Source organism: Haematobia irritans, chromosome 4 (genome assembly GCF_050003625.1).
Source record: "Haematobia irritans isolate KBUSLIRL chromosome 4, ASM5000362v1, whole genome shotgun sequence".
Taxonomy (NCBI): Eukaryota; Metazoa; Arthropoda; class Insecta; order Diptera; family Muscidae; genus Haematobia; species Haematobia irritans.
The window spans coordinates 193203521-193264539 of NC_134400.1; the positions used below are offsets into that span (position 1 = coordinate 193203521).

General features: G+C 31.7%; 6 protein-coding genes across 7 annotated transcripts in view; 3 read left to right on the top strand and 3 right to left on the bottom strand.

Moving 5' to 3' along the window:
- The window catches only part of LOC142234866 (uncharacterized), a 6110-nt gene extending 4779 nt beyond the window's left edge, over positions 1 to 1331 (bottom strand). Inside the window, exon 1 of the mRNA XM_075306069.1 lies at positions 1243 to 1331. Within this exon, the coding sequence (XP_075162184.1) occupies positions 1243 to 1254 (12 nt within the window). The 5' untranslated portion in view covers positions 1255 to 1331. The remainder of the gene's footprint in view (positions 1 to 1242) is intronic.
- A 4262-nt stretch (positions 1332 to 5593) lies between these two features.
- Positions 5594 to 6202, top strand: LOC142236774 (uncharacterized). Its single transcript, XM_075308056.1, has 2 exons — positions 5594 to 5615; positions 5689 to 6202. Exons 1-2 carry the CDS (start codon positions 5604 to 5606, stop codon positions 6163 to 6165), a joined length of 489 nt encoding a protein of 162 aa, XP_075164171.1. The 5' UTR covers positions 5594 to 5603; the 3' UTR covers positions 6166 to 6202.
- A 3487-nt stretch (positions 6203 to 9689) lies between these two features.
- Positions 9690 to 10142, bottom strand: LOC142236688 (uncharacterized). The gene has a single exon (XM_075307925.1). It carries the CDS (start codon positions 10101 to 10103, stop codon positions 9789 to 9791), a length of 315 nt encoding a protein of 104 aa, XP_075164040.1. The 5' UTR covers positions 10104 to 10142; the 3' UTR covers positions 9690 to 9788.
- A 22781-nt stretch (positions 10143 to 32923) lies between these two features.
- Positions 32924 to 34868, top strand: LOC142234531 (uncharacterized). Its single transcript, XM_075305698.1, has one exon. It carries the CDS (start codon positions 32990 to 32992, stop codon positions 34676 to 34678), a length of 1689 nt encoding a protein of 562 aa, XP_075161813.1. The 5' UTR covers positions 32924 to 32989; the 3' UTR covers positions 34679 to 34868.
- Positions 34869 to 41471: 6603 nt separating this feature from the next.
- LOC142234885 (uncharacterized) lies at positions 41472 to 42761 on the top strand. Its single transcript, XM_075306094.1, has 2 exons — positions 41472 to 41587; positions 42110 to 42761. Exons 1-2 carry the CDS (start codon positions 41492 to 41494, stop codon positions 42500 to 42502), a joined length of 489 nt encoding a protein of 162 aa, XP_075162209.1. The 5' UTR covers positions 41472 to 41491; the 3' UTR covers positions 42503 to 42761.
- Positions 42762 to 46808: 4047 nt separating this feature from the next.
- On the bottom strand, positions 46809 to 47973 carry LOC142235453 (uncharacterized). Of its 2 annotated transcripts, none has more exons than XM_075306709.1 (2): positions 47691 to 47973; positions 46809 to 47437 (listed from the first exon to the last, which is right to left on the bottom strand). In XM_075306709.1, exons 1-2 carry the CDS (start codon positions 47700 to 47702, stop codon positions 47135 to 47137), a joined length of 315 nt encoding a protein of 104 aa, XP_075162824.1. In that variant the 5' UTR covers positions 47703 to 47973; the 3' UTR covers positions 46809 to 47134. The 2 variants fall into 2 exon arrangements, with proteins under 2 accessions (XP_075162824.1, XP_075162823.1); XM_075306708.1 differs by having other exon boundaries at positions 46809 to 47449.
- Between the last annotated feature and the right edge of the window lie 13046 nt (positions 47974 to 61019).

Sequence of the window (61019 nt, forward strand, 5' to 3'; positions counted from 1 at the left end):
CGGTCCACGTTTACGTATAGCCCCCATATAAACGGACCCCCAAATTTGGCTTGCGATTGCTCTAAAAGAAGCAAGTTTCATCCGATCAGGCTGAGATTTGGTACATGGTGTTAGTATATGGTCTCTAACAACCATGCAAAAATTGGTCTATATCGGTCCACTTTTACGTATAGCCCCCATATAAACGGACCCCCAAATTTGGCTTGCGATTGCTCTAAGAGAAGCAAATTTCATCCGATCCGGCTGAAATTTGGTACGTGGTGTTAATATATGGTCTCTAACAACCATGCAAAAATTGGTCCATATCGGTTCATAATTATATATAGCCCCCAAATAAACCGATCCCCAGATTTGAACTCCGGAGCCTCTTAGAGGAACAAATTTCATCTGATCCGGTTGAAATTTGGTACGTGGTGTTAGTATATGGTCTCTAACAACCATGCAAAAATTGGTCCATATCGGTCCATAATTATATATAGCCCCCATATAAACCGATTCCCAGATTTGGTTTGCGGATCCTCTAAGTGAAGCAAATTTCATCCGATCCGACTGAAATTTGGTACATGATATTAGTATATAGTCTCTAAGAACCATTCAAAAATTGGTCCATATCAGTCTATAATTATATATAGCCCCTATATAAACCGATTCCCAGATTTGAACTCCGGAACCACTTGGACGAGCAAAATTCATCCGATCCGGTTTAAATTTGCAACGTGGTGTTAATATATGGCCGCTAATAACCATGCCAAAATTGGTCCATATCGGTCTATAGTTATATGTAGCCGATCCCCAATCACACAAAAATTGGTCCATATCGGTTCATAATCATGCTTGCCACTCGAGCAAAAATAATCTAGCAAAATTTGTAGAAATTTTATTCCTATAGAAAATTTTGTCAAATTTTATTTCTATAGAAAATTTTGGCAAAATGTTATTTCTGTAGAAAATGTTGTCAAAATTTTAATTCTATAGAGAATGTTGTCAAAATTTTAAATCTTTTGAAAATTTAGTAAAAATTTTATTTCTATAGAAAATTTTGTCAAACTTAATTATATACGTATTTAATCGGCCATTTTAAGTTTAATATATATCGGCGGCTCCTCTTGCAATACTATATATTTGCAATTAACCGGTTATTGCGAGGATTTTTTCTATAGAAGACTCGGCTCGGTCGAATTTACGGCCGTATATAATTGCAGAGTTTGTTTTGTTAGAAATTGTCGACCATTAATTACTTACAATTCTGAACATTTTGCTGTGCGTTTTTCTAGTTTTTCTCACAAATGTATTGTTATCGTTTAGAATTATCAAAATAAACTAACTTAAATAAAACTAAAATCAAAGGGCTTTATATATGAAAAAACCCTAAAAGGTTAATTACAGATTTCCATCAGCCATAGTAAAATGTGAATTCAATATTCTTCAGATGGATGGATGGATGATATCCATTGCATAGATATCACATTGCCACCGTCGACTGTGGCAATGTCGGCATTCTTAAGCAATCGTATTAAGTACACCACCGCAATAATCGCCAGCCAACTTTTGGTTTTCTTAACTGTCATCTGGAGAAGAACCTCTTGTCTGAAAATCAAATCATAGCCATGAAGGTGAACATTAAAATTTTTGGTTTACAAAGGCGTAAGAAAACCTGAAAACAACGGTTACTTTTAGTTACAACAAGGGTATCAGATATCTCATTGTAAAGACACTGGAGATTTTTATTTTAAGCATAAATGTAAAACAAACAACAAAAAACTTTTATAAAATGTTTAATTTTTTTAATGATAAAATTCACCACAATGTGCCCCATTAAAATTAAGTTCATTAAACTTTTCGGAATATGCAAGAGTTGGGTAATGCAGAGATAATACATGTTTGTCTCAAGGTCACAAATATTTTCTTCAACTGATCGAGGCATGTTTCGTCCTATTTTTTTATTGACGTCATTTTGACAACTTTTTTTCCTGTAGAAATAAAAATTTGCAAAATTTTCTATAGAAATAAAATTTTGACAAATTTCCTATGGAAATGACATGTTGACAAAATTTTCTGTAGAAATAAAATTTTGACATAATTTTCTATAGAAATAAAATTTTGACATAATTATACACTGCGCCACACTATGGAACAGGGTATTATAAGTTTGTGCATATGTTTGCAACACCCAGAAGGAGACGAGAAAGACACATGGTGTCTTTGGCAAGAATGCTCAGGGTGGGCTCCCGAGTCGATATAGCCATGTCCGTCTCTCCGTCTGTCCGTGAACACATTTTTGTAATCAAAGTCTAGGTCGCAGTTTTAGTCCAATCGACTTCAAATTTGGCACAAATATGTGTTTTGGCTCAGAATAGAACTCTATTGATTTTGAAAGAAATCGTTTCAGATTTAGATATAGCTCCCATATATATATTTCGCCCGACATGGACTTATGTGGCCCCAGTAGCCAGAGTTTGACCCTAAATTGCTTAAAATTTTGCACAAGAAGAACAATTAATGCTATAGTCAAGTGTGCCAAATTTTATTGAAATCGATTCAGATTTGAATATAGTTCCCATATATATATTTCGCCCGATATGGACTTATATGGCCTCAGAAGCCAGAATTTTAGCCTAATTTGCTTCAAATTTTGCACAAGAAGAACAAATAGTACTATAGTCAAGTGTGCCAAATTTTATTGAAATCGGTTCAGATTTAGATATAACTCCCATATATATCGTTCACCCGATTTACACTCATATGACCACAGTGGCCAATATTTTACTCCGATCTAATTGAAATTTTGCACAGGGAGTAGAATTAGCAATGTTGCTATGCGTGCCAAATTTGGTTGAAATCGGTTCAGATTTAGATATATCTCCCATATATAGCTTTCGCCCGATTTACACTCATATGACCACAGAGGCCAATTTTTAACTCCGATTTAGTTGAAATTTTGCACATGGAGTAGAATTAGCATTGTAGCTATGCGTGCCAAATTTGGTTGAAATCGGTTCAGATTTAGATATAGCTCCCATAAATATGTTTTTCTGATTTCGACAAAAATGGTCAAAATACCAACATTTTCCCTTTTAAAATAGTCTCTGCTTAGTCGAAAACTTGTAAAAAGGACTGTAATTTTCCTTATCATCAAATACATATATATCGAGCGATAATCATAAATAAACTTTTGCGAAGTTTCCTTAAGATTGCTTCAGATTTAAATGTTTCCCATATTTATACCCTGCGCCACACTGTGGAACAGGGTATTATAAGTTAGTGCATATGTTTGTAACACCCAGAAGGAGACGAGGTAGACATATGGTGTCATTGGCAAAAATGCTCAGGGTGGGCTCCTGAGTCGATATAGCCACGTCCGTCTGTCCGTGAACACATTTTTGTAATCAAAGTCTAGGTAGCAGTTTTAGTCCAATCGACTTTTAATTTGGCACAAGTATGTATTTTGGCTCAGAATCGAACCCTATTGATTTCGTAAGAAATCGGTTCAGATTAAGATATAGCTCCCTTATATATATTTCGCCCGATGTGGACTTATATGGCCCCAAAAGACAGAGTTTTACCCTAATTTGCTTAAAATTTTGCACAAGAAGAACAATTAGTACTATAGTCAAGTGTGTCAAATTTTATTGAAATCGGTTCAGATTTAGATATAGCTCCCATATATATCGTTCGCACGATTTACACTTATATGACCACAGTGGCCAATCTTTTACTCCGATTTAATTGAAATTTTGTACAGGGAGTAGAATTAGCATTGTAGCTATGCGTCCCAAATTTGGTTGAAATCGGTTCAGATTTAGATATATCTCCCATATATAGTTTTCCCATATATATCGTTCGCCCGATTTACACTCATATGACCACAGTGGCCAATCTTTTACTCCGATTTAATTGAAATTTTGCACAGGGAATAGAATTAGCATTGTAGCTATGCGTCACAAATTTGGTTGAAATCGGTTCAGATTTAGATATATCTCCCATATATAGTTTTCGCCCGATTCAGACTCATATGACCACAGAGGCCAATTTTTAACGACGATTTAGTTGAAATTTTGCATGGGGAGTAGAATTAGCATTGTAGCTATGCGTGCCAAATTTGGGTGAAATCGGTTCAGATTTAGATATATCTCCCATATATATCCTTCGCCCGATTTACACTCATATGACCACAGAGGCCAATTTTTAACTCCGATTTAGTTGAAATTTTGCACAGGGAGTGATTTAGCATTGTTGCTATGTATGGCAAATTTGGTTGAAATCGGTTCAGTTTAGATATATCTCCCATATATAGCTTTCGCCCGATTTACACTCATATGACCACAGTGGCCAAGTTTTTGTTCCGATTTAGTTGAAATTTTGTACAGGGAGTAGAATTAGCTATGCGTGCCAAATTTGGTTGAAATCGGTTTAGATTTAGATATAGCTCCCATATATATGTTTTTCTGATTTCGACAAAAATGGTCAAAATACCAACATTTTCCTAAACTTCTAATACATATATATCGAGCGATAATTCATAAATAAACTTTTGCAAAGTTTCCTTAAAATTGCTTCAGATTTAAATGTTTCCATATTTTTTTTATTAACATTGTGTTCCACCCTAGTGCATTAGCCGACTTACATTTTGAGTCTATAGATTTTGTAGAAGTTTATCAAATTCTGTCCAGATCGAGTTATATTTAAATGTATGTAGTTGGGACAAACCTTTATATATAGCCCCCAACACATTTGACGGATGTTATATGGTATCGAAAATTTTGATCTACAAAGTGGCGCAGGGTATAATATAGTCGGTCCCGCCCGACTTTAGACTTTCCTAACTTGTTTTTTATTACAAAATTGTTTAAATTAATACACATGGTGCTAAGAAAATTTATGGCACTTTTTTCTGTGTTCCATTAATACCCGATGGTAGTGCACTTTTCATAGAATTTGCGTCAAATACTATGTAATTGCATTTCGTTTTCATAAATAAATTACACTACACCTATCTGGATTTTCCAGCCAATAACTCGGGGTAGTTGCAAACGTTTTATCCCAGTCCTAGGTTCCTTATATGGGCTATAACGAATTTTCCACATAAGCCTTTTTGGCGCGAAAAATTGAAATTCAATTATAAGCACTTTCGAATGGACAGGAGTGTTCTCAGTTATTTTTACAAAAAAGATAGGAAACAAATATGCAAGATAAATTTATTGAACGGATATATGAGCACTTAGCTTCACAAAAAAAAAAAAACAAAATTTTGAACAAAAAAATAAAAAAAAACGCCGCTACATTTTGCTCGGCTCCCTACAAATTCAAAAGAGCAATCTGATTGATTAATATTTTGTTATTAGATCATAAAAATAATATATTTTATATATTTCATAATTTTGAATGTATCCATCTTTATCAAGTCTCTGTTATTTTGGATTATTCTAAATACATGTGTCATGTATAAGTGATGCCAACTCCTCCCACAAAAAATATTAAAATGTTGTTTCTGATTGGTTAACATCACACAGAGAAAACCACCACACATCAACCTATATGGAGAGGTATAAAAGCTATAAAAGATAAACTACTGGCATTGTTAGGGAATAGTCCTGCTATGGGAAATGTTGAGACTAGTAAGGTTCAAATAAATTTTAAAACGTGTAATTAAATACGAGTATATAATAATGTTTTTATTTTTTATTTTAGATTTTAATTTTTTGTACGATTTCCACCAACTTTGCTGGTTTGATTGTCCCACCGAATACTTATGAAACTTATGATTTCACTATTGAGGAGCTTAATGGGAAATTATTTCCAGAATCGTTATTGAATTTAATACCAGACAATATAACATCTTCGTTACCTATGTTCACCGCATTGCCTCAAACATCTGCATCAACGATTGGTATTCCCAACATATCTGATATAATCGAAGTTTGGATATGGCCAACAGAATCACCAACAAAAGTATCGGAACTTATAAAGAGGGCATTCGAGAAACTAATGGAAAAAGAGAAACCTTTTGCCCTACTCTATGAGAAATTTTTTCCTGGTAAACCCATTTTCTGGCAATATTTCAAACCTCTTGGAAATCTTATGTTCAGTTTTGGTATCAACACAAATTTTCAAACTTCCGGACAAATCGGTGTGGCTAGAGTTATTGTCTATAGGATATTTTTGTAATTTAATCAAGAAATAACAATAAAATTTTATGTATTAAGATCGTCGATATTTTATTTAGAGAATCTCGTGGAAATTATATTTATTGCTATATTTGTATACCCAGCGCCACACTGTGTAACAGGGTATTATAAGTTAGTTCACATATTTGCAACACCCAGAAGGAGACGAGATAGACACATGGTGTCTTTGGCAATAATGCTTAGGGTGGGTCCCTGAGTCCATCTAGCCAGGTCCGTCTGTCCGTGAACACATTTTTGTATTCAAAGTCAAAGTAGGTCGCAGTTTTAGTCCAATCGACTTCAAATTTGGCATAAGTATGTGTTTTGGCTCAGAATAGAACCCTATTGATTTTGGAAGAAATCGGTTCAGATTTAGATATAGCTCCCATATACATCTTTCGCCCAATATTTAGTTTAATCCGATTTACATGAAATTTTGCATTAAAATATTAACTATGGATAGACACATGGTGTCTTTGGCAATAATGCTCAGGGTGGGTCCCTGAGTCGATCTAGCCAGGTCCGTCTGTCCGTCCGTCCGTCTGTCTGTGAACACATTTTTGTGATCAAAATCTAGGTCGCAGTTTTAGTCCAATCGACTTCAAATTTGGCACAAATTTCTGTTTTGGATCAGAATAGAACCCTATTGATTTTGCAAGAAATCGGTTCAGATTTAGATATAGCTCCCATATATATCTTTCGCCCGATATGCACTTATATAGACCCAGAAGCCAGACTTTAACCCTAATTTGCTTGAAATTTTGCAAAAGGAGAAAATTTAATAGTATAGTCAAGTGTGCCAAATTTGATTGAAATCGGTTCAGATTTAGATATAGTTCCCATATATATCATTCGCCCGATTTTCCGTCATATGACCACAGAGGTCAAAGTTGCAGTCCGATTTACGTGAAATTTTGCATTAAAATATTAAGTATGCATGTCAAATTTGGTTAAAATCGGTTCAGATTTCGATATAGCTTCCACGTATATGTTTTTCCGATTTGGGCGAAAATGGCCAAAATACCCACATTTACCTTATAAAATCGTCACTGCTAAGTCGAAAACTTTTAAAAGTGACACAAATTTTCCTTTATTTCTACTACATATCTGTCGATCTGTCCACCTTTATATTTAGCACCCAACACGGATTTGATAGGATATCGAAAATGTGGGTCTACAAAGTGGTGCAGGGTATAATATAGACGGCCCCGCCTGACTTTAGACTTTCCTTACTTGTTTTTCTATAGAACATTAAAAAAAAAATTTAAAGAAAATTTTATTTCTACACTAAAAAAATATTTTCGTGATATTAAAGATTATGCAACCTAAATTTTAGAATGCCCAATTTACAAAATATTAAAGACAAATTTCTTTAAAATAATGGCATTTTAATTAAAAACAAGTATATACGGCCGTAAGTTCGGCCAGGCCGAATCTTATGTACCCTCCACCATGAATTGCGTAGAAACTTCTACGAAAGGCTGTCATCCACAATCGAAATACTTGGGTTGTGGTATTTTAAAACTTCTTAACATCGTTTTCTAAATTGTGAGTTAGTCCATACGTGGTATATATTGGACAAAAAAGTTATGTGTTATTAAGTCTACAAATAATTACGAATCGATATGGGCTTTTTGCACGGTACGTAGAGAGCCAGAATTGAAATATGGGGGTCGCTTATATGGGGGCTATATACAATTATGAACTTGATATGGACCAATTTTTGTGTGATTGGAAATCGATTTATCTGAGGGATATATATATAACTATAGACCGATATGGACCTAGTTAGGACTGACTCGGATAAAATTTGCTCCTCCAAGAGGCTCCAAAACCAAATCTCGGGATCGGTTTATATGGGGGCTATATATGATTATGGACTGATATGGGCCACTTTTGGCATGGTTGTTAAATACCATATACGATCACCACGTACCAAATTTCAAGCAGATCGGATGAATTTTGCTTCTCCAAAAGGCACCGGAGGTCAAATCTGGGGATCGGTTTATATGGGAGCTATAAATAATTATGGGCTGATAGGAACCAATTCCTGCATGGTTGTTGGATACCATATACTAACACCACGTACCAAATTTCAACCGAATGGGAAGAATTTTGCTCTTCCAAGGGGCTCTGGCGCTCAAATCTGGGGATCGGTTTATATGGGGCCTATATATAATTATGGACCGATTTCGACCAATTTTTGCATGGAAGTTTGAGGCCATATATTAACACCACGCACCAAATTTCAACTGAATCAGATGAATTTTGGTCTTCCAAGAGGCTCCGGAGGTCAAATCTGGTGATCGGTTTATATGGGGGCTATATATAATTATAGACCGATGTGGACCAATTTTTGCATGGTTGTTAGGGACCATATACTAACACCGTTTACCAAATTTCAGCCGGATCGGATGAAATTTGCTTCTCTTAGAGGCCTCGCAAGCCAAATCGGGGGATCGGTTTATATGGGGGCTATATATAATTATGGACCGATGTGGAACAATTTTTGCATGGTTATTAGAGACCATATACTAACACCATGTACCAAATTTCAGCCGGATCGGATGGAATTTGCTTTTCTTAGAGGCCTTTCAAGCCAATTTTGGGGGTCCCTTTATATGGGGGCTATACGTAAAAGTGGACCGATATGGCCCATTTGCAATACCATTCGACCTACATCAATAACAACTACTTGTGCCACGTTTCAAGTCGATAGCTTGTTTCGTTCGGAAATTAGCGTGATTTCAACAGACGGACGGACGGACATGCTCAGATCGACTCAGAATTTCACCACGACCCAGAATATATATACTTTATGGGGTCTTAGAGCAATATTTCGATGTATTACAAACGGAATGGCAAAGTTAATCCTATGGTGGAGGGTATAAAAATTCTGAAAATTTTATTTCCATAGAAAATTTAATTTCTATAGAAATTTTTATGAAAATTTTATTTTTATAGGAAAATTTCTGTGGAAATTTTTCTGAAAATTTTATCTCTGTAGAAAATTTTCTGAAAATTGTGTTTGCGTTATTTCTATAGAAAAATACTGAAAATTTTATTTCTATAGAAAATTTTATTTCTAAAGAAATTTTTCCGAAAATTCTATTTCTATAGTAAATTTCCTGAAAATTTTATTTCTATAGAAAATTTTATTTCTATAGAAAAGTTTCTGAAAATTTTATTTCTATAGAAAATTTTCTGAAAATTTTATTTCTATAGAAAATTTTCTGAAAATTTTATTTCTATAGAAAATTTTCTGAAAATTTTATTTCTATAGAAAATTTTATTTCTAAAGAAAATTTTCTGAAAATTTTATTTCTATAGAAAATTTTCTGAAAATTTTATTTCTATAGAAAATTTTCCGAAAATTTTATTTCTATAGAAACTTTTGTTATTTCACTTCACTTCATATATTGCAATATAACACTTTGTATTGTTTGTTATTAATAGGTATTTCTTAGCATATTTTCAGGCACGACCGAAAAATGTTTAAAAAATGAGTTTTTTATGGTTTTAAATAAAGTTTCCAATATTTATTTTTATATATTTGGTCAAACATTCGTCCTAATTTCTAATCCTGAGTGGGTTACCATAGCCAATTTGAGCTTTTGACATCATTTATTTCTTCAACAACAAAGGAGCGGAGTAAGGGGCTGCAAAGTAAGGAGCAGCAGCAGCATAGGTGGCAGCAGTGTAAGGAGCAGCTACATAGGGAGAAGCAGCAGCAACATAGGGTGAAGCGGCAGCAACATAGGGCGAGGCAGCAACATAGGGAGCAGCAAAGTTACCATGGTATTCCTGGGAGACAACAGCACTGGCGGCATAGGGGGCAGCAACCAAAGGAGCACTATAAGCCAAAGGAGCTACCACACCAGGTTTGGCAGCAACGCAGGCAATAACAGCCATCAAGACAATAGTGAAGAATTTGAACATTTTGAAAAGTTTATTTGGTGGTGGTTGTGATTTGTCAAAGTTAACAAATTAAACTGTGATAATAGACCACCTTCTTGGGCCATTATATAGGCCCACCCCCAAAACAAAACTAAGATATATTTGGCCAAATCCATAAATGCTAAGTTAAACCAAACCCAAAAAAAAGAACCTTGTCAATTAAATTGGAACACTTACGCTTTGTGTCATAAACATTTTGAGTTCAATATTCTGTGTTTTGGAGCCAACAAAAAATTTCCTTGAGAAAAGCCCATAAGCTTTACCCGCCCCCCCCATATACAGCAAATTGAAAAGACATTAACAATAAAAGCAAATGGATAATAAGTGAAATAACCTTTGTTACGATACTTCTAAAATTATTTAAAACTATATGCCGTCTTTGCAAGCCACTGAATTATTCACCTCATCCCGAATTCCAATCACGTAATTTCTTAAGTAGTCTGCCAGCCAGCCAGCTAGCTAGCCAACAACGTAGTCCGGCATACACCAATGATGAATATAGTAAACCTCAATCGCTAGGTAGTTCCATCGATTAAATCTTGAATTTTATTTTGATGATTTTGTTGAGTTTATTTCATCATGCGTTTTCCTAGACAAATCACCTGGAAGCATTCATAGAAGCTAGTTTGACGATTTACGACTATCATAAAGCAATCAAGTGATAATCACACTTCAGTCTACAATTGATGTCGAACATGAGAACATGTCGCTCACTATGGCAGTTATTAAATTTTTTATGAATTTTATGAAATGTTCATATATTATTGAAGTTATGTATGACTTATGACTTTGTAGTTGAATGCACTGTAATGGAGGTACGATTCTAAAAAAACTGGAGCAAATAAAAATTCTTGATTTATTTGTGGATAATTTCCCCTTATCCGACTATTTTATACCCTAAACCATATAGTGGTTAGGTTATAACAAGTGTATACGGCCGTAAGTTCGGCCAGGCCGAATCTTATGTACCCTCCACCATGGATTGCGTAGAAACTTCTACGAAAGACTGTCATCCACAATCGAAATACTTGGGTTGTGGTATCTTAAAACTTCTTAACATCGTTTTCTAAATTTATGGGGTCTTAGAGCAATATTTCGATGTGTTACAAACGGAATGACAAAGTTAATATACCCCCCATCCTATGGTGGAGGGTATAATAAGTTTGATCTGCCAAAAAATGTGCCTACCAGAAATATTGATTTTAGACCCCATAAAATATATACCGATCGACCCAGAATCACCTCCAGAGTTGATCTAGCGCTTGGTATCCGTCCGTCCGTCCGTCTGTCCATGTATTTGTTGTTCACAGGATTATAGTCGCAATTATTAACCGATTTTGATGAAATTTGGTACAGGGAGTTTTTTGGGCACAAGAACGAACGCTATTGCATTTGGAAGAAATCGTATCAAATTTAGATATAGCTCCCATATATATGTATCGCCAGATTTCGACAAATGGAGTCACGTTGCGCTTTTTTCAATCGTCACCAAATTTGGCAAAAGGTAATCTTTTTCACCGCCCTTCAAGTCTGCAAAATTTCATCCAAATCGGTTCAGATTTAGATATAGCTCTCATATATATGTATCGCCCGATTTTCCCAAATTTGGCCACAAAACCCAAATTTATCAACCGATCTTACTCAAAGTTGGCTAAATGTAATCTTCCATAGCACTAACTATATGTGCAATAAATCATCGAAATCGGTTCATATTTAGCTATAGCTCCCATATATATGTACCGCCCGATTTTTCTAAATTTAGCCATAAAACGCTTACTCAAAGCTGGCTATATCCAGTCCCCTATAGTACTAACGGTATGTACAAAATTTCATCGAAATCGGTTCAGATGTAGATATATCTCCCATATATGTATTCGCCCCTAATAACCTTATTTTTGACCATAGAGGCCTCATTTCTTAACTGATCTTACTCAAATTTTGCTCAAGGTAACCTTTTTTGGTATTAATTAATTAAAGCAAAATATTATGCAAATTGGTTCAGATTTAGATATAGCTTCCATATATATGCATCGCTCTATTTTCCCAAATTTGGCCAAAGTACTCTTATTTATTAACCAATGTTACTCAAATTTCAAATTTTGATCTAATAGCCGATCATATTTATACGTACTTGTGGCTCTTACATAAGAATATTGCTCGATTTGTATACTCTCCACCATAGGATGGGGCCACCGTGGTGCAATGGTTAGCATGGCCGCCTTGCATACACAAGATCGTGGGTTCGATTTCTGCTTCGACCGAAAACCAAAAAATTTTTCAGCGGTGGATTATCACACCTCAGTAATGCTGGTGACATTTCTGAGGGCTCACCACTACTATTGTACAGGGTATAATAAGTTTGTGCATTTGTATGTATGTATGTCATAGACCCATGTTTTAGTACACCGATCGGCTTAGAATTAAACTGAGTCCATTTAACGATGTCCGTCTGTTGATGTTTATACCCTGCGCCACACTATGGAACAGGGTATTATAAGTTAGTGCATATGTTTGCAACACCCAGAAGGAGACGAGATAGACACATGGTGTCTTTGGCAAAAATGCTCTGGGTGGCCTCCTGAGTCGATATAACCATGTCCGTCTGTCCGTGAACACATTTTTGTAATCAAAGTCTAGGTCGCAGTTTTAGTCCAATCGACTTCAAATTTGGCACAAGTATGTGTTTTGGCTCAGAATAGAACCCTATTGATTTTATAAGAAATCGGTTCAGATTTAGATATAGCTCCCATATATATATTTCTCCCGATATGGACTTATATGGCCCCAGAAGCCAGAGTTTTACCCTAATTTGCTTAAAATTTTGCACAAGAAGAACAATTAGTACTATAGTCAAGTGCGCCAAATTTTTATTGAAATCGGTTCAGATTTAGATATAGCTCCCATATATATATTTCTCCCGATATGGACTTATATGGCCCCAGAAGCCAGAGTTTTACCCTAATTTGCTTAAAATTTTGCACAAGAAGAACAATTAGTACTATAGTCAAGCGTGCCAAATTTTTATTGAAATCGGTTCAGATTTAGATATAGCTCCCATATATATCTTTCGCCCGATATGGACTAATACGGTGCCAGAAGCCAGAGTTTTACCCCAATTTGGTTGAAATTTTGCACAATTAGTAGTGTAGTCGAGTGTGCCAAATTTTATTGAAATCGGTTCAGATTTAGATATATCTCCCATATATAGCTTTCGCCCGATTTACACTCATATGACCACAGTGACCAATCTTTTACTCCGATTTAATTGAAATTTTGCACAGGAAGTAGAATTAGCATTGTAGCTATGCGTGACTAATTTAGTTAAAATCGGTTCAGATTTAGATATATCTCCCATATATAGCTTTCGCCCGATTTACACTCATATTACCACAGAGGCCAATTTTTGCTCCGATTTAGTGGAAATTTTGCACACGGAGTAGAACTAGCATTGTAGCTATGCGTGCCAAATTTGGTTGAAATCGGTTCAGATTTAGATATAGCTCCTATATATATCTTTCGCCCGATATGGACTAATACGGTCCCAGAAGCCAGAGTTTTACCTAAATTTGGTTGAAATTTTGCACTAGGAGTACAATTAGTAGTGTAGTCAAGCGTGCCAAATTTTATTGAAATCGGTTCAGATTTAGATATATCTCCCATATATAACTTTCGCCCGATTTACACTCATGTGACCACAGAGGCCAATTTTTAATTCCGATTTAGTTGAAATTTTGCACAGGGAGTAGAATTAGCATTGTAGCTATGCGTGTCAAATTTGGTTGAAATCGGTTCAGATTTATATATAGCTCCCATATATGGCTTTCGCCCGATTTACACACATATTACCACACAGGCCAATATTTTGCTCCGATTTAGTTGAAATTTTGCACAGGAAGTAGAACTAGCATTGTAGCTATGCGTGCCAAATTTGGTTGAAATCGGTTCAGATTTAAATATAGCTCCCATATATATCTTTCGCCCGATATGGACTAATACGGTCCCAGAAGCCAAAGTTTTACCCCGATTTTGTTGAAATGCACTAGGAGTACAATTAGTAGTGTAGTCAAGTGTGCCAAATTTTATTGAAATCGGTTCAGATTTAGATATATCTTCCATATATAACTTTCGCCCGATTTACACTCATGTGACCACAGAGGCCAATTTTTAACTCCGATTTAGTTGAAATTTTGCACGGGGAGTAGAATTAGCATTGTAGCTATGCGTGTCAAATTTGGTTGAAATCGGTTCAGATTTATATATAGCTCCCATATATAGCTTTCGCCCGATTTACACTCATATGACCACAGAGGCCAATTTTTTTGCTCCGATTTAGTTGACATTTTGCACAGAGAGTAGAATAGGCATTGTAGCTATGCGTGTCAAATTTGGTTGAAATCGGTTCAGATTTATATAGCTCCCATATACATCGTTCGCCCGATTTACACTCATATGACCACAGAGGCCAATTTTGTGCTCCGCTTTAGTTGAAATTTTGCACAGGGAGTAGAATTAGCATTTTAGCTATGCGTGCCAAATTTGGTTGAAATCGGTTCAGATTTAGATATAGCTCCCATATATATGTTTTTCTGATTTCGACAAAAATGGTCAAAATACGAACATTTCCCTTTTAAAATCGCCACTGCTTAGTCGAAAAGTTGTAAAAATGACTCTAATTTTCCTTAACTTCTAATACATATATATCGAGCGATAAATCATAAATAAACGTATGCGAAGTTTCCTTAAAATTGCTTCAGATTTAAATGTTTCCCATATGTTTTTACTAACATTGTGTTCCACCCTAATGCATTAGCCGACTTAAATTTTGCGTCTATAGATTTTGTAGAAGTCTATCAAATTCTGTCCAGATCGAGTGATATTTAAATGTATGTATTTGGGACAAACCTTCATATATATAGCCCCCAACACATTTGACGGATGTGATATGGTATCGAAAATTTAGATCTACAAAATGGTGCAGGGTATAATATAGTCGGCCCCGCCCGACTTTCTACTTTCTTTACTTGTTTTTTGTGTGCAAAGCTCGCAGTTTAAGTCCGATCGTCCTCAAATTTGGCATAGGGTCCTTTTTCGGCTTAAAGACGATCCCTATTGATTTTGGAAAAAAATCGGTTCAGATTTAGATAAAACTGTCATATATAGCATTTTCACTTCAAATGAAACCTTTTACATTTCAAATGAATACCATGTTCCACAGTGTGGCGCAGGGTATACACATTTTGTAACAAAACGAATTTTTTTGCTAATAGAAGTTTAGAATTTTCGAAGCAAAAGATAAACGTTTTCGTGCACGTTTTCCAAACGTTTTTTATACCCTCCATCATAGGATGGGGGTATATTAACTTTGTCATTCCGTTTGTAACACATCGAAATATTGCTCTAAGACCCCATAAAGTATATATATTCTGGGTCGTGGTGAAATTCTGAGTCGATCTAAGCATGTCCGTCCGTCCGCCCGTCCGCCCGTCCGTCCGTCCGTCTGTTGAAATCACGCTAACTTCCGAACGAAACAAGCTATCGACTTGAAACTTGGCACCAGTAGTTGTTATCGATGTAGGTCGGACGGTATTGAAAATGGGACATATCGGTCCACTTTTACGTATAGCCCCCATATAAAGGGCCCCTCAGATTTGGCTTGTGGAGCCTCTAACAGAAGCATATTTCATCCGATCCGGCTGAAATTTGGTACATGGTGTTGGTATATGGTCTCTAACAACCACGCAAAAATTGGTCCACATCGGTCCATAATTATATATAGCCCCCATATAAACCGATCCCCAGATTTGGCTTGCGGAGCCTAAAAGAGAAGCAAATTTCATCCGATCCGGCTGAAATTTGGTACATGGTATTGGTATATGGTCTCTAATAACCATGCAAAAATTGGTCCACATCGGTCCATAATTATATATAGTCCCCATATAAACCGATCTCCAGATTTGGCTTGCGAAGCCTCAAAGAGGAGCAAATTGCATCCGATCCTGCTGAAATTTGGTACATGGTATTGGTATATGGTCTCTAACAACCTTGCAAAAATTCGTCCACATCGGTCCATAATTATATATAGCCCCCATATAAAACATTCTCCAGATTTGACCTCCGGAGGCTCTTGGAGGAGCAAAATTCATCCGATCCGGTTCAAATTAGGAACGTGGTGTTAGTATATGGTCGCTAACAACCATACCAAAATTGGTCCAATCACACAAAAATTGGTCCATATCGGTTCATAATCATGGTTGCCACTAGAGCCAAAAATAATCTACCAAAATTTTATTTCTATAGAAAATTTTGTCAAAATTTTATTTCTATAGAAAATTTTGTCAAAATTTTATTTCTAGAGAAAATTTTGTTAAAATTTTATTCGGTTCATAATACAATTTTCACCATTGTCAAAATTTTATTTCTATAGAAAATTTTGTCAAAAGTTTATTTCTATAGAAAATTTTGTTAAAATTTTATTCGGTTCAAATTCATGGTTGCCACTCAAGCCAAAAATAATCTACCAAGGTTTTATTTCTATAGAAAATTTTGTCAAAAGTTTATTTCTATAGAAAATTTTGTTAAAATTTTATTTCTGTAGAAATTTTTGTCAAAATGTTCTTTCTATAGAAAATTTTGTCAAAATTTTTATTTCTATAGAAAATTTTGTGAAAATTTTATTTCTACAGAAAATTTTGTCAAAATTTTATGTCTACTTTGTAAACTGAATTATATACGTATTGGATCGATCTTTTTTGATTTAATATATACCACGTATGAACTACCTTGACATCGGCAAGCGTAACCGCCACTTAAGTAATTCGATTGTGGTTGGCAGTGTTTAGATGAAGTTTCTACGCAATCCATAATGGAGGGTACATAAGCTTCGGCCTGGCCGAACTTACGGCCGTATATACTTGTTTTTTCTTTGCGTGTAGCTACAAGATATTACGGAGTGAAGAATTTACTTCAAAAACACAAAAAATTTAAAACTCAGGCTAATTTCATTTCATTCCACCCCATTCAATGTTATTTCATTTTATTTCATATCATTCCATCTTTACATTTCATTCAATTTCACTCCATTGTTTCCCATTTCATTCCATTTCCTTCAATTCAATTTCCACTAATTAAAATAAATAAATGTAATTCATATAAGAATTAAAGTGAATCGATTCCTTATGTATTTCGATATCACCAACTGACAGATCTTACTCGAGAAGTCGGAAACCTTATTCTCATGTGCATTTATTTCTTGGCTACTTATATATGAAATAATATATGTTTGCATATAATATATCTTCATTGAGGGTATAATTAACTCTTTTGTTCCGTTCGAGTTATATTTATAATAAAAGTAGAAAATTCATAAATGACTAAAATTTATATATAAAATAGGCTTCGGTTATCAGAGAAATGGTTATGCTATCGCAAAATGTTTTAAGTCTCCGAACGTTTTATTGACAAAGTTCAGTTTCAAGAGAACAGTGAGAGAAATTTTACCGCTGAACATGAGTGCAAATTAAGATTTCAAAAATTTTTATTAAAATTTGTTTAGTCGAAGGACCAAATATTCATGGAGAGAATTTAAAAATGAAATGAAAAACAATAGTCTCCGTAACATATGGAAATATATGAAATCTACATTAGCTGTGACATACCTGCCTTGATTCTAATACAGTGGGGTCCATAAGAGTTACTCAACTCTCCATATAGCCAACTATTTTAATCCGACAAGATATTGTCCCATAAAGACAGTCTTCTACTGAAGACTGTCATCCACAATCGAATTACTTGGGTTGCTTCTAAATTGCAAGGTAGTCAATACGAGGTATATATTAAACTAAAAAAGGCCGATTAAATACGTATATAATCAAGTTTGACAAAATTTTCTATAGAAATAAAATTTTGATAAAAGATTCTATAGACGTAGAATTTGGAGAAAATTTTCTATAGAAATAAAAATTTGACAAAATTTTCTACAGAAATAAAGTTTTGACAAAATTTTCAATAGAATTAAAATTTTGACAACATTCTCTATAGAATTAAAATTTTGACAACATTTTCTATAGAAATAAAATTTAGCCAAAATTTTCTATACAAATAAAATTTGACAAAATTTTCAATAGGAATAAAATTTTGACAAAATTTTCCATAAAAATAAAACTTTGATAAAATTTTCTATAGAAATAAAATTTTGGTAGATTATTTTTGGCTTGAGTGGCAACCATGATTATGAACCGATATGAACCAATTTTGGTGTGATTGGGGATCGGCTATATATAACTATAGACCCATATGGACCAATTTTTGCATAGTTATTAGCGGCTATATACCAACACCACATTGCAAATTTCAACCGGATCGGATGAATTTTGCTTTTCCAAGAGGCTAAGGAGATCAAATCTGGGGAACGGTTTATATGGGGGGCTATATACAATTATGGACCGATGTGGACCAATTTTTGCATGGTTGTTAGAGACTATATACTAACACCATGTACCAAATTTCAGCCGGATCGGATGAAATTTGCTTCTCTTAGAGGATCCGCAAACCAAATCTGGGGAACGGTTTATATGGGGGATATATATAATTATGGACCGATGTGGACCAATTTTTGCATGGTTGTTAGAGACTATATACTAACACCATGTACCAAATTTCAACCGAATCGGATGAATTTTGCTCCTCCAAGAGGTTCCAGAGGTCAAATCTGGGAATTGATTTATATGGGGGCTATTTATAATTATGGACCGATATGGATCAATTCTTGCGTGTTTGTTAGAGACCACATACTAACACCACGCTCCAAATTTCAACCGTATCGGATGAATTTTGCTCATCCAAGAGGCTCCGCAAGTCAAATCTGGGGATCGGTTTATATGGGGGCTATATATAATTATGAACCGATGTGAACCAATTTTTGCATGGTTGTTAGAGACCATATACCAATACCATGTACCAAATTTCAGCCGGATCGGATGAAAATTGCTTTTCTTAGAGCAATCGCTAGCCAAATTTGGGGGTCCGTTTATATGGGGGCTATATATATTTATGGACCGATGTGGACCAATTTTTGCATGGTTGTTAGAAACCATATACTAACACCATGTACCAAATTTCAGCCGGATCGGATGAAATTTGAATCGCAAGCCAAATTTGGGGGTCCGTGTATATGGGGGCTATACGTAAAAGTGGGCCGATATGGACCAATTTTTGTATGGTTGTTAGATACCATATAATAACACCACGTACCATATTTCAGCCTGATCGGATGAAATTTGCTTCTTTTAGAGCAATCGCAAGCCAAATTTGGGGGTCCGTTTATATGGGGGCTATACGTAAAAGTGGACCGATATGGCCCATTTGCAATACCATCTGACCTACATCAATAACAACTACTTGTGCCAAGTTTCATGTTGATAGCTTGTTTCGTTCGTAAGTTAGCGTGATTTCAACAGACGGACGGACGGACGGACGGACATGCTCAGATCGACTCAGAATTTCACCACGACCCAGAATATATATTCTTTACAAACGGAATGACAAAGTTAATATACCCCCATCCTATGGTGGAGGGTATAAAAAGCATCAACGTGTTGATTTCTGACATTTTCATTTAGTGCTTTTGCTGATTTTACCAATTTGAACCGTATTGAGGTTGATTGACGACTTCTTTACATTAAAATTTAGGACGCTGGCATAGTTTTGGTGGCGGGAACTGGTATATTAGATTTTATAATATATTTTTGGTGTTTTTTGTCTTTCGGAAGTTGGCATCACTGGTTAAAAGTTATTATGAGGTGAAAAGTTGAATAAGCTATTATCAGATGGGAGATATACTTTAATTGGTACGGTCGGAGTCTTTAAGGTCCCCAAGCTGAAATTCCTTGATTTCACGATCAGGAGTGCCAGCCAGGCGTATTTCATCACAACTCAGGCTTTAGGACCCTCTCTCACAAATATTTTATTGATTTTTATATATTGTTTAGGGATAACGTTATTTATTCTTCTTAATGTACGCCTATTGTTATCTTAAAATTAAAGCAAATCTAAAATTCAGGGCTACCCAGAGAACTACTTATGAGAATGACAGAGGGTGTCAGTGGTAATGTTTATCATCACTTTGTTTATTTTTCTGATTTTCTCCATAGGCTTCACTCGAAAAGCTTTCAGTATAGCATACAGACATATTAAGTTTAGAGGCTTATCAGCAGAATTCAATGAGGCAGTCTGAAATATATAAGATGTCCGCAAATTTATACACATAAGAAGATAAATGCAATGGAAAAAAAATGGATTTTAAAAAAGTAAATAAATAAAAAAAAGATTTAAGTTTAGTCAAAGCGAATGTCGTATACCTCTACTCTACCATGGGAAGCAAGAGATTGTTATGTGTGCGAATATGTGATATGATATCTCAATGATTCATGAGCAATGTTACCGTTGAGAATTTCTTAAAAATTGCACAAAAAGAGCCATTCTCACAAAAAAATGTGCACACTTCCCTATAAACCCTAGTGGTGTATCTATTTCAGGTTCTCCTTCATTAGCAGGTAACGTGCCGCTGGGACGCGTCAATTTTACAGGCGACCTTTGATAAAATTTTCTATAGAAATAAACTTCCGACAACATTTTCTATCGAAATAAAATTTTGACAAAATTTTCTATAGAAATAAAATTTTGACAAAATTTTCTATAGAATTAAAATTTTGACAAAATTTTCTATAGAAATAAACTTCAGAAAAAAATTTCTATAGAAATAAAATTTTGACACAATTTTCTATAGCTATGAAATTTTGACAAAATTTTCTATAGAAATAAAATGTTGACAAAATTTTCTATAGATATCAAATTTTGACAAAATTTTCTATAGAAATAAAATTTTGACAAAATTTTCTATAGAAATAAAATTTTGACAAAATTTTCTATAGAAATAAAATTTTGACAAAATTTTCTATAGAAATAAAATTTTGACAAAATTTTCTATAGAAATAAAATTTTGACAAAATTTTCTATAGAAATAAAATTTTGACAAAATTTTCTATAGCAATTTTGACAAACTTTTCTATAGAAATAAAATTTTGATAAAAATGTGTATAGAAAAAAATTTTGATAGATTTTCTATATAGAAATAAAATTTTAACCAAATTTTCTATAGAATTAAATTTTCACAAAAGTTTTTTATAGAAATAAAATTTTAAAAAATTTCTATAGAAATAAAATTTTGACAAAATTTTCTATAGAAATAAAATTTTGACAAAATTTTCTATAGATATCACATTTTGACAAAATTTTCTATAGATATCAAATTTTGACAAAATTTTCTATAGAAATAAAATTTTGACAAAATTTTCTATAGAAATAAAATTTTGATAGATTTTCTATATAGAAATAAAATTTTAACAAAATTTTCTATAGAAATAAAGTTTTGATAAAAATGTGTATAGAAATAAAATTTTGACAAAATTTTCTATAGAAATAAAATTTTGCCAAAATTATCTATAGAAATAAAGTTTTAATAGATTTTCTATATATAAATAAAATTTTAACAAAATTTTCTATAGAAATAAAATTTTGACAAAATTTTCTATAGATATAACATTTTGACACAATTTTCTATAGATATAAAATTTTGACAAAATTTTCTATAGATATAAAATTTTGAAAAATTATCTATAGAAATAAAGTTTTAATAGATTTTCTATATATACATAAAATTTTAACAAAATTTTCTATAGAAATAAAATTTTGACAAAATTTTCTATAGAAATAAAGTTTTGATAAAAATTTGTATAGAAATTTGATAGATTTTCTATATAGAAATAAAATTTTGACCAAATTTTCTATAGAAATAAAATTTTGATAAATTTTCTATATAGAAATAAAATTGTGATAAATTTTCTATAGAAATAAAATTTTGACAAACTTTTCTATAGACTAAAATTTTGATCAAATTTTCTATAGAAATAAAATTTTGACAAAATTTTCTATAGAAATAAAATTTTGACAACATTTTCTATAGAAATAAAATTTTGACAAAATTTTCTATAGAAATAAAATGTTGACAAAAATTTTTATTGAAATAAAATTTTTACAAAAGTTTTTTATAGAAAAAAATTTTTGACAAAATTTTCTATAGAAATAAAATTTTGACTATAGAAATAAAATTTTGACAAAATTTTCTATAGAAATAAAGATTTTATAAAAATGTGTATTGAAATAAAATCTTGATAGATTTTCTATATAGAAGTAAAATTTTGACAAAATTTTCTATAGAAATAAAATGTTGACAAAATTTTCTATAAACATAAAGTTTTGATAAATTTTCTATATAGAAATAAAATTTTGATAGATTTTCTATATAGAAATAAAATTTTGATAGATTTTCTATATAGAAATAAAATTTGAACACAATTTTCTATTGAAATAAAATTTTGACAAAAATTTCTATAGAAATAAAATTTTGACAAAATTTTCTATAGAAATAAAGTTTTGATCAAAATGTGTATAGAAATAAAATTTTGATAGATTTTCTATATAGAAATAAAATATTAACAAAATTTTCTATAGAATTAAAATTTTGAAAAAATTTTCTGTAGAAATAAAATTGTGACAAAATTGTCTATAGAAAAAAAATTTTGACAAAATTTTCTATAGAAATAAAATTTTGACAAAAGTTTTCTGTAGAAATAAAATTTTGAAATGAAATGTTTGAAATAAAATTTTGATAAATTTTCTATATAGAAATAAAATATTGACAAAATTTTCTATAGAAATAAAATTTTGAGAAACTTTTCAATAGAAATAAAATTTTGATAAAGTGTGTATAAAAATAAAATTATGATAGCTTTTCTATATAGAAATAAAATTTTGACAAAATTTTCTATAGAAATAAACTTTCGACAAAATTTTCCATAGAAATAAAATTTTGACAAAATTTTCTATAAAAATAAAGTTTTGATAGATTTTCTATATAGAAATAAAATTTGAACACAATTTTCTATAGAAATAAAATTTTGACAACACTTTCTATATAGAAATAAAATTTTGACAAAAATTTCTATAGAAATAAAATTTTGACAAAATTTTCTATAGAAATAAAATTTTGACAAAAGTTTTCTGTAGAAATAAAATTTTGAAATGAAATTTTTGAAATAAAATTTTGATAAATTTTCTATATAGAAATAAAATATTGACAAAATTTTCTATAGAAATAAAATTTTGACATACTTTTCAATAGAAATAAAATTTTGATAGATTTTCTATATAGAAATAAAATATTAACAAAATTTTCTATAGAATTAAAATTTCGACAAATTTTCTATAGAAATAAAATTTTGACTATAGAAATAAAATTTTGACAAAATTTTCTATAGAAATAAAGTTTTTATAAAAATGTGTATTGAAATAAAATCTTGATAGATTTTCTATAGAAATAAAATGTTGACAAAATTTTCTATAAAAATAAAGTTTTGACAGATTTTCTATATAGAAATAAAATTTGAACACAATTTTCTATATAGAAATAAAATTTTGACAACACTTTCTATATAGAAATAAAATTTTGACAAAAATTTCTATAGAAATAAAATTTTGACAAAATTTTCTATAGAAATAAAATTTTGACAAAAGTTTTCTGTAGAAATAAAATTTTGAAATGAAATTTTTGAAATAAAATTTTGATAAATTTTCTATATAGAAATAAAATTTTGACAACATTTTCTATAGAAATAAAATTTTGACAAAATTTTCTATAGAAATAAAGTTTTGATAAAAATGTGTATAGAAATAAAATTTTGATAAATTTTCTATATAGAAATAAAATATTAACAAAATTTTCTATAGAATTAAAATTTTGACAAAATTTTCTGTAGAAATAAAATTGTGACAAAATTTTCTATAGGAAAAAAATTTTGACAAAATTTTCTATAGAAATAAAATTTTGACAAAAGTTTTCTGTAGAAATAAAATTTTGAAATGAAATTTTTGAAAAAAAATTTTGATAAATTTTCTATATAGAAATAAAATATTGACAAAATTTTCTATAGAAATAAAATTTTGACAAACTTTTCAATAGAAATAAAATTTTGATAAAAATGTGTATAAAAATAAAATTATGATAGCTTTTCTATATAGAAATAAAATTTTGACAAACTTTTCTATAGAAATAAAATTTTGACAAACTTTTCTATAGAAATAAAATTTTAACAAAATTTTCTTTAGAAATAAAATTTTGACAAAATTTCTATAGAAATAAAATTTTGACAAAAGTTTTTATAGAAATAAAATTTTGACAAAAGTTTTCTGTAGAAATAACATTTTGACAAAATTTTCTGTAGAAATAAAATTTTGAAATGAATTTTTTGAATTAAATTTTGATAAATTTTTCTATATAGAAATAAAATATTGACAAAATTTTGTATAGAAATAAAATTTTGATAAAAATGTGTATAGAAATAAAATTTTGATAGATTTTGTATATAGAAATAAAATTTTGTCAAAATTTTCTATAGCAATAAAATGTTGACGAAATTTTGTGTAGAAATAACATGTTGGTAAAAAATAGAAATAGAATTTTGACAAAATTTTAAATTTTGTTAAAAAACATTAAACCGATTTTTCAAAAAATCCCCACAAAAATCACCAAATTTATCGAAATTCCCCACCAAATCATCAAGTCTCCAACTCAGAAATTTCATCCCTATTCACGAAAAAATATCCCCAATCTGGGGGAAAATCCCTGTATAACTGTCGGCGACCGCATTACCTTAGAGCTGCTACTAAAGATCGATGCCAGCTACCTACACGCAGAGAAGAAACATGATTGTCACAATCATATTCGAAGAGCAAAATAATATGATAGGAGCTATTTTTGCGGCGACCATGTAACATTTTAACCTGCAACCATGTTGGCTCAGTGAACATGGTTCTAAGAAAAATGTAATTGTCCTCATCTAAAATGTTATTATATTGATAAAAAAAAAAATCATGCCCATCAAATGTACAAACACAGACATCATGTAACTGCAAATAAAAATAAATGATACCATATAGCAAAATGCAGAACAAAAAACAGGTACATTTTTTCAATTACACTTTCCTTTTTTGTGTTCACATAAAACCACGTGCCACTTAAGAATAAATAAACTAACACAAAACACAGTAAATCCGTATTCTCCGTCCATTCCAAGAAACAATCAACACACGACTGACGCGCAAAATGAAAATCGTGTGTACCTGCTCAATGTTTTTATAAAATTCTTTTCGCTGCAAACATGTTAAAAAATTAAATGGTCACGAAAAAAATGTAAATGGTCTTTATGGCCATGTAATGGTTCTAGACATGTCTATACTTAACCTATAAAAATACTTTTTTGTCTGCAAGAAAGTAAATAAATTGAATGGTCAGGTACATGATTTTCCCGACCATTTAATGGTCTCAAATTCTATCATTTAAATGATAGAACATGTTTGCGGTATTTGAGAACCATTCAAATGCTTATTGCCACCATACATTTTTCTCCGCTCGAAAACTATTTTTACAAAGACAAAATACATGGTTTTCGCGGCAATTACATGCTCTAGATAAGCATAAAATGGATGCGGCAACCATGTCCAAAAATGGTTTTTCTGTGCGTGTATTTCCTGCTCTCGAATTGTTAGTGGGGGTATTCAACTATGGCCTTTATCTGTGTCCGATAATGTAGTTGCCTTTTGAAGTGACCCCGAGGGTACCCATGCAAGCAGTGTGGTCCTCGCAAGGGTTGGCACAAGGACCTATGGGTACTTGTGCTCAGAACCAGGTCGGGCACTAATCTGAGCGTTCCCCAAGCCCTGTCCTGCAAGGAGTTTCACGGGACAGGGGCAGTTGTGACTTTAGCCTGATGGTCATTTCTCTGAGATTTCATTCCCGGGTTCTCAGGTAATAGAATACTACAACTGTCGACTCGTTGCTTCTATTCCGATCTATAGTTCAAATTATAGTCCATATTTGTAATTCTGTGTCAATACCATCCCAATATTTTCCGTGTTTGATTAGGGAGTCCGCGGGGACATTACTCCCCATACTGCACCCACGAGTATCTATAGGCACCCTTGTGGGAGGATGCATCTTTAAATGACGGCATCCGATCACTACGTCCTCAGATATACACGTCCTCAGTCTTCGACGCTCTTGGTTGCCGCTTTAATTGATCATAGAGAAATCAACCTAACATAAATGAACTGAAGATCTCATCAAGCATCGATCATATGAAGTTCTTATAAACTACCAATTATCGGAAATCCGTTAATCAGGAGCACAAAGTAGTAGTAATGCACCCATCATTGACAACAAATGGCGTAGTTTGTGTTATAGGCATCTCACTTTTCAGTATGAGTTTAAATTTTCAAGATGCTAAATTAGAAGCATTACTCGTTGACGATTTTTCACCTGCTCAAAAGGAAAGTTTTTTTTTTTGTTTTTGGAAGCAGTTAAAATACTTTCTGATGAGCTAGAAAGTTATGATCTCAATTTGGCAGCGATTTCTAACGTTTCGAATCACCACTAAGAACCGAAGTTCGAATTGAAGAGGTGATCAATTCCCATCAAAAACACTAGCGGCCAGTCATCTATATATCAATTAACTACAATCATCTGCAATCCGCAAGTTTAACCATCGATTAAATCATTAATAAACCGCGGATGTTCTCAACTTCGGATCACTTTCATCTCAGTGAAGGCGCTAGTTTCCAATCAAGTACAAATCTACGATTTTCAATTCATATACGATACGAAGTTCTCACCAATTACCGGTCATGTGGTCATTAACACTCGATCAGATGCAGTAACTTACAACTACATATATACCAAATTCCGATGAGTTACGAACTGATGATGTCTCCAACTATTGAACATCTGGAATCTATCAAACAATCGATTACAATCCAAAAAGCTGGCCAACTTCCACTTGAGCTTTCGATCAGCTACCTATCAATGGAATTTCACCATTTCCGATAACGTTTCACTTCGACTCAATACCAGATCAACTTCAAGTGCTTATTATTATATTATTGGAAGCCTTAGAGTGTGAATTCCATCGCTTCCAATCGAATTGTTCACCAACTACCGGTCATCTGAAAACCAACCAACATTCACTATCCACCGTTCGGATGAGTTACACACTGGTGATCTCTCCATATACTGATACTCAAGAAATAAAGCATCACGTTATCAATTGCAATCCGACGACTTGACCAACTTCTACCAAATATACCAGCTCTAGATCATCCTCAGAGCAATGAGTTCCGCCATTTTTGATCATGTATGAGCCGAAGTTCGAATCAACCCCGATCATCTAAAAACCAACATTTTCACCACTTATGGGTTATTTGGAAGCCAAACCAGGGATCCGAAGCCCTTTTTTTGCCGGAGCGGGAGCGGAGCGGGAGCGGAGCGGGAGCGGAGCGGGAGCGGCATTTCTAAAATCCGGAGCGGAGCGGTTTCCAAATGAAAAACCGCTCCGCTCCGAATAAAATATTACTTGAATGAAATGTGTAACTTTGAAATTACACTGTGTAGGTAATTTCAAATTTAGCTAGTACTTAGCGTAGTGTGAGTAAACGTTTAAAATGTACGATATGTATTTTTGTACGTACGTACATTGGGGAAAACACAACGTGTTTTTTAGTAATTGTTTTCAAAAACGGCAAATGTCAAAATATATATCTAGTATGTGTTGTAAAAGTAACAACAGTACTTTCGATCAATTTCATCCCGTATTACTACAAAGATGTTTGTAATGAACGTCAAATAAATGCAATTCAACGATCTTATTTATATTTAATTTTTTAGTTTTCTACACTGAAAAAAATATTGTCGTGAAGTCAAAGATTCCATGTCCTTAGAATAAGAATGCAAATTTTGCTTAACATGGAAGACGCATTTCTCTAAAATAAAGTTTTTTATACCCATCACCATAGAATGGTGACGGGGGTATAATAAGTTTGTCATTCCGTTTGTAACACATCGAAATATCGATTTCCGACTATATAAAGTATATATATTCTTGATCAGGGAGAAATTCTAAGACGATATAACGATGTCCGTCTGTCTGTCTGTTGTAATCACGCTACAGTCTTCAATAATGAAGCAATCGTGCTGAAATTTTGCACAACCTCGTCTTTTGTCTGCAGGCAGGTCAAGTTCGAAGATGGGTTATATCGGTCCAGGTTTTGATATAGTCCCCATATAAACCGACCTCCCGATTTGGGGTCTTGGGCTTATAGAAATCGTATTTTTTATCCAATTTGCCTGAAATTGGAAATCTAGAGGTATTGTAGGACCACAAATACGTGTGCCAAAAATTGTAAGTATCGGTCCATATTTTGGTATAGCCCCCATATAGACCGATCTCCCGATTTTACTTCTTGGGCTTATAGAAACCGCAGTTTTTATTCAATTTACCTGAAATTGGAAATCTAGAGGTATTGTAGGACCACAAATACGTGTGCCAAAAATGGTGAGTATCGGTCTATGTTTTGGTATGGTGCCCATATAAAACGACCTCCCGATTTGGGGTCTTGGGCTTATAGAAACCGTATTTTTTATCCAATTTGTCTGAAATTGGAAATGTAGGGGTATTTTCGGACCACAAATACGTGTGCTGAAAATGGTGAGTATCGGTCCATATTTTGGTATAGCCCCCATATAGACCGATTTCCCGATTTTACTTCTTGGGCTTCTAGAATCCGAAGTTTTTATCCTATTTGCCTGAAATTGGAAATCTAGAGGTATTTTCGGGTCATAAAGAGGTGTGCCGAAAACGGTGAGTAGCGGTCCATGTTTTAGTATAGCCCCCATAAGAACGATCTCCCGATTTAACTCCTTGGGTTTCTAGAAACCGTAATTTTTATCTTATTTGCCTGAAATTGTAAATATTCTGGTATTTTAGGCTCGGTCCATTTGGTAATGCCTCCATATAGACCGACTTCACTTGAATTGCTTGAAACTCAATGTAAAATTTCCAGATTTTACTTCTACATATTTAAGATTTCAAATCAAGACGTTATTTTATAATTTTCTTGCACACTTACAAGAGATGTTAATGATTCCTCTAAAACTCAAACAAAAATGGTTCTTATAAATGCAGAATCTGATATGGTCCTCATAGGTGAAATCTTTAAATTTATCTTCGGGAATATCCTCAAGTCCTCCTGAAATTTCAAAGGAAACCCTAATATTTGGTTCATGGTGGTGGGTATTTAAGGTTCGGCCCGGCCGAACTTAGTGCTGTATATACTTGTTTTCTTGTCCAAAACGCAATAAACTTTTGAATGAAGTTGTAATGTCCTTATAATTAAGTGGTTTTACTTAAAAATGTGTATCATAATATGAAAGATAAAATTTTTGACTTTAATAATTAAGAAAAATTCTTTAAAATTAATAAAATTGTCTTTAAATTTGTTTCCTTTTTGCATCTTGCCTACAAAGCAAAAAATCGTTAAAATAAGACATGTTTTTCAACACTTTATTTTAAAGACGCTTTTTACTTGAAACATAGCATAATTTCTACTGGAAGTCGAGTCTTAATATGGAAAAAAAATAACTCGTTAACTAGTTTTTAAAGGATTTTGATAACAACTGACGAAAAAAATCTAAAAAATGAAAAATTAACATATGCTTCCTAGAATGCTTCCTTTAATGAAGTCAAAATAGATTTAATATTTCTAAAAAAATCTTCAAAATTAATAAAATATTTCAATACATTGTTTTAAAGTCATTATACCCTAAACCACATAGTGGTTAGGGTATAACAAGTTTGATCTGCCAAAAAATGTGCCTACAAGAAATATTGATTTTAGACCCCACACACAAAAAAATTTCACGAAAAATTTTCCAATTAAAATTTAAATTGAGTTTTAAAAAATATTCAATTAAAAATTTAATTGATTCAACAAATTTTTTAATTGAAACAAAAATCAATCACAAAAATAATAGTATCAATTAATTTTTTAATTGGATCAATTAACTTTTTAATTGACCTTCAATTAATTTTTTAATTGATACTATCATTTCTGTGATTGAAGACATTTCAATTAAAAATTAATTGGATCAATTAATTTCGTGATTGAATCAAAAAAAAATTTTTTTGTGTGCATAAAATATATACCGATCAACTCACCTCCTGAGTCGATCTAGCGCTTGGCGTCCGTCCGTCCATCCGTCCGTCTGTCCATGTATTTGTTGTTCATAGGATTTCGGTCGCAATTATTAACCGATTTTGATGAAATTTGGTACAGGAAGTTTTTTTGGGCACAAGGACGAACGTTACTGAATTTGGAAGAAATCGGATCAAATTTAGATATAGCTCCCATATATATGTATTGCCCGATTTCGACAAATGGGGTCACGTTGCACTTTTTTTACTAACCAATCGTCGTCAAATTTAGCACAAAATAATCTTCTTTATCACCCTTTAGGTCTGAAAATTTCATCGAAATCGGTTCAGATTTAGATATAGGTCCCATATATATGTATCGCCCGATTTTGTCAAATTAGGTCATAAAACCCTTATTTATCAACCGTTCTTACTCAAAGTTGGCGAAATGTAATCTTCTATAGCACTAACTATATTTGCAAAAAATCATCGAAATCGGTTCAGATTTAGCTATAGCTCCCATATATGTACCGCCCGATTTTTCTAAATAAAATAAAACTCAATTGAACAAATAATACAATGTTTGTACTATAATTTTCTCGAAGAGGAGCGGAGCGGAGCGGAGCGATTTTTTTTTCTCAGAGCGGAGCGAGGAGCGGAGCGGTTTTTTTTTCTCCGGAGCGGGAGCGGAGCGGAGCGAAAAAAATGGACCGCTCCGGATCCCTGAGCCAAACAACATCCAATCAACTGCATAAACTCTATCTTCCAATCATATCGAACTGATGATCTCTGCATTTACTGATTATCTGGAAGTCAAGCAAAATACGCTCACTAGGCATAAGCTCTCTACTTTTGGATTATTAACGAACTGATGATCTCACCTGCTACTGATCATCGGGAAACCAACCATCATTTGATCAAGTGGGGAATTACAATAATTGAGAAAACGCGATCATGGGGAAACCAACCAATATCAGATAAACGGCAAGAGCTTATTATTTCTGAATCAACTACACATCAATGAATCCCAATGTTTCCGATCATCTATGAACGGACATTTTCAGCACTTAGGGGCATTTGGAAACCAATCAACATGCGATGAAGTACATAAACTCACTATCTTCTAATCATATCGAACTGATGATCTCTCCAATTACTGATTATTTGGAAGTCAAGCAACAGAAGCTCATACGATCACGAACTGATGATCTCACCTGGAAAACCAACCATCATTCGATCAAGTGGGGAATTACGATCATTGGGAAACCAACCAATATCCAATAACCTGCAAGATCTTATTATCTCTGAATCAACTACACATCAACGAATCCCAACGTTTCCGGTCATTTATAAACCGAAATTTTCTCCACATACGGGTCATTTGAAAACCAATCAACATCCGATTAATTGCAAAAGCTCACTATCTTTCAGTCAGTTACGAGATGATAGTCTCACCAACGAAAATCTTAGAACTGAGCCACCGTGGTGCAATGGTTAGCATGCCCGCCTTGTATACACAAGGTCGTGGGTTACGACCGAACACCAAAAAGTTTTTCAGCGGTGGATTATCCCACCTCAGTATGCTGGTGACATTTCTGAGGGTTTCAAAGTTTCTCTAAGTGGTTTCACTCGAATATGGAACACCATTCGGACTCGGATATAAAAAGGAGGTCCCTTGTCATTGAGCTTAACACGGAATCGGGCAGCACTCAGTGATAAGGGAGAAGTTCACCAATGTGGTATCACAATGGACTGAATAGTCGAAGTGAGCCTGATACATCGGCCTGCCACCTAACCTAACCTAGAACTGATTAAATTCCAGGAAAAAGTAGTTTCTGTCATCCATGAATAGATGTTGCATTAATAAGGGGGAACAATTTAATAGCTGATTAACTGCAAGAGCTCATAATCTCCCGATCAAGGACTGATTATCTGCAAATCGTAGAACTGATTAAGTTCCAGCAAACAGTCGATTTTGTTCAGCCATGAATCGATGGTCGAATCAATAAATAAACTGCAAGATCTTATTATCTCTGAATCAAGTACACATCAACGAATCCCAATCATCCAGAAGCCGAAATTTTCTCCACTTACGGGCCATTTGAAAACCAGTCAACATCTGATCAATTGCAAAAGCTCACTCTCTTCCGACCAGTTATGAGCTGACTGTCTCACCAACGAAAATCTTAGAACTGATTAAATTCCAGGAAAAAGTAGTTTCTGTCATCCATGAATAGATGTTGCAATCATTATGGGGAACAATTTAATTGCTGATTAACTGCAAGAGCTCATAATCTCCCGATCAAGTATACATCAACTAATTCCAAAGTTTACAACTGAAAAAGTGACAACCGGGAAACTAATGATCTGTAAACCGAAGAGGTCATCAAGTTTCAGATCAATTAAAAATCAAACATCTGTGAAGATGGATAAACACTTGGCCTTATCAGACCCTGGAGATTATGTCCTAATTTCAGTGATGAAGTTTCCATGCAACCAACCAAAATCAAGTAATAGCATAAATGCAAAAAATTTCCCCAAGTGCCGCAAATCTTTTGCCCAAACGTAATATACCCACTCTCACCACTGTAGCGGGCAAAAGAAATATGAAAACAAAAGAGTACTTCCTTGAATAGTGCAGCTAGTCATGGAAAATCGAAAATCAATTGTCCAGACTTTAGTTGCGGATTAAAGACGAACGGCTGCAGAAGAAAATAGACGCGCGCTAATACTATGCTTAATCTGGGAGCAATAACGCTGCTCCCCAGCTTACTAATAATATCCTGCTGTTGGGCTGAAGATGTAGTTTTAAAATGTGATGAGTACAATGATAAAATTGGAGGCATGGAGAAATTTTGTACCGTTTCCGGTTTCCAGGTGACACATTCGCAAAATGTCAAAATAACTCCATATGCGAGGGCAAATCAAACGAATTTCATGAAATTCTATAACTCGGTACTTCTGGATATACCAGCGAAATTGTTCGATGTTTTTAGTAGCCTAAAGACTTTGGATGTATCGCATACAGAAATTGAGGATATTTCAAGGAATACATTCACCTCGGCCAGTATGTTGACCACATTGAATTTGAGTCACAATCTCATAGAGAAAATCAATACCTCGGCCTTTGTGGGAGCCCATAATTTGATGAGATTGGATTTGAGTCACAATAAATTGCATACCCTGGGATCATTGGCTTTTCGGGGTCTGACCAATATGAATAAAGTGGTGTTGTCCTATAATGCTTTGACGCAAATACCCACGGATTTATTTTTGGATAATACCTATATGGATGCAGTGTATTTGGATAATAATCAATTGGAGGAAATTAAACCGGAGGTCTTTTATCATTTAAGGCATATACGCGATTTGAATTTGGCCTTTAATCATTTAAAGCTATTTCATCCGGAAACCTTTCAACATTCCTATGGTCCGGAGACATTGATATTGGAAGGCAATGAGTTACAAGAATTCCAATTGACGAATAAGACCATAACGAAGAAATTGAATTTGAATTCCAATCAATTGTCAAGGCTGTTTGTTAATGGAACATCGTTCATAACCGCCGTCAATAATTCCATATCCCAGGTTGAGGTCTACAACAGTCAAGGAGTCAATACTTTGTTGGTGCAACACAATAATCTATCGCAGATCTCCAATGTGACTTTGCTCACACAATTGACTGAATTGGATTTATCCTATAATCCAGTGGGTACTCCCAATGTTACCACCTTTCAAAATTTCAATCATTTGACCAGTCTTTTTCTACGGGCCACTGGTATTCGTAAACTCGCCTTTGGCATGTTTGCCAAATTGCCCATGCTAAGTGTTTTGGATTTGGCCTATAACAATCTGACCGATTTGAATTTGGATATTTTTGTTCCTGCCAATAGTAATCTACGCTCATTTTATGTTGATGCCAATAATCTCACCGAGATTCGTGGAAAATATAGTTTTGCCAAAGCTTTTCCCTCTCTCGCTGAATTGGGTATCTCCAGGAATCGTTTCAATTGCACCTATCTCCACTGGCTATTGATAGAGCCACAATTGAGTGATTACACCAAGCTTAATATTGAACATGATGATAGCCCCCTGGAACAGACCCATATAAGAGATGTTACCTGTATCTCTCACAAGGATGAGGAGTTGCAAAAGGCCGAACATGATTTGGCCAATTCTAGAGAATTTCAACATACCATGCAATTGTCTTTGGCCACTATGTCCGATCATGCCAAACAAATGCAATCGTATCTGCTAATCCTATCGTTGATCTTATCTCTATTGGTTGTTATGGTATGTTTAGTGTGTGTCCTTGGTGGTGTTCATTATTGGCGCACTCAGAGAGCGAAATATTTTCAACGTCGTGGTGGTGTTATAGTCTTTAATTCTAATGCCACAGTCAATACAAGTGTGGAGCATTAGTTGTACAAGGAAGAGGAGCAGGAGGAGAAGATGGAGGAGGAGACATTGGTTTTCTTCCATACATGATACTCGTTAGAAAAGGATAAAATTAATGTTAATATTAAAAATTATTAAAAAAAAATAATAATAAATAAAAGACAGATATGTATATATGCAATTTAAAATAAATTTACAAATAGACCTCTATAAATGTGTTATTTAATTTGGGGTGATATTTACCTCAATGTTTCATGCAATTAAGAATGAGAGTCCTAAATTCTTATTAGATAAATTTTCATATTCCTCCCATTTTTGTCCTTCAAAGTTAAAGCGGAATTTCTCTCATATTAAGAACCTAGCAAAAAACCCATAGCCAAAAAAGTAGTGCAAATGTTCTCTTCGCATCAGGAAGTGCTAGAAAATTGGCGCAGAAGCAATGAATTTAAGATAGGCATTTAATAGAACGGATGTCCTTCAGCCATTGCACTGAATTTGCATCACTTCGTGATAGTCATCATTTGTCAAAATGACCTCACTTCATTTTATTATCGTTCTAAACTCTATTTTTAGTGGATTGGAAAATGACAAAGATTAAAATTTTTCTATAAAAAAATTGTCAAAATTTTATTTCTATAAAAAAATTTTATCAAAATTTTATTTCTATAGAAAATTTTGAAAAAATTTTATGTCTATAGAAAATTTTGTGGAAATTTTGTTTCTACAGAACATTTTTTGGAAATTTTGTTTCTATAGAGAATTTTGTCAAAATTTTTGTTTTTTAAGAATTTTTTGTTAGAATTTTATTTCTATGGAAAAATTTGTTTAAATTTTGTTCTTATAAAAAATTTTGTCAACATTTTATTTCTATAGAAAATGTTGTCAAAAGTTTATTCCTATAGAAAATTTTGTCAAAATTTTATTTCTATGGAAAATTTTGTGAAAATTTTATTTCTATAGAAAATTTTGTGAAAATTTTATTTCTATAGAAAATTTTGTCAAAATTTTATTTCTATAGAAAATATTGTGAAAATTTTATTGCTATAGAAAAATATGTCAAAATTTTATTTCTATCGAAAATTTTGTCAAAATTTTATTTCTATAAAAGATTTTGTCAAAATTTAATTTCTATAAAAATTTAGTCAAAATTTCATTTCAATAGAAAATTTTGTGAAAATTTTATTTCTATAGAAAAATATGTCAAAATTTTATTTCTATAGAAAATTTTGTCAAAATTTTATTTCTATAGAAAAACTTGTCAAGATTTTATTTCTATAGAAAAATTTGGCAAAAATTTACTTCTATAGAAAATTTTATTTATATAAAAATTTGTCAAAATTTTATTTCTCCAAAAAATTTGTGGAAATTTTATTTCTATAGACGATTTTATGAAATTTTATATAGAATTTTATATATAGAAAATTTGGTCAAAACTTCATTTCAATAGAAAATTTTGTGAAAATTTTATTTCTATAGAAAAATATGTCAAAAATTTATTTCTATCGAAAATTTTGCGAAAAATTTAATTTTTTAGAAAATTTTGTCAAAATTTTTGTTTTTTAAGAATTTTTTGTTAGAATTTTATTTCTATAGAAAAATTTGTTTAAATTTTGTTCCTATAAAAAATTTTGTCAACATTTTATTTCTATAGAAACTTTTGTCAAAATTTCATTTCTATAGAAAATGTTGTCAAAATTTTATTTCTATAGAAAATTTTGTCAAAATTTTATTTCTATAGAAAAATTTGTCAAAATTTTATTTCTCAAAAAAAAAAAGTTGTGGAAATATAGTTTCTATAGAAAATTTTGCAAAATTTTATTTTTATAAAAGATTTTGTCAAAATTTAATTTCTATAGAAAATTTAGTCAAAATTTCATTTTGATAGAAAATTTTGTGAAAATTTTATTTCTATAGAAAAATATGTCAAAATTTTATTTATATCGAAAATGTTGTCAAAATTTTATTTCTATAGAAAAATATGTCAAAATTTTATTTATATCGAAAATTTTGTCAAAATTTTATTTCTATAGAAAATTTTGTCAAAATTTTATTTCTATAGAAAAGTGTGTCAAAATTTTATTTCTATAGAAATTTTTATTTCTATAGAAAAATTTGGCAAAAACTTCTATAGAAAATTTTATTTCTATAAAAATTTGTCAAAATTTTATTTCTCCAAAAAATTTGTGGAAACTATGTTTCTATACAAGATTTTATGAAAGTTTATTTCTATAGAAAATTTTGTCAAAATTTTTTTCTATAGAAAATTTTGTCAAATTTTTATTTTTGTAGAAAACTTTGTCAATTTTTTTTCTCTAGAGAATTTGGTCCAAATTTTATTTCTATAGAAAATTTTGTGGAATTTTCGTTTCTATAGAAAATTTTGTCAAAATTTTGTTTTTATAGAAAATGATATCATAATTTATTATGGTCTTAAATTCTTTAATAAAATAAAAATAAAATAAATATATTTCTATAAGAATTTTTGTTAAAACCTTAGTTTTATAGATAATTTTGTCAAAAATTTTGTTTAATATTACTTAAAAATTAAGAAAATAAAAAATTAAACAATATTTTGTTTCTCAAATTTACTTATGTTGCACTTTAAATAGCCTTGAAATGAAAAATGACAAAGGATGACGTTAGTGTACAAAAAATAAGGATGATAGAAAAATTTGTCAAAATTTTATATTTTTAGTATATAAAATAAAATGCGATGGGGACGAAAACAATCCATGTCCGATGGATTATGTTGGCACCACTAAAACCCAATTAAAAACAAGACTTTCTGCCCACAAATCCGACCAAAAGATGAAAGACAAGCCCTTAGAACAAAAAACGGCCCTTGCAGCACATTGCAAAACCACAGGACACATCCCAAACTTCAAAAATGTTGAAATACTGACGATGGAAGAGGATACTAGGAGGAGATATACATTGGAGATGCTACATATAATAAATACACCCCCTGAGGAACGCATGAACTTTAAAGCCGACACAGACCACTGCGCACAGATTTACAGAAATCTAATACAAAATCACAAACACAATTAAGATAATTAATCAGTTAGACATGAGCATTGTAAGGAGAAAGTCTATTACTTTGTAAAATGTAAATATATAATTAATGTTATATTTTTGTTTCAAAACGTTGTTGAAGTTAATATTGTAAAATATTTAAATTATTACAATTTATAGATAATATCTCGCTGAAGATGATCACCGATGGTGTATCGAAATATCCGAGAATAGCAATATTTCAATAAAAAGTAATGAAAAACATTAACACCAGCATTTTTCATTAGTCCATGACCTCAAGCCAAACAAATAATCCCAAAATTGTAAAATTACAAAGGTCAACTAACAAAACTAAACAAAATTTTATTTCTATAGAAAAATTTGTCAAAATTTTATTTCTATAGAAAAATTTGTCAAAATTTCATTTCTATAGAAAAAATTTTCAAAATTTTATTTCTCCAAAAAAATTTGTGGAAATTTTGTTTCTATAGAAGATGTTATGAAATTTCATTTCTATAGAAAATTTTGTCAAAATTTTATTTTTACAGAAAATTTTGTCAAAAAGTTATTTCTATAGAAAAATTTGGCAAAATTTTATTTCTAGAGAAAAATTTGGCAAAAATTTCCTTTTGTACAAAATTTGTCAAAATTTTTGTTTTTTAAGAATTTTTGGTCAAAATTTAATTCTATAGCAAAATTGGTCAAAATTTAATTTCTATAGAAAAGTTTGTAAAATTTTATTTCAATAGAAAATTTTGTCAAAATTTTATTTTTGTACGAAATTTTTCAAAATTTTATTTTTGTGGAAAATTCTGTCAAAATTATATTTCTATAGAAAATTTTGTCAAAATTTAATTTCTATTAAAAAATTTGTCAAAATTATATTTCTGTAGGAAAATTTGTCAAAAATTTATTTCTCAAAAAAAAAAACTTGTGGAAATTTTGTTTCTATAGAAAATTTTGTGAAATTTTATTTCTATAGAAAATTTTGTCAAAATTTTATTTCTAAAGAAAAAATTGTCAAAATTTTTTTTTCTATAGAAAAATTTGTCAATATTTTATTTATATAGACAATTTTGTGAAAATTTTATTTTTTATAGAAAATTTTGTCAAAACTTTATTTCTATAGAAAATTTTGTCAAAATTTTATTTCAATAGAACATTTTGTCAAAATTTTATTTTTGTAGAAAATTCTGTGAAAATTTTATTTTGTAGAAAATTCTGTCAATATTATATTTCTATAGAAAATTTTAACAAAATTTAATTTCTATAGAAAAATTTGTCAAAATTTTATTTCTGTAGAAAAATTTGTCAAAAATGTATTTCTAAAAAAAAATGTGGAAATTTTGTTTCTATAGAAAATTTTGTAAAATTTTATTTCTATAGAAAATGTTGTCAACATTTTTTTTCTATAGAAATATTTGTGAAGATTTTATTTATATAGAAAAATTTGGCAAGATTTTATTAATAAAGAAAATTTTATTTCTATAGGAAAAATTTTCTAAATTTTATTTCTATAGAAAAATTTGTAAAATTTTTTCTCTAGAGAATTTGGTCAAAATTTTATTTCTATAGAAAAATTTGGCAAAATTTTATTTCTAGAGAAAAATTTGGCAAAAATTTCCTTTTGTACAAAATTTGTCAAAATTTTTGTTTTTTAAGAATTTTTGGTCAAAATTTAATTCTATAGCAAAATTGGTCAAAATTTAATTTCTATAGAAAAGTTTGTCAAAATTTTATTTCAATAGAAAATTTTGTCAAAATTTTATTTTTGTACGAAATTTTTCAAAATTTTATTTTTGTGGAAAATTCTGTCAAAATTATATTTCTATAGAAAATTTTGTCAAAATTTAATTTCTATTAAAAAATTTGTCAAAATTATATTTCTGTAGGAAAATTTGTCAAAAATTTATTTCTCAAAAAAAAAAAACTTGTGGAAATTTTATTTCTATAGAAAATTTTGTGAAATTTTATTTCTATAGAAAATTTTGTCAAAATTTTATTTCTATAGAAAAAATTTTCAAAATTTTTTTTCTATAGAAAAATTTGTCAATATTTTATTTATATAGACAATTTTGTGAAAATTTTATTTTTTATAGAAAATTTTGTCAAAACTTTATTTCTATAGAAAATTTTGTCAAAATTTTATTTCAATAGAACATTTTGTCAAAATTTTATTTTTGTAGAAAATTCTGTGAAAATTTTATTTTTGTAGAAAATTCTGTCAATATTATATTTCTATAGAAAATTTTAACAAAATTTAATTTCTATAGAAAAATTTGTCAAAATTTTATTTCTGTAGAAAAATTTGTCAAAAATGTATTTCTAAAAAAAAAATGTGGAAATTTTGTTTCTATAGAAAATTTTGTGAAATTTTATTTCTATAGAAAATGTTGTCAACATTTTTTTTCTATAGAAATATTTGTCAAGATTTTATTTATATAGAAAAATTTGGCAAGATTTTATTTATAAAGAAAATTTTATTTCTATAGGAAAATTTTTCTAAATTTTATTTCTTTCTATAGAAACATTTGTAAAATTTTTTCTCTAGAGAATTTGGTCAAAATTTTATTTCTATAGAAAATTTTGTGGAATTTTTGTTTCTATAGAAAATGTTGTCAAAATTTTATTTTTAGAGAAAATGATTTCAAATTTATATTCTATAAGAAATTTAGTTAAAACTTTAGTTCTATAGATAATTTTGTCAAAATTTTTGTTTAATGTAATTAAAAAATAGACAAAATAAATAAATAAACAATATTTTGTTTCTCAAATTTATTTATGATGCACTTTAAATAGGCCTTGAAATGAAAAATGACAAAGGATGGCGTTATTGTACAAAAAATAAGAATAAGGATCCAGGGTAAAAAAAATGTTATTTTGCCAAATAAATAATTTTCACAATTTTTAATGCATTCTTACGCTTGTCTGAAACGTTTGAAAACAAATATTTTTTAAAATTCGCAATTTTTCTAGAATTTGAATAATTTTTACCATTTTAATAATTCTTACCTATTTCAAACAAAAATAAAAAAATAGAACTACCCATTAAAAATAGGGAAGCGGTATTTTTAAAAGCTGCAGCGGAGTGGTTTTTATTTTGGAAAACGCTCTGCTAACAGGATCGCATGAAATTTACTCCTCCAAGAGGTTCCGGATCTCATATCTGGGAATCGGTTTATATGGGGATTATATATACTAATTGAGGACCTATATGGACCAATATTTTAATGATAACACAGCATACAAAATTTCAACCAAATCGTATGAAAATTGCTTTTCCAAAAGGATTCGCAAGCATGGTTGCCAAAGTTGGTAAAATCTTTAGAACCGGGCAAGCGTTTTTTGCAGTGTGGGTAAGCATTTTGTTAGTGTAGTCTACTTGTGCATAGTAGGTGTTCTCCAAGTAAAATCTTGGCAAAAACCAATGTCTTGCATAAAATACCTACAAAATTTGGCCTGACGAGCTCATAGTCAATGGAACATGGGCAGCACAAAGAAAACAAATCAGACAATTGATATTGGCAAGAAATAAGGTTTATAGAACATTTGCCAATTGAAGTAAACGTGGGGGAGGGAATGAGTTCGAAGACATGTGCTGAGCATTTTGGATAATTTTGTTTTCATTAAAGCGCATGTCTGTAGATATACACAAAAATACAAACAAAAAAACATTAAATAAATCGACAATGAAATTTTAATTTTTTGGCGGACATCTTGAATTGATATGTTTGGCAGTCAACAAAATACTATTCTTTATATTTATTTTATTTTTTTTAAGGTAAGAGATGGACGAAAAAATTAGTATATAAGCTAGAGATAATGGATATTTGGAGTATAGTTTGCATTGTAAACTTAACTTGGCTAAAACACCAAAATCCTATCACAAACAACAAAAACATAAAAATGTTCAAATTGGTAAGAGAATAAAATAAAAGAAAAAAAATTAAAATTTTGGATATGCGTAGATCTGAAAAAAAAAATTAAGACCTAATCATATCTAATTACTATGGAATTAGATCTGATCACATCTCAAAGTTGGTTTATATCTAATGTCTTAAGGTTGAATTACACACCATGCGTCAATCCCTGCGTTGATGGAAGGGTTGATTTTTTCTGTTTGCGGTAGACTATTCAAGCTTTTGATTTCAAAGAGAAATTTCAACTCTTCAATCATCGGACGCTTTGTACGCATTGAACGCATGGCATGTAATTCTACCTTTAGATATAATTATATTTAAAACTAAATATAATTGGATCTCGTGATATAAAATTCTATTTCATCACATCAGGCCGTATCCACTGAGATCCAAAGTTACCAATTTTGAGATCTAATCATATCTAATGTGGTGCCGCAATGTTTAACCGACACATTATTTTCATAATTTATTTTTTGTTTGTTTTAATTTTGAATTTCTTTTCTCCCTTTTGTCGTTTCAGTCTGTATTCGTTGCTCTCTGCGCCTTGGTGTGCTCCGCTTATGCCAAACCTGCTGTAGTTGCTGCTGCTGTTCCCGCTGGTGTGGTTACTGCAACCAGCTCTCAATATATTGCCCGCAATTATAATGGTATTGCGGCTGCTCCTGTTGTTGCTGCCGCCTATACTGCTCCAGTAGCTGCTGCTTACACGGCTCCTGTAGCTGCTGCCTATACCGCTCCAGTAGCTGCTGCCTATACCGCTCCAGTAGCTGCCGCTTATACCGCTCCTGTTGCTGCCGCTTATACTGCTCCCTATGCTGCCGCTTATACTGCTCCTTATGCTGCCGCCTATACTGCTCCTTATGCTGCCGCCTATACTGCTGCCTACACTGCCCCCTATACCACATTATTGTAAAGAATTTCTCGAATGTGATTGGATTTCTGAGTACTTCATCGATACTTCTCAATAAGGACTTTTTGTGATTTTTTTCTTCTACTCCGTTATAGCGAATGAAAAACTTTATTTTAAAAGTTTGGGTTCATTATCGCTTTAATAACCAATTTGTTTTTGTTTTTAATTATATATTTGCATCATTTTGATTATTTTTTTGTTTAATTTGTGAAAAAAAACAACAAACAAAATAAAAATTAATATGTATATACATGAGTTTTAATTGAACACAATAATGAGTTTTTATTGAAAACAGATTAAATTTAACCAAAATGAAACGGCAACGGGTTAATGTCGCCTTTTGGGTTGAAATAAAAACGAGTGATACATAAACGTCTAAGAAGTCAGTTGTTGAACTTGTACTTAAATTAACTAATATCTAATCCAAAAAAAAAATGTTTTAAATTTTTTTTTAAAGATATTTTCCACAGCCCAATGAGATTTTCTTATTACAAGTACGTCTCAAAAAAAAATTTAAATTTTTTGAGACATTTTGCATCTTGACAAAAAAGCGTTTAACTATGTGCGATTTTTTCAATATTTTATTTCAACGTTTTTTTTACTTGCAACATAGTATAATTTCTACTTGAAGACGAGCCTGACACGTTTTAAACGGATTCGATAGCACATGAAGAAACGAGTAAGAAAAGTCTAAAGTCGGGCGGGGCCGACTATCAGATTTAGATATAGCTCCCATATATATATTTCGCCCGATATGGATTAATACGGTCCCAGAAGCCAGAGTTTTACTCCAATTTGGTTGAAATTTTGCACTAGGAGTACAATTAGTAGTGTAGTCAAGTGTGCCAAATTTTATTGAAATCGGTTCAGATTTAGATATAGCTCCCATATATATCTTTCGCCCGATATGGACTAATACGGTCCCAGAAGCCAGAGTTTTACCCCAATTTGGTTGAAATTTTGCACTAGGAGTACAATTAGTAGTGTAGTCAAGTGTGCCAAATTTTATTGAAATCGGTTCAGATTTAGATATATCTCCCATATATAGCTTTCGCCCGATTTACACTCATATGACGACAGAGGCCAATTTTTAACCCCGATTTAGTTGAAATTTTGCACAGGGAGTAGAATTAACATTGTAGCTATGCGTGCCATATTTGGTTGAAATCTGTTCAGATTTAGATATAGCTCCCATATATATGTTTTTCTAATTTCGACAAAAAAATGGTCAAAATACCAACATTTTCCTTGCAAAATCACCACTGCTTAGTCGAAAAGTTGTAAAAATGACTCTTATTTTCCTAAACTTCTATATCGAGCGATAAATCATAAATAAACTTTTGCGAAGTTTCCTTACAATTGCTTCAGATTTAAATGTTTCCCATATTTTTATACCCTGCGCCACACTGTGGAACAGGGTATTATAAGTTAGTGCATATGTTTGTAACACCCAGAAGGAGACGAGATAGACACACGTTGTCTTTGGCAATAATGTTCAGGGTGGGCCCCTGAGTTGATATAACCATGGCCGTCTGTCCGTCTGTCCGTCCGTCCGTCTGTCTGTGAACACATTTTTGTGATCAAAGACTAGGTCGCAATTTAAGTCCAATCGCCTTCAAATTTGGCACATGTTCCTAATTTGGGTCAGAATAGAACCCTATTGATTTTGGAATAAATCGGTTCAGATTTAGATGTAGCTCCCATATATATCTTTCGATTTGCTTGAAATTTTATACAAACATAACACTTAGTCGTATAGTCAAGTGTGCCAAATTTGATTGAAATCGGTTCAGATTTAGATATAGCTTCCATATATATTTTTCGCCCAATATGGACTTATATGACCCCAGAAGCCAGAGTTTTGGCCCAATTTGGTTGAAATTTTGCACAGGGAGTAGATTTTGCATTTTAGCTATGCGTGCCAAATTTGATTGAAATCGGTTCAGATTTAGATATAGCTCCCATATATATGTTTTTCTGATTTCGACAAAAATGGTCAAAATACCAACATTTTGCACTAGGAGTAAAATTAGTAGTATAGTCAAGTGTGCAAAATTTTATTGAAATCGGTTCAGATTTAGATATAGCTCCCATATATATCTTTCGCCCGATATGGACTAATATGGTCCTAAAAGCCAGAGTTTTGGCCCAATTTGGTTGAAATTTTGCACAGGGAGTAGATTTTGCATTTTAGCTATGCGTGCCAAATTTGATTGAAATCGGTTCAGAGTTAGATATAGCTCCCATATATATGTTTTTCTGATTTCGACAAAAATGGTCAAAATACCAACATTTTCCTTGTAAAATCGCCACTGCATAGTCGAAAAGTTGTAAAAATGACTCTTATTATGTTTGTAACACCCAGAAGGAGACGAGATAGACACAGGGTGTCTTTGGCAATAATGCTCAGGATGCGTCCCTGAGTCGATATAACCATGTCCGTCTGTCCGTCCGTCCGTCCGTCCGTCTGTCTGTGACCACATTTTTGTGATCAAAGTCTAGGTCGCAATTTAAGTCCAATCTCCTTCAAATTTGGCACATGTTCCTAATTTGGATCAGAATAGAACCCTATTGATTTTGGTAGAAATCGGTTCAGATTTAGATATAGCTCCTATATATATCTTTCGCCCGATATGCACTAATATGGGCCCAGGAGCCAGATTTTTATCCGAATTTGGTTGAAATTTTTGCACTAGGAGTACAATCAGTAGTATAGTCAAGTGTGCAAAATTTGATTGAAATCGGTTCAGATTTCGATATAGCTCCCATATATATCTTTCGCCCGATATGGACTAATATGGTCCTAAAAGCCAGAGTTTTGGCCTAATGTGGTTGAAATTTTGCACAGGGAGTAGATTTAGCATTTTAGTTATGCGTGCCAAATTTGATTGAAATCGGTTCAGATTTATATATAGCTCCCATATATATCTTTCGCCCGATATGCACTTATATGGACCCAGAAGCCAGAGTTTTATCCCGATTAGCTTGAAATTTTGCACAAGGAATTAAATTGGTAGTATAGTCATGTGTGCAAAATTTGGTTGAAATCGGTTCAAATTTATATATAGCTTCCATATATATTTTTCGTCCGATATGGACTTGTATGGCCCCAGAAGCGAGGGTTTTGGCCCAATTTGGTTGAAATTTTGCACTAGGAGTATAATTAGTAGTATAGTCATGTGTGCCAAATTTGATTGAAATCGGTTCAGATTTAGATATAGCTCCCATATATATGTTTTTCTGATTTCGTTTTCTGATTTCCTTGTTAAATCGCCACTGCTTAGTCTAAAAGTTGTAAATAAGACTTTAATTTTCCTAAACTTCTAATATATATATATCGAGCGATAAATCATAAAAAAAACTTTTGCGAAGTTTCCCTAAAATTTCTTCAGATTTAAATTTTTCCCATACTTTTTTACTAAAATTGTGTTCCACCCTAGTGCATTAGCCAACTTAAAGTTTGAGTCTATAGATTTTGTAAAAGTCTATCAAATTCTGTCCAAATCGAGGGATAATTAAATGTATGTATTTGGGACAAACCTTTATATATAGCACCCAACACATTTGACGGATGTGATATGGTATCGAAAATTTAGATCTACAAAGTGGTGCAGGGTATAATATAGTCGGCCCCGCCCAACTTTAGTTTTTCTTACTTGTTTTTTTTTTTATAATTTTATATACATTCTAACGCTTGTCTGGAACGTTTGATGCTTCTCTTAGTCGATCTAATATACTTCTAGATTGGCAATTTCAGGCAAATCTGTGTCTGGATGCTCAAAAAATATTTGGGGCTATATAAAAATCTGAGGCCATATAGCCCATCATCTAACTAGACCGGCTGTGGCTAGTCTCAGAACGATAGGCTTTTCTCTCTTGCTCTTTCCCACTTTATATAGTCGGAAATCGCAAAGAAATTCAAAGTAGGGCAAGAAATACGAAGTGTGTATTTTGCAATTTCCAAATCCAAGAAGAATATTGATTCAAGAGACAACTGCAGTACCTGATCTAACCTAACCTAGTTTATTTCTCACTGTGTATGATTTGCAAAATTTTGTATCCAAGTTCTATAGTTCACCATGATCGCTTTCCTTTTCTATAAGAAAACCATAAAACATCCATCACGTTCAAATGTTTTATACATTCCCAACCTTTTTGGAATGCGGAAGATGAAATTATCATTAAAATAAAATCAAAATTTTCCAACTCTGTAGAGAATATCAAAACAACTGGGACCAAAAAATATTCACAATCAGCTACTATATGTCTTAATTGTTTTAATTTAAATAAAATTCAAAACACGTACAGGTTGGTTACCTTAACAATTTCGATTTATTAACAAAACAAAAAAAAAAAACTATATCATTGAAAACAAACAATTAATCTATAAAAAAACACTCCAAGAATGCATAAACAAACAATACCAATTGAGAGGAGAAAAAAATATAAAACTTAAAAATTAAAAATTCTTACAAAAAAATATTTTTAAAAAATATAAAAACTATATTCTTAAAAAAATAATAATTAAGAAACCTTTTTTTTTTTAATTAACTCAATAGATTTTACAGCAAGACTGTGTCGACGATCTAAGGATGGCATTAGCTGAAAATCCTTTTGTATCGGAGGAACAACAGCTCAGACCACAACATGATTGACACGATAACCGCTGTAGGTGCTGGCGAAGGGTACATAGGCGCTTTGTGTCTGGAAGAATAGGGGAGGAAATAGAGGACCGACACCTCCAACAGGCGGACGAGGAAAGGCAGCACGTGGAAAGAAGGCAGGCTGGCCTGGAAACTGACCCGGTGGTGGAGGTTGAGCAGCATGTTGAGGTGGAGCAGCACGATGTTCGGGTGGTACATCCACAGTCTCTGCAGCTCCCTGTATATCTCCGGCCCAGGCTAATGAGACCGTTAGAAGGACTATAGCAGCAACAATCTGTAATAATTTCTTGGGGATGGATATTGGCGAGTTTGGTAGTGTTTATGTTGGTGGTATTTGTGACATTGGAATGTGGTGCCAAAATTGAATTCGTTTTCAAGGATTTGTTGATGATGAGGTTGGATGGTACAATAATCGTAGAGGAAAGAGAATTTTTCATTAACAATTTGGAGGTGGATTTTGGAAAATGATGGCCTTCATTATTACTACAATCGTCGTTTTCTTCATATGCTTGACGTTTAAAACTTACAAATTTGAACATTGTCTATGATCTTCCGTTCGAGTGGCGTTTAAAAATTCACCGTTCACTTAATCGCGATGTAGATGTGAAAAAAAAAATGCAATTCAAATTGTTTTTAATAGAACACCAATTAAATTTAGTTCAAAATAAATAAAGATTATCCGTGCCAGATTTTGTTTTTTTTTTTGTTTGAAATTTGTTATTTTGTTGCCCGAAGGTGCCGCACGTTGTTGGCACTGACCAAGTGACTGCCTGGGGTTTTGTTGTGAAATGAGCTTAGTCGAGAATTAAATTAGAATTTCAAGTAGCTGATGATTTTTATAATTTTCTTAAGGCTTTTGTTTTCATATAGAATTTGTTTTTTACTCACCCATACAAATGTAATAACAATAGACATTTTACAATGTTTTCAATGAACATAAAGTACACACACACACACACGCTCAGCCAGAGATATATGTATGTATGTGCACACCTTTTTGTAACTGGGATGGGTTAGAGGTTGTAGGCTTTTGTCTCATCAACATTCTCAGAAAATCTTGGGAATTGTTAATGTAATTTTATAGCTCACACATGTTACGTGTATATGTGTTGGTCCTATATGGGTTAGAGACAGTGATCGCCAAATGGTTTGGAAGGATTCTTAAACTCTCATTGAATTTGTAATTGGGATTTAATGTGGAGGGCCCCATATACATAGTGGCTGTTATATAATGCAACAAAGTAAAGCGCTATAGAGTTTATTTTAATTTTCTGTTTTAACCCTCTAATGCCCCAATTTTTTTGTATGCTGATTAAATATTCAATGTTAACGACACAAAAGCAAGAAAACTAATCAAGAAAAATGTATACGGTATAATTCAGTATATGCTGGAAAGGCTCTTGAACAGGTTCAACTAAGTTTTCTTTTTATTTTATTCATTTTTTTGTCTTAAGGTGTGTTTTACTAAAAGCTTCCTTATTTAATGATTGGGCATTAGAGGGTTAAACTTTATTTTTCAAATTTTAAAATCTTTTTAGATCTATACGAATTGACCACCTTTGGCACGAGTTATAGCCATCAAACTTACGACAAAGCCATCACACATTGCAAGAAAGAGGCTCTGCAGTATTTGGGCCCATTACCGATGCATCCCGTCTTGAGATGACACTTCGGAATATCAACATGGAACTCATGGAAAGGGGCTCAAAAGCCCAATTCTATCAGTCTCTTCTGTTAGAAGAAAATTTCGTATCATTTTGGTAGTTCCATTGCATTGTGAAAATACAGTTTTGCCCAATCCCATCTGGACATGATCGACACATTGGCATTTTTTAGTGCCAATCCTATTCTCCAAAATACCCCAAGGGCAAAAGTCTAAAGGATTGAAATCACGGTTGCCACTCGAGCCAAAAATAATTAACCAAAATTTGGAGGAAATTTTTCAAAAATTCTACCAAAGTAAAAAAATTTTATCCAAATTTTATATCTATGGAAAATTTTGTAAAAATTTTATTGCTATTGAACATTTTTGTCAACATTTTATTGGTATTGTAAATTTTTGCAAAATTAATCTCTCTAGATAATTTTTTGCAAAATTAATCTCTTTAGAAAATTTTTGCAAAATTAATCTCTCTAGAAAATTTTATGTCTATAGATAATTTTTTCAAACTTTTATCTCTATAGAAATTTTCTGCAAAATGTTATCTATATAGATAATTTTTTCAAACTTTTATCGCTATAAAAAATTTCTGCAAAATTTTATCTCTACAGAAAATTTTAGAAAAATTTTATCTCTATAGAAAATTTTAGAAAAATTTTATCTCCATAGAAAATTTTTGCAAAGTTTTATCTCTAAAGAAAATTTAAGCTAAATTTTATCTCTATAGAAAATTTCTGCAAAATTTTATCTCTAGAGAAAATTTAAGCTAATTTTTATCTCTATAGAAAATTTTTGCAAAATTTTATTTCTAAAGAAAATTTTGCAAAATTATATTTCTGAGGAAAATTTTTGCAAAATTTTTCTCTATAGAAAATTTTTGCGAAATTTCATTGCTGTAGAAAATTTTTGCAAATTTCTCTCTATAGAAAATTTTTGCAAAGTTTTATCTCTAGAGAAAATTTAAGCTAAATTTTATCTCTATAGAAAATTTCTGCAAAATTTTATCTCTAGAGAAAATTTAAGCTAAATTTTATCTCTATAGAAAATGTTTGCAAAATTTTATTTCTAAAGAAAATTTTGCATAATTTTATTTCTGAGAAAAATTTTTGCAAAATTTTTCTCTATAGAAAATTTTTGCGAAATTTCATTGCTGTAGAAAATTTTTGCAAATTTTTATCTCTATAGAAAATTTATGCAAATAGAAAATTTTTGCAATTTTTTTTCTCTATAGAAAATTTTTGCGAAATTTTATTGCTGTTGCTGTTGTTGCAAAATTTAATTGCTATAGAAAATTTTTGCAAAATTATATCTCTATAGTAAATTTTTGTAAAACTTTATCCCTATCAATTTTTGTTTATAAAATTCTGTGAAATTTTCATTGCTATAGAAAATTTTGTCAACATTTTATTGGTATAGTAAATTTTGGCAAAATTAATCTCCAAACTTTTATCTCTATAGAAATTTTCTGCAAAATTTGATCTCTATAGAAAATTTTAGCAAAATTTTATTTCTTTAGAAAATTTTAGCAAAATTTTATTTCTATCGAAAATTTTTGCACAGTTTTATCTCTAGAGAAAATGTAAGCTAAATTTTATATCTATAGACAATTTCTGCAAAATTTTATCTCTATAGAAAATTTCTACAAAATTTTATCTCTATAGAGAATTTTTGCAAAATTTAATCTCTATAGAAAATTTTTGTAAAATTTTATCCCTATCAATTTTTATACCCTGCGCCACACTGTGGAACAGGGTATTATAAGTTAGTGCATATGTTTGCAACACCCAGAAGCAGACGAGATAGACACATGATGTCTTTGGGAAAAATGCTCAGGGTGGGCTCCTGAATCTAGATCGCTGTTTTAGTCCAATCGACTTCAAATTTGGCATAAGTATGTGTTTTGGCTCAGAATAGAACCCTATTGATTTTGGAAGAAATCGGTTCAGATTTAGATATAGCTCCTATATATATGTTTCGCCCGAAATGGACTAATACGGTCCCAGAAGCCAGAGTTTTATCCCAATTTGGTTGAAATTTTGCACTAGGAGTACAATTAGTAGTGTAGTCAAGTGTGCCAAATTTTATTGAAATCGGTTCAGAGTTAGATATAGCTCCCACATATATCGTTCGCCCGATTTACACTCATATGACCACAGTGGTCAAGGCCTCTAAGAGAAGCAAATTTCATCCGATCCGGCTGAAATTTGGTACGTGGTGTTAGTATATGGTCTCTAACAACCTTGCAAAAATTGGTCCACATCGGTTCATAAAATTATATAGCTCCCACATAAACCGATCCCCCGATTTGGCTTGCGAGGACTCTAAGAGAAGCAAATTTCGTCCGATCCTGCTGAAATTTGGTACATAGTGTTAGTATATGATCTCTAACAACCATGCAAAAATTGGTCCACATCGGTCCATAATTATATATAGCTCCCACATAAACCGATCCCCCGATTTGGCTTGCAAGGCCTCTAAGAGAAGCAAATTTCATCCGATCCGGCTGAAATTTGGTACATGCTGTTAGTATATGGTCTTTAACAACCATGCAAAAATTGGTCCACATCGGTCCATAATTATATATAGCCCCCATATAAATCGGTCAACAGATTTGACCTCCGGAGCCTCTTGGAAGACCAAAATTCATCTGATTCAGTTGAAATTTGGCACGTGGTGTTAATATATGGCCTCAAAATCCCATGCAAAAATTTGGTCGAAATCGGTCCATAATTATATATAGCCCCCATATAAACCGATCCCCAGATTTGACCTCCGGAGCCCCTTGGAAAAGCAAAATTCATCCGATTCGCTTGAAATTTGGTACGTGATGTTAGTAAAGGGTGATTTGTTAAGAGCTTGATAACTTTTAAAAAAAAAAAAACGCATAAAATTTGCAAAATCTCATCGGTTCTTTATTTGAAACGTTAGATTGGTCCATGACATTTACTTTTTGAAGATAATTTCATTTAAATGTTGACCGCGGCTGCGTCTTAGGTGGTCCATTCGGAAAGTCCAATTTTGGGCAACTTTTTCGAGCATTTCGGCCGGAATAGCCCGAATTTCTTCGGAAATGTTGTCTTCCAAAGCTGGAATAGTTGCTGGCTTATTTCTGTAGACTTTAGACTTGACGTAGCCCCACAAAAAATAGTCTAAAGGCGTCAAATCGCATGATCTTGGTGGCCAACTTACCGGTCCATTTCTTGAGATGAATTGTTCTCCGAAGTTTTCCCTCAAAATGGCCATAGAATCGCGAGCTGTGTGGCATGTAGCGCCATCTTGTTGAAACCACATGTCAACCAAGTTCAGTTCTTCCATTTTTGGCAACAAAAAGTTTGTTAGCATCGAACGATAGCGATCGCCATTCACCGTAACGTTGCGTCCAACAGCATCTTTGAAAAAATACGGTCCAATGATTCCACCAGCGTACAAACCACACCAAACAGTGCATTTTTCGGGATGCATGGGCAGTTCTTGAACGTCTTCTGGTTGCTCTTCACTCCAAATGCGGCAATTTTGCTTATTTACGTAGCCATTCAACCAGAAATGAGCCTCATCGCTGAACAAAATTTGTCGATAAAAAAGCGGATTTTCTGCCAACTTTTCTAGGGCCCATTCACTGAAAATTCGACGTTGTGGCTCGTTAGTAAGTCTATTCATGATGAAATGTCAAAGCATACTGAGCATCTTTCTCTTTGACACCATGTCTGAAATCCCACGTGATCTGTCAAATACTAATGCATGAAAATCCTAACCTCAAAAGAATCACCCTTTATATGGTATCTTACAACCATGCATGAATTGGTTCATAGCAGTCCATAATTATATATAGCACCCATATAAACCGATCCCCAGATTTTACCTCCGGTGCCTTTTGGAGAAGCAAAATTCATCCGATCTGGTTGAAATTTTGTACGTGGTGGTAGTATATGATATTTAACAACCATGCCAAAAGTGTTCCATATCAGTCCATAATCATATATAGCCCCCATATAAACCGATCCCGAGATTTGGTTTTGGAGCCTCTTGGAGGAGCAAATTTCATCCGTTAACAACCATGCCTAACAAGGTCCATATCGGTCTATAGTTATATGTAGCCCTCAGATAAATCGATACCCAATCACACAAAAATTTGTCTATATCAATAATTGTATATAGCCCCCATATAAGCGACCCCCATATTTCAATTCTGGCTCCCTACGTACCGTGCAAAAGTCCATATCGATTCGTAATTAGTTGTAGACTTACCTACACATACTTTTTTTGTCTAATGTATACCACGTAACTCACAATTTAGAAAACGATTTAAGATACCACAACCCAAGTAATTCGATTGTGGATGACAGTCTTTCGTAGAAGTTTCTACGCAATCCATGGTGGAAGGTACATAAGATTCGGCCTGGCCGAACTTACGGCCGTTTATACTTGTTTTTCATAACATTGTGTTCCACCCTAGTGCATTAGCCGACTTAAATTTTGAGTCTATAGATTTTGTAGAAGTCTATCAAATTCTGTCCAGATCGAGTGATATTTAAATGTATGTGTTTGGGACAAACCTTTATATATAGCCCCCAACACATTTGACGGATGTGGTGCAGGGTATAATATAGACGGCCCCGCCCGACTTTAGACTTTCCTTACTTATTGTTTATAAAATTCTGTGAAATTTTAATTGCTATACAAAATTTTGTCAACATTTTAATGCTATAGAAAATTATTGCAAAATTTTGTCTCTATAGAACATTTTTGCAAAATTCTATCTCTATAGAAAATTTTTGTAAAATTTTATTTCTATAGAAGATTTTTTAAAATTTTATTTCTATGGAAAATTTTCTCAAACTTTTATATCTAAAGAAAAATTTCTCAAAATTTAATTATATAGAAAATTATTTATTTCTATAGAAAATTATCTCAAAATTTTAATTCTATACAAAATTTTCTCAAAATTTTATTGCTTCTGCATTTTGTCAAAATTTTATTTATTTTTTATTTTAAATTTTAATAATTTTATTTTTATAGATATAAAATTTGGAACAAATTGTGTTAATTTGTTCCAAATCTTATATCTATAGAAAATTTCTGCAAAAATTTAAATTTTTGCAAAAAAAAAAATTTTCTATACATATAAAATTTTCTCAAAATTTTATATGTATAGAAAATTTTCTCAAAATTGTATTTCTCTAGAAAATTTTCTTAGAAATTCAAATATATAGAAAATGTTCTCAAAATTTTATTTCTGTAGAAAATTTTATAAAAAATTTATTTCCATCGAAAATTTTTTTATAATTTTATTTCTATGGAAAATTTTCTCAAACTTTTATAAAAATTTTATTTCCATCGAAAATTTTTTTATAATTTTATTTCTATGGAAAATTTTCTCAAACTTTTATATCTATTGATAAATTTCTCAAAATTTAATTAAATAGAAAATTATCTCAAAATTTGGTTCTATAGAAAATTATCTCAGAATTTGGTTCTATAGAAAATTATCTCAAAGTTTTAGTTCTATAGAAAATTTTCTCAAAATTTTATTGCTGTAAAAAATTTACTCAAAATTTTATTGCTGTAGAAAATTTTTTCAAAATTTTATTTATTTAGCCAATTTTTTCAAAATTTTATATCTATAGAAAATTTCTGCAAAATTTTATCTCTATAGAAAATTTTTGCAAGATTTTATCTCTATAGAAAGTTTTGTCAAAATTTTATTTCTTTAAACAATTTTTTTAAAATTGTATCTCTATTGAAATTTTTTCAAAATTTTATCTCTATAGAAAATTTTTGCAAAATTTTATCTCTATAAAAATTTCATAAAAATTTTTTTGCTATAGAAAATCTTGCCAATATTTGAATGCTACTGAAAATGTTTGCAAAATTGTATATCTATAGAAAATTATTGCAAAATTGTATCTCTATAGAAAATTTTTGCAAAATTGTATTTCTATAAAAATTTCACAAAATTTTTTTGCTATAGAAAATCTTGCCAATATTTGAATGCTACTGAAAATGTTTGAAAAATTGTATATCTATAGAAAATTATTGCAAAATTGTATCTCTATAGAAAATTATTGCAAAATTGTATCTTTATAGAAAATTATTGCAAAATAGTATCTCTATAGAAAATGTTTGCAAAATTTTATTTCTATCGAAAATTTTTGCAAAATTTTATTTGTATCGAAAATTTTCTCAAAATTTTAATTCTACCGAAACTTTTCTCAAAATTTTATATCTACAGAAAATTTTCTCCAAATTTTATATGTATAGAAAATTTTCTCAAAATTTTATATGTATAGAAAATTTTCTCAAAATTGTTTGTCTGTAGAAAATTTTCTTAGAAATTCAATTCTACAGAAAAATTTCTCAAAATTTTATTTCTGTAGAAAATTTTATAAAAATTTTATTTCTATCGAAACATTTTTTATAATTTTATTACTATGGAAAATTTTTTCAAACTTTTATATCTATAGAAAAATTTCTCAAAATTTAATTTTATAGAATATTATCTCAAAATTTGGTTCTATAGAAAATTTCTGCAAAATTTTATCACTATAGAAAATGTTTGCAAAATTTTATCTCTATAGAAAGTTTTTTCAAAATTTTATTTCTTTAGACAATTTTTTTAAAATGTTATCTCTATTGAAAAATTTTTCAAAATTTTATCTCTATTGAAAATGTTTTCAAAATTTTATCTCTATACAAATTTCACAAAATTTTATCTCTGTAGAAAATTTTTGCAAAATTTTATATCTATAGAAAATTTTTGCAAAATTTTTTTGCTATAGAAAATCTTGTCAACATTTGAATGCTATTGAAAATTTTTGCAAAATTGTATCTCTATAGAAAACTATTGCAAAATTTTATCTCTATAGAAGGTTATTGTAAAATTGAATTTCTATGAAAAATTTCTGCAAAATTTTATTTCTATCGAAAATGTTTGCAAAATGTTATTTCTATCGAAAATTTTTGCAAAACTGTATCTCTATAGAAAATGTTCTCAAAATTTTATATCTATAGAAATTTTTTTCAAAATTGTATTTGTATAGAAAATTTTCTCTGAAATTTAATTCTATAGAAAATTTTCTCAAAATTTTATTTCTGTAGAAAATTTTATTTCTATAAAAAATGCCAGCAAAATTTTATCTCTATGGAAATTTTTTGCAATATTTGCTCTTATCAGCTTGTGTAATGATTTTATTGCGATCCTAAGTAAACAAATGCGTCCCTAATCTCCATCTAATGATAGGGACCAATTCTAAGATATTTTTATTGTCACCGTTATCGCATCCATGTTCAAAAGATATTTATTTTGGGGACTATATATACCGATCTAATGATTTTTCTACAATCCGTACAAAACGGTAGCTTTTATTCAAATTGGCTGATCTCCCGATGTTACTTCTTGAACTTCGAGAAACCGTAGTTTTGATCCAATTTGTAGGAAATTGTAAATATACTGGCCACCAAAACCTGTATAGGATGTAGTTTTATCGGTCCATTTGGTAAGGCCTCTATATCGAACGATTTCTCTTCTTCAGGGTATAGAAGCCGCACAGATCATGAAAATTATCATAAAAATTACTAGAAACTGAATGGAAAATTTCCAGATTTTACTTCTCGTAATCATTGAATATTAGGGGTAAAAATCTTCAGATTTTAGATTTGTAATCAAGGCGTCAGTTCATCATTTTCTTGTACACTTATACGAATTGTTTATGATTCCGCCAAACACAAAAAAAAAAAATAAATTAAACGGTTCTTATAAATCTAGAATTTGATCTAGTCTTCATAGGTAGAATCTTTAAATTTACCTTCGGGAAGCGTACTGGTTGAACTGATCTGTTTGGGAGAATTTTTGTTATCAAACCCCTTGAAATTCTATATATTTTCAAGTAACCCGCTATGGCGAAGAGTTTTCAAAGAAAACAGTTTTATTTGATTCATGGTTGTGGGTATTTAAGATTCGGCCCGGCCGAACTTACAGCTGTATATACTTATTATACCCTCCACCATAGGATGGGGGTATATTAACTTTGTCATTCCGTTTGTAACACATCGAAATATTGCTCTAAGACCCCATAAAGTATATATATTCTGGATCGTGGTGAAATTCTGAGTCGATCTGAGCATGTCCGTCCGTCTGTTGAAATCACGCTAACTTCCGAACGAAACAAGCTATCGACTTGAAACTTGGCATAAGTAGTTGTTATTGATGTAGGTCGGATGGTATTGCAAATGGCCCATATCGGTCCACTTTTACGTATAGCCCCCATATAAACAGACCCCCAAATTTGGCTTGCGATTGTTTTAAGAGAAGCAAATTTCATTCGATCCAGCTGAATTTTGGTACATGGTGTTAGTATATGGTCTCTAACAACCATGCAAAAATTGGTCCATATCGGTTCACTTTTACGTATAGCCCCCATATAAACGGACCTCCAAATTTGGCTTGCGATTGCTCTAAGAGAAGCAAATTTCATCCGATCCGGCTGAAATTTGGTACATGGTGTTAGTATATGGTCTCTAACAATCATGCAAAAATTGGTCCATATCGGTCCACTTTTACGTATAGCGCCCATATAAACGGACCCCAAAATTTGGCTTGCGATTGTTTTAAGAGAAGCAATTTCATTCGATCCGGCTGAAATTTGGTACATGGTGTTAGTATATGGTCTCTAACAAACCATGTACAAATTGGTCCATATCGGTCCACTTTTACGTATAGCCCCCATATAAACGGACCCCCAAATTTGGCTTGCGATTGCTCTAAGAGAAGCAAATTTCATCCGATCCGGCTGAAATTTAGTACATGGTGTTAGTGTATGGTCTCTAACAAACCATGCACAAATTGGTCCATATCGGTCCACTTTTACGTATAGCCCCCATATAAACGGACCCCCAAATTTGGCTTGCGATTGCTCTAAGAGAAGCAAATTTCATCCGATCCGGCTCAAATTTGGTACATGGTGTTAGTATATGGTCTCTAACAACCATGCAAAAATTGGCCCACATCGGCCCATAATTATATATAGCCCCCATATAAACCAATTCCCCGGTTGAAGCAAATTTCATCCGATCCGGCTGAAATTTGGTACGTGGTGTTAGTATATGGTCTCTAACAACCATGCAAGAATTGGTCCATATCGGTCCATAATTATATATAGCCCCCGTATAAATCGGTACCAAGATTTGTCCTCCGGAGCCTCGTGGAGGAGCAAAATTCATCCGGTCCGGCTGAAATTTGGTACATGGTGTTAGTATATGGTCTCTTACAACCATGCACAAATTGGTCCACATCGGTCCATAATTATATATAGCCCCCATATACATCGATCCCCAGATTTGTCCTCCGGAGCCTCTTGGAGGAGCAAAATTCATCCGATCCGGTTGAAATTTGCAACGTGGTGTTAGTATAAGGCCGCTAATAACCATGGCAAAATTGGTCCATATCGGTCTATAGTTATATATAGCCGATCCCCAATCACACAAAAATTGGTCCATATCGGTTCATAATCATGGTTGCCACTCGAGCCAAAAATAATCTACCAACATTTTATTTCTATAGAAAACATTGTCAAAACGTTATTTCTATAAAAAATGTTGTCAAAATTTTATTTCTATAGAAAATTTTGTCAAAATTTTATTTCTATAGAAAATTTTGTCAAAATTTTATTTCTATAGAAAGTGTTGTCAAAATTTTATTTCTATAGAAAATTTTGTCAAAATTTTATTTCTATAGAAAATTTTGTCAAAATTTTATTTCTATAAAAACTTTAAACTTAATTATATACGTATTTAATCGGCCTTTTTTAGTTTAATATATAACACGTATGGACTATGTGATATATATTACGATGTTAGGAAGTTTTAAGATACCTTGCCATCGGCTTCAGTAGAAGTTTCTACGCAATCCATAGTGGAGGGTACATAAGCTTCGGCCTGGCCGAACTGACGGCCGTATATACTTGTTATTAAATTGGCTCATGCAATTAACGATAATCCTGGTATGATTAAAAAAGATTTCGGTTTTGTTTCCCCAACATTCAAGATTCTGCCATAATATTGATAGCTGAAGAAGGCAATGTTCAATCATGATTGATGTGATGATATTCGTCGACTTCGATATTCTTCTAGGTGAATATTAATTGTGTCAGTACTATCAATTTCATTGGTGAACAAATTGCCTAGAAATGTATATTTAGTTCCGGTTTATGTAAAAGGCTTTACTTTACCAAATAAAAATTTACCAAAACAAAATACTATTTTTTATTCTTTTTATTCAATTAATTGGACGTGTATTCAGGTATATTCATGAACACTACATTACACGGATCAGAGATTCCCATACATTCAGAGATTCCCATACAATTCATTTATGGTACAAACCACACATACAAATAAATCACATTTTTTATTTGTTTACATACATGATTTTGTTTTTGTTGTTGTTGTTTTTTATTAATCATCAATTAAATTAATATGCATAGTGGGTAAGAAGGTAGCCCGTATATGCTTTTTTTGGTTATTAAAAAAAAAGAATAAATCGTTGTTTGACTCATATTTGATGTGTCCAACCACAGATGAACGACCTTTGTGGAATAATTACATAGAAATAAATTTTTTAGGTGTCGACAATTGGAACAATCGTAATGACAAGATCCGCATACTTTATGAGTCCATAACAATAATAATTCAAAATTAAAGAGGTTCATTGTATTAAGAAAAAATTCCATACAAATAGTCGAATAATTCAATGCACTTTTGGGAAGGAAAAATTCCTCTTTTATTGCATCAATTATTCTTGGTTGATTTGGTGTAGGACCTGTCCACCCAACTATAGTATAATACCGATTTGTTTACGTGCTTCTGTTCCTTTCCACAAAAAGTCATTGCAATCCAAAAGCTTTCCAGAATATTCCCTAACCCACACAGAATGTTTCATATTTTTATTTACTTCCACATTCTGACATATTTTTTTTGTAAACTTTTTAGTTTGATTTTTAAAGATTTTATATAGCCGAGTTTTGTGGCTAAACTCTATAAAAGTTACTGCATGTGTTTTTTTTTTTAACATAAACAATGTATGAATGCTTGCCAAAACAAAAATTAAAACCATTACCCATAGGGCGACATGTAACGCATTTTAATATATCAACTCATTTTGTTTTTTCGTCTTGCGTATATAATTTTTTTTTTTGGCTTCGATTTATCTACGTCATGGTCAAATAGGGTAGAACCCTAGAACTATCAAGGTGTTTATTGGAAGAAGCGAAAAAAAAAATTATCATAAACATTTCAATATAGAGTCTTTTTTTTAAATAGTTTTTAGTATAAAAACTGGCATTGCTATAGGGAATATTCATCAGTTTCTTAAGAGCGTTCAAGCCACATCAAACTAAATCAAATCAATCAACAAAATGTTCAAATTCGTAAGTGGTTTCAAATAAATCATAAATGTTGTGCAAATTTTTCCAAAATTGACAATAAAATTGTAAAAAGAATAAATCAAAAAAAAAATATATATATATATATTAGTAAAGAAAAGGAAAAAAAAGAAAATGAAAACAATGGGTATTCTAAACTAACCCTGAAGGATGTTATTAAGTGGAAGACTTTTTTGAACATTACTGGTGTGAGCTTCTGATGCCAGAATGTGAGATGTCGGTGTGAGAAAGTAGATTAGGAGTATATTGATAAAAATCCGGGGGTTTTGGAAGTCGGGTTTTCGTGGTTTTAAAAAGTAGATCCTGGGTAGAGTAATAAAGAACCCGGTTTTTTTGGAAGTCGATTTCTCGAGGTTTTTAAAGGCCGAACTTGGGAGCCACCGTGCATGCCCGCCTTGCATACACAAGTTCGTGGGTTCGATTCCTGCTTCGACCGAACACCAAAAAGTTTTTCAGCGGTGGATGATCCCACCTCAGTGATGCCGGTGACATTTCTGAGGGTTTCAAAGCTTCTCTAAGGGCGTTTTCGTTTCGTAAAAAATATGTTGCCCTGGTGTTACACTACTTTTTCCCTCATTGTATTTTCTCTCAAATAATAGTGTCATTCCAAAGTTATTGTTAATAAAATCTTGATAAAATTTTCTATAGAAATATAATGTTGACGAAATTTTCCATAGAATTAAAATTTTGACAAAATTTTCTACAGAATAGAAAAAAATTTTTTTGACAGAATTTCTATAGAAAAAAATTGGAAAATTTTT

Excerpts from the sequence above, each read along its gene's own strand:
- LOC142236688 (XM_075307925.1), bottom strand. The coding sequence starts at position 10,103 with ATGTTCAAATTCTTCACTATTGTCTTGATGGCTGTTATTGCCTGCGTT.
- LOC142234531 (XM_075305698.1), top strand. The coding sequence starts at position 32,990 with ATGCTTAATCTGGGAGCAATAACGCTGCTCCCCAGCTTACTAATAATA.
- LOC142234885 (XM_075306094.1), top strand. The coding sequence starts at position 41,492 with ATGGATATTTGGAGTATAGTTTGCATTGTAAACTTAACTTGGCTAAAA. Across the intron at positions 41,588-42,109 it reads ACATAAAAATGTTCAAATTG|TCTGTATTCGTTGCTCTCTG; the intron begins GTAAGAGAATAA and ends TTGTCGTTTCAG.